Source organism: Syngnathus floridae, chromosome 15, assembly GCF_059516105.1.
Source record: "Syngnathus floridae isolate MCC-2025c chromosome 15, RoL_Sflo_1.0, whole genome shotgun sequence".
Classification (NCBI taxonomy): Eukaryota; Metazoa; Chordata; class Actinopteri; order Syngnathiformes; family Syngnathidae; genus Syngnathus; species Syngnathus floridae.
Genome location: NC_142427.1, coordinates 1,449,077 through 1,519,322, shown reverse-complemented (window position 1 = coordinate 1,519,322; position 70,246 = coordinate 1,449,077). Strand labels below are relative to the sequence as shown.

General features: G+C 45.6%; 2 protein-coding genes and 4 long non-coding RNA genes across 8 annotated transcripts; all 6 read right to left on the bottom strand.

Annotated features, from left to right (window-relative positions):
• Positions 1–20,053: 20,053 nt before the first annotated feature.
• Positions 20,054–22,504, bottom strand: LOC148385862 (janus kinase and microtubule-interacting protein 3-like). 2 transcript variants are annotated; one of them, XM_088399108.1, is made up of 6 exons: positions 22,190–22,504; positions 22,005–22,103; positions 21,688–21,927; positions 21,378–21,573; positions 20,934–21,301; positions 20,054–20,854 (listed from the first exon to the last, which is right to left on the bottom strand). In XM_088399108.1, exons 2-4 carry the CDS (start codon positions 22,092–22,094, stop codon positions 21,388–21,390), a joined length of 516 nt encoding a protein of 171 aa, XP_088255234.1. In that variant the 5' UTR covers positions 22,095–22,103; positions 22,190–22,504; the 3' UTR covers positions 20,054–20,854; positions 20,934–21,301; positions 21,378–21,387. The 2 variants fall into 2 exon arrangements, with proteins under 2 accessions (XP_088255234.1, XP_088255235.1); XM_088399109.1 differs by having other exon boundaries at positions 21,694–21,927.
• Positions 22,505–22,622: 118 nt separating this feature from the next.
• Positions 22,623–24,405, bottom strand: LOC148385861 (uncharacterized). Its single transcript, XR_015863164.1, has 3 exons — positions 23,159–24,405; positions 22,918–23,022; positions 22,623–22,773 (listed from the first exon to the last, which is right to left on the bottom strand). It is a non-coding gene; the product is annotated as an uncharacterized LOC148385861 (long non-coding RNA).
• A 1,808-nt stretch (positions 24,406–26,213) lies between these two features.
• On the bottom strand, positions 26,214–27,870 carry LOC148385860 (uncharacterized). The gene is made up of 2 exons (XR_015863169.1): positions 27,801–27,870; positions 26,214–27,333 (listed from the first exon to the last, which is right to left on the bottom strand). It is a non-coding gene; the product is annotated as an uncharacterized LOC148385860 (long non-coding RNA).
• Positions 27,871–42,004: 14,134 nt separating this feature from the next.
• On the bottom strand, positions 42,005–45,016 carry LOC148385859 (uncharacterized). Its single transcript, XR_015863121.1, has 4 exons — positions 44,996–45,016; positions 42,803–42,881; positions 42,540–42,728; positions 42,005–42,470 (listed from the first exon to the last, which is right to left on the bottom strand). It is a non-coding gene; the product is annotated as an uncharacterized LOC148385859 (long non-coding RNA).
• A 9,778-nt stretch (positions 45,017–54,794) lies between these two features.
• LOC148385858 (uncharacterized) lies at positions 54,795–55,946 on the bottom strand. The gene is made up of 4 exons (XR_015863188.1): positions 55,526–55,946; positions 55,328–55,405; positions 55,000–55,251; positions 54,795–54,923 (listed from the first exon to the last, which is right to left on the bottom strand). It is a non-coding gene; the product is annotated as an uncharacterized LOC148385858 (long non-coding RNA).
• Positions 55,947–57,117: 1,171 nt separating this feature from the next.
• Positions 57,118–58,682, bottom strand: LOC148385857 (janus kinase and microtubule-interacting protein 3-like). Of its 2 annotated transcripts, none has more exons than XM_088399424.1 (5): positions 58,368–58,682; positions 58,183–58,281; positions 57,866–58,105; positions 57,556–57,751; positions 57,118–57,479 (listed from the first exon to the last, which is right to left on the bottom strand). In XM_088399424.1, exons 2-4 carry the CDS (start codon positions 58,270–58,272, stop codon positions 57,566–57,568), a joined length of 516 nt encoding a protein of 171 aa, XP_088255550.1. In that variant the 5' UTR covers positions 58,273–58,281; positions 58,368–58,682; the 3' UTR covers positions 57,118–57,479; positions 57,556–57,565. The 2 variants fall into 2 exon arrangements, with proteins under 2 accessions (XP_088255550.1, XP_088255551.1); XM_088399425.1 differs by having other exon boundaries at positions 57,872–58,105.
• Positions 58,683–70,246: the final 11,564 nt, after the last annotated feature.

The window sequence follows — 70,246 nt, the reverse complement described above, 5'->3', positions numbered from 1 at the left end:
ATGTTGTGTCATTTTCATCCACAAATTCTTTGGTTGACTGGAAAATGACATTTGCTTTTCTCCGCATTTTCCCAGCCACGTTCGGGGGGGGGGTTGGTCCAGTAATGCCAGACGGATGAGTGACTGAAGAATGTAGCTATTTTGTCTGAGAAAAAGGTGTGCTCATTGATGAGCTTACCTGTCCTTGTTGCTTCAGCGCTGACTCCAGATCTGCTACTCTGCTTTGATAGTGACCCATTTCTACCATCAGCTTTTCTCTGGTCTGAAAGGAGGAGGAGGGAGGCTCCTCCTCCTCCTTTCAGACCAGAGAACACCCGAGGCTGGGTGAGAACGGGGAGGCTGCGACCCGGCCGGGGGTTGCGGGAAGGGGCGCCACCTTGATCTCCTTCTCGGCGTCGTAGTCCCCTTCGCTGGTCTGGGCTAGCAGAGCGTAGGCTCGTTGCAGCGCTTGATATTCTTGCGTCAGCTGGCGGTAGCGAAGCTCCGCCTCTTCATGCACACACCAATGCAACACAGCACTAGTACCAGAATCAGTCAGACCGGCGACAAAGCACCTGCGACGCAAAGACGAGTCCGATTCCAGGCTGAAGAGGAATGTTTGGTGCCAATACGCTGGCAGAAATGGCGGGCTACCTCTTCGGGTTCCGTGTCGGGGGTTCTGTCGGTGTGAAAAGACAAGGACGATCCGTCCGAGTCCACCAACACGTCTTCGTCGTAGCCGTAAAATGTTTCGATGACCTGCGGGCGCGGAAGCAAACATCTCTCTGAACAAACTGAAGCGACACCTCACGATGAATCGACGAGAGGAACGATAGCGAGAAAAAGGCCATTTCATCTTGCGCAACACCAAGCAGCCGCAAACAAACAGACTCACCTTGCAGGACCTCACGCTTTGTTCCTCCTCAGAGATTCTCGACGTCGGTATCGTAGCAGCAAATCTCTCTCCTGTCGACACAAATAATCCGCCTTTGAGATTCTTTGGATGCAAAGGGAACGAACGGCTCCGGCGCAGAAGGAAACGCGACTCACAATGACATTTCTGACATGAGCTCCTGTCTCCAGAGCCTGAAAAACACGTCACCGGCGATGATTGGAGGGACGCTCGTCTTTTCCAAAAGTGACAACTACAGGGTGTGTCAGGGTTTTCCAGATTATCTTTATCGTATCATTGTGTTGCTTTGACTTTGACTGCGACCTGTAATAAATAATATTATTTATCCCTTATTTATCCCTATCGCTTATCCCTTCCTACACAAAGTCGTAAAACACCCCTTGCTATGTTTTGACTAGAGGTCAAGGGCTTCCTCTATTCAATCCACTCTTACACCCACCCTGTTTCTCTTAATTAAAATGCTCGTGCGGGAGCCGAGAGTCAGACTTCATTCGTACAACGGATGGACTCTCCACCTGCAGGTGTCCAAAAGAACTTACTTGTCTTCCGTGTGGTTCTTGCAAAATAAGTTGGAGCGAGCGCAACTCTAACAGGGTGCATTTTGCCACTAGCTGCCTACGGACAATGACGTCGCGCTCGCGGCTCATGGTTGACGGGCTGAGCAGCCGGGCAAGTCCGTCGTTTTCAGCGCACAGCGAGTGGCAAAGGCGCTGACAAAACGGGAGCTTTGAGCTGCTGAAAACGGCAAAACAAGTCTAAAGCGTGTTCAAACGCGTGCGCACAACGCTCCTGCTTGAAAGGTCGGAATTTAAGGGGCCAATTTTTTGGATGGCGGCCGCCGGCCAAGCTTTGGACGGAAAAGGTTTCCTGGCGACAGCGAGCGAGCGCGGCGCTGCCGTACGTGCACCGAGTCGCCTGCCTGAAGACCTTGGACAAGTCGTCGATGATGTGCCGCTGCTCCACAACTTGAAGGAACTCCATTTCACCGTCCTGCTGGCCGCAACCGCGGTCCAGGTCATTGAGCGAACTAGGCCTTCTCTGTGGAACACAAATGCAGTGGACTCTGTTGGCACGCCGCCGTTGTCCGCGTCGACTTACCAAGCTTGCCATCTCCTCGTTCTCCTGGGTGACAAAGCGCACTTTGTTTTCAAGGCGACACAGCACCAGCGAGAGTTCTTCATTCTTCCTGCTCAGGCGTTTGTTTTTGTACAGGAGTGGCAGAAACTGGCTTTCTGTTTCTCTCAGTCGCTTTAGCTGCAAGCATGAAGTGCGGGATGTGAAAGACGCACAACACGCGGGCCAGAACGTATCCATTCCTTTTGCATCGGTTTGAACGGAATCGTGGCTTTGGCTCCCAATAAAAGACATCTACCAGGCAACCGACTCGCCGCGCCGCTCAACTAATAAGCAAGCGCAATGGGTGCCTCGCTGGATGGCGCGCATCAAACGTAGCGCAAACCTTCAAGCGTGCCGTCAATAAATTACCAGTTCATTGCGCTCTTCAGAAAGCAGGGCGTTTCGATCCTCCAGTTTCCTGATGACTGCGCTGAGCTCAGCGATTTTCAGATGAAACCGTCGCGTGTCCCGATCCTCCTGAGACTGAAAACGCCCCGCAACACACACACACAAGCACTCGTTCAAAGTTCAAAACTGTTTTTGTGCTACCTTCCTCCAGCAACGAACTAAGTCATGCGTACTGCAAGTGTGTGATGAGGTGGCTTACGCAATGAAGAGGATTGCTAGTAGCGGCGTTGACCCCACTTCCAGGGTAGTTTAGGCCCGCCCTTTGGGAATCCCTCAGGGCAGCGATCTGCTGCTCGGCAGCCTGAGTCTGCAGCTGAAGGCGGTGGACGTGGCCGGCCCCAGGGCTTCATCCAAAACACTAACCGCTCTGTCTTTCAGCTTGATCTCATCCGTCTGGATGTACAAACGGGGAGCGCTCAGGCAGGCGGGCAAACTCATTTGCCAGAATTGTGACAAAAACAAAGAGAGCAACCGGCCAATTTTTTTCTTGAATCGACTAGAACACCTTTGCTGTGACAAAAGCGAAGCGAGCAACCGGACATTTTCTTCTTGTGAAATAGAATAGAATAGAATGCCTTAGGTGTCATTGCACTGCAGGTATACAACGAAATTGGGAACATAGCCACGCACCGCGCATCTGATCAGTCCTACCAGTCGGCGGATCTCCCTCTCGCAGTCTCTCTTGGTTCGGCTCAGCTCCTCCCGATGCTGGTGATGAGCCGATCGGAGCTCGGCCGCTCGGGACTGCCAGGCCTGCTGGGCCGCTGCCAGGGCTTCTTCCGCGCTCCTGGTGGAGGCGACACCGCTCGGTCTCCCGACACCGCCGCGTCTCCTCCACCTCCGCCAGCAAAGCGCCCCCCCTCCTCACCTGAGCAGACATTGCGCCACACCGGGCCGTTGAGACCGCAACGGAGCGCCGCGACGCTTACTGGGGACAAGCTACACAATACGGTAGCGGCCGCATCGAAGCCCGACGTGGCGTGCGGATAGTCAGACACGGATAGAGCGGATCACCTTGTCCATGGAGCCGTCCCTCAGGCTGAGGACCAAGGCATTCAGTCGCTGGATCTCTCCATCTTTGATTTTGATCACTCTCATCAGCTCCATTTCATGCTGCCGCAGTAATGTCTCCCTGGTAATGGCTAACTCTTTCTGCTTCTCCTCATGGAGTTTGCTTTTGAGTTCCGTCATGGCGGCGGTGGCACGGTGGTGCTCCGCCCGCAGGTCCTGACTTCTCTCTCTCTCCAGACAGCTGACCTGACATGACTTAGACTTAGACTTAGACAAACTTTATTGTCATCTTGTCTGCACATGGTGCATACAAAACGAAATTCCGTTGCATACGTCTTACAACAAAGTAGTGATATTGCAGTTGAATAGAAGTAACATATCCTATGAAAATATATATATATACATATACTATATATATATATATATATATATATTAAAAATAAGTATAAAGTGCAGCAGTGATAATTATGCAATAGTGCAAGTAGGCAAAACAGTATTCAAGAGTGTGCAGAGGAATGCTAAACCATGTATTAAACTTCTATTTAAAGGGTTTATACAAGTTCAGTAAAGTTGGTAGTGCGAGATAGTGCAAGATAGAGGTCCGTAGTGTCATAAAGTACAGTTCTGTGAATGTGTGATGCAGAGTTCAGTTTAGAGCTCAACAGTTCTAGTGTTCAACAGTCTGATGACAGCAGGGAAAAAGCTGTTGCAGAACCTGGTGGACCTGCAGCGGATGCTGCAAACCTCTTCCCAGAGGGCAGCAGGGAGAACAGTCCATGGTGGGGGTGTGATGGGTCATTGATGATGTTACGGGCACGGGACATGCAGCGCTGAGATGAAATGTCCTGAATGGAGGGAAGAGGAGCCCCTATGATCCTCTCTGCTGTCCTCACCACTCTCCTCACGTTCTTCCAATCGGAGGCGGTGCAGCCTCCACACCACACAGAGAGACAGCTTGTCAGAATGCTCTCTATGGTGCTCCTGTAGAACGTCCTCATGATGGGTGGGGGCAGGTGGGCTCTCCTCATCCTCCGCAGGAAGTACAAGCGCTTCTGTGCCCTCTTGACCAGTGCCGTAGTGTTCATAGTCCAGGTGAGGTCTTCTGTGATGTGGACCCCCAGGAATTTGGTGGTGCTGACCACCTCCACAGCTGAGCTGTTGATGATCAGTGGAGCGTGGTGAGGCTGTTTTTTCCTGAAGTCGACGATGATCTCCTTCATCTTCTCCTCATTCAGGATCAGGCTGTTTTCTCTGCACCAGCCCACCAGCTGCTCCACCTCCTCTCTGTAGTCCAGGTCGTTGTTGTCTCTGATGAGCCCCACCACCGTTGTGTCGTCTGCTGACTTCACGATGTGATTGGTGGTGAACCTGAGGACGCAGTCGTGTGTCATCAGGGTGCACAGCAGGGGGCTCAGGACGCAGCCCTGAAGGGAGCCTGTGCTGAGGGTGATGACATCAGAGGTGTTCTGTCCGACCCGGACTGACTGAGGTCTGTTGGTGAGGAAGTCTAGCAGCCAGTTGCGAAGGGGGGTGTTGAAGCCCAGGTGTTCCAATTTTCCTACCAGATGCTGTGGGATGATGGTGTTAAACGCTGAGCTGAAGTCCAGGAACAGCCTCCGCACATGGGTGTTCTTCTCCTCCAGGTGAGCCAGGCTCAGGTGAAGAACGGAGGAGATGGCGTCCTGAGTGGAGCGGTTTTGCCGGTCGGCAAACTGGAACGGGTCAAATAATAGGGGGAGTCTGGAAACGATGTGACCTTTAAGCAGCCTTTCGAAGCACTTCATCATAACCGGAGTCAGTGCAACAGGCCGGTAATCATTAAATGAGGTGATTTGAGGTTTCTTCGGCACCGGAATGATGGAGGCAGTCTTAAAGCACGCCGGCACTGTGGCTTGGCCCAGCGAGGTGTTAAAAATGTCTGTGATGACCCCAGCCAGATGACTTGCACATTCCCTGAACACACGCCCAGGAATGTTGTCGGGGCCAGGGGCCTTACAGGGGTTGACTCTCCTCAGGGTCTTCAACACATCGGCGGAGTCAAGGCAGAGTACCTCCTCTTCCTGATGGGGGACAGTTTTAACTGCTGGAGTGCCGTTTAATGCCTCGAACCTCCCAAAGAAGTTATTTAGACCATTTAGAAAGTCAGCATCAACTACACCCACCGGGGGGGGGGGGAGGGTGAGTTGTAGTCTGTAATCGCCCGTATGCCTTGCCACATACTCCTGATGTTTTTGACGTCGTGGAAACGATCCTGAAATTTTCGACTGCGGTCTCGCTTCGCTATCCTGATGGCACGGTTCAAGTTGGCTCTCGCTGTCCTCAGTGTCTCCTTGTCGCCAGACTTGAAGGCAGAGTTCCGCGCTCGTAGCGTTTGACGTACCTCCTCAGTCATCCAGGGTCGTTGGTTGCCCCGGGTGATGATATTCTTAGTGGTGCTGACGTCCTCGGTGCATTTGTTGATGTAGGCTGACACAGTCATGGCACACGCATGTCTAATCTACATCGGGAAAACTGGGAGGGAGGGAGGCAGGCAGGGAGGCAGGCAGGGAGGCAGGCAGGGAGGCAGGCAGTGTCTGTCTGTTGAGGTTTTCACCTTGTTCTTCTCCTGCTGAAGTTCTAACTGGACGTCCATCAGTTTGGTTCTCAGCTCGTCATTGGCGGCCTGAAGGGCGTCCGTTCGCTCCGCCTTGGCCCGCCCTGCCGGAGCTCGTTTGGACATCTCTTACTCGAGTCTCGCCCGGTCGTCAGTCAGAGATCACAACATTTGTACCTGGAGAGCACAAACGCAGCGCTGTTTTCCACTGGCTTCGAACTCAACTTCAATCGGTACCGTAACTTACAACATCATAAACATAGAACTAGCTTGACTTATTCATTGAATAAATGCATTTGGTTCTTCAAAACTGCATCACGCAACATAGCGTGACCGAGACGGCCGTTATCCACCTGCGTGAAGTTATTTGGTGAAATGAATGAGATGTTTAAGACACCATCGTTCTGTCTCTATGTAGATGAAGGGAAATAATCGATTGCTGAAGGTCCAAAGGTGTTGTGATAAACAAATAAACATATTAGTGATTAGTGACATATTTGTGATAAACATATTAGGCAGGATAATCACATATGTTAACGTGACTGCCCACACTGTATTTATTTATGGTTATTTTTTAAATCGAGTACTGTTAGACATGAAATAGGAAGTGTTTAACATAAATGGAAGACGAAAGGGGTACTCACCATTGTAGCTCCTGCTGGTCAATGATACGAGCCTCTTCTTGCAGTGGAAAACATACAGCCAACAAACACCGTGGAACCTAAAGGAATGAAATTAAACATTAACATTTAGCCTCAACCAACATTCACAGATACAACGCAACGCAAACTACACAAACGCAAATCTTTTTAAACACAATGAGTTGTACTTACCGTGTACGCTCTAGACGGTCCACTTGCAAGCAGAAAATAAAGATATTTCTGTTGATAATCGTCGTGTTTGTATCCGGTGTCTCGCTCAAGGCCATTGCGCCCACAGATTTGAATTTTGGCGAGAGTTCAGCCTATTGACGTCATTTCCGCGGTGTAATACCCGCATATCTGAAACGGCAAAGTTAAGAGTAGAGTTAAATAAAGTTTTTAGTCAACGCAATAATTTACAACCGTTGACCAGTCGAAATAATCGTCGAAATTTGGCGTCTGTGGCTGGAAGCAGACGCCGAGTTCGACATTCCTCCCAAACGCCACACTCCCTCGCTTTTCAGGGCTAAAAAAAAACAGTTGTAATTACCTTGTACGCTCTAGACGGTCAAGTTGCAAGCTGAAAACAAAAACATTTGCCTTGTTAGTCATCGTGTTACTAACCGCTGTGTCTTGTTTGCCAGAACTGCCGCTTTCCTACTTCCTGTTGCAAGCCACGCCCACGGATTATAATTTTGCCGTGAGTTCCGCCTATTGACGTCATGTCCGCGTCACATGACTGCGACGTAATTTTATCTAAAACGGTTTGTGCGGTATTGTGTTGTTCTGTGCGGTATTGTGTTATTCTGTGCGGCGTCGTGTTGTTCTGTGCGGCGTCGTGTTGTTCAGTGCGACGTCGTGTTGTTCAGTGCGGCATGGTGTTGTTCAGTGCGGCATGGTGTTGTTCAGTGCGGCATAATGTTGTTCAGTGCGGCATAATGTTGTTCAGTGCGGCATGGTGTTGTTCAGTGCGGCATGGTGTTGTTCAGTGCGGCATGGTGTTGTTCAATGCGGGATCGTGTTGTTCAGTGCGGGGTGGTGTTGTTCAGTGCGGGATCGTGTTGTTCAGTGCGGCATAATGTTGTTCAGTGCAGCATGGTGTTGTTCAGTGCGGCATGGTGTTGTTCAGTGCGACATAATGTTGTTTAGTGCGGCATAATGTTGTTCAGTGCGGCATAATGTTGTTCAGTGCGGCATGGTGTTGTTCAGTGCGGCATGGTGTTGTTCAGTGCGGCATGGTGTTGTTCAGTGCAGGATGGTGTTGTTCAGTGCGGCATGGTGTTGTTTAATGCGGCATGGTGTTGTTCAGTGCGGGATGGTGTTGTTCAGTGCAGGATGGTGTTGTTCAGTGCGGCATGGTGTTGTTCAGTGCGGAATGGTGTTGTTCAGTGCGGCATGGTGTTGTTCAGTGCGGCATGGTGTTGTTCAGTGCAGGATGGTGTTGTTCAATGCGGGATCGTGTTGTTCAGTGCGGCATGGTGTTGTTCAGTGCGGCATGGTGTTGTTCAGTGCGGCATGGTGTTGTTCAGTGCGGGATGGTGTTGTTCAGTGCGGCATGGTGTTGTTCAGTGCGGCATGGTGTTGTTCAGTGCGGCATGGTGTTGTTCAGTGCGGCATAATGTTGTCCAGTGCGCCATGGTGTTGTTCAGTGCGGCATGGTGTTGTTCAGTGCGGGATGGTGTTGTTCAGTGCAGGATGGTGTTGTTCAGTGCGGCATGGTGTTGTTCAATGCGGGATCGTGTTGTTCAGTGCGGCATGGTGTTGTTCGGTGCGGCATGGTGTTGTTCAGTGCGGCATGGTGTTGTTCAGTGCGGCATGGTGTTGTTCAGTGCGGCATAATGTTGTTCAGTGCGGCATAATGTTGTTCAGTGCGGCATAATGTTGTTCAGTGCGGCATAATGTTGTTCAGTGCGGCATAATGTTGTTCAGTGCGGGATGGTGTTGTTCATTGCGGCATGGTGTTGTTCAGTGCGGCATGGTGTTGTTCAGTGCGGCATGGTGTTGTTCAGTGCGGGATGGTGTTGTTCAGTGCAGGATGGTGTTGTTCAGTGCGGCATGGTGTTGTTCAGTGCGGCATGGTGTTGTTCATTTCGGCATAATGTTGTTCAGTGCGGCATAATGTTGTTTAGTGCGGCATGGTGTTGTTCAGTGCGGGATGGTGTTGTTCAGTGCGTTATAATGTTCAGTGCGGCATGGTGTTGTTCAGTGCGGCATGGTGTTGTTCAGTGCGGCATGGTGTTGTTCAGTGCGGCATAATGTTGTTCAGTGCGGCATAATGTTGTTCAGTGCGGCATGGTGTTGTTCAGTGCGGGATGGTGTTGTTCAGTGCGGGATGGTGTTGTTCAGTGCGGCATGGTGTTCAATGCGGAATGGTGTTGTTCAGTGCAGGATGGTGTTGTTCAGTGCGGCATGGTGTTGTTCAGTGCGGCATAATGTTGTTTAGTGCGGCATGGTGTTGTTCAGTGCGGGATGGTGTTGTTCAGTGCGTTATAATGTTGTTCAGTGCGGCATGGTGTTGTTCAGTGCAGCGTAATGTTGTTCAGTGCGGCATGGTGTTGTTCAGTGCGGAATGGTGTTGTTCAGTGCGGCATGGTGTTGTTCAGTGCGGGATGGTGGTGTTCAGTGCGGCATGGTGTTGCTCAGTGCGGCATGGTGTTGTTCAGTGCGGGATGGTGTTGTTCATTGCGGCATGGTGTTGTTCAGTGCGGCATGGTGTTGTTCAGTGCGGCATGGTGTTGTTCAGTGCGGCATAATGTTGTTCAGTGCGCCATAATGTTGTTCAGTGCGGCATGGTGTTGTTCAGTGCGGGATGGTGTTGTTCAGTGCAGGATGGTGTTGTTCAGTGCGGCATGGTGTTGTTCAATGCGGGATCGTGTTGTTCAGTGCGGCATGGTGTTGTTCAGTGCGGCATGGTGTTGTTCAGTGCGGCATGGTGTTGTTCAGTGCGGCATGGTGTTGTTCAGTGCGGCATAATGTTGTTCAGTGCGGCATAATGTTGTTCAGTGTGGCATAATGTTGTTCAGTGCGGCATAATGTTGTTCAGTGCGGCATAATGTTGTTCAGTGCGGGATGGTGTTGTTCATTGCGGCATGGTGTTGTTCAGTGCGGCATGGTGTTGTTCAGTGCGGCATGGTGTTGTTCAGTGCGGGATGGTGTTGTTCAGTGCAGGATGGTGTTGTTCAGTGCGGCATGGTGTTGTTCAGTGCGGCATGGTGTTGTTCATTTCGGCATAATGTTGTTCAGTGCGGCATAATGTTGTTTAGTGCGGCATGGTGTTGTTCAGTGCGGGATGGTGTTGTTCAGTGCGGGATGGTGTTGTTCAGTGCGGCATGGTGTTCAATGCGGAATGGTGTTGTTCAGTGCAGGATGGTGTTGTTCAGTGCGGCATGGTGTTGTTCAGTGCGGCATAATGTTGTTCAGTGCGGCATGGTGTTGTTCAGTGCGGCATGGTGTTGTTCAGTGCGGCATGGTGTTGTTCAGTGCGGCATAATGTTGTTCAGTGCGGCATGGTGTTGTTCAGTGCGGCATGGTGTTGTTCAGTGCGGCATAATGTTCAGTGCGGCATAATGTTGTTCAGTGCGGCATGGTGTTGTTCAGTGCGGGATGGTGTTGTTCAGTTCAGGATGGTGTTGTTCAGTGCGGCATGGTGTTCAGTGCGGGATGGTGTCTTTCAGTGCGGCATGGTGTCGTTCAGTGCGGCATGGTGTCTTTCAGTGCGGCATGGTGTCGTTCAGTGAGGCATGGTGTTGTTCAGTGCGGCATGGTGTTGTTTAGTGCGGCATGGTGTTGTTCAGTGTGGGATGGTGTTGTTCAGTGTGGCATGGTGTTCAGTGCGGCATGGTGTTGTTCAGTGCGGTATCGTGTTGTTCAGTGCGGTATCGTGTTTCTCAGTGCGGTATCGTGTTGTTCAGTGCAGTATCGTTGTGTTGTTCGTATTGTGTTTAACACTTAGCCTCTAACACTTAGCCTCTAACACTTAGCCTCTAGCATCTAGAAGGTAAATAAATAGGAAGGAAGGACTCACCGGTGACGTCTTCGCCCACGTCCAAGCGTTGTACTTTGTATTTTCATCCTTCTGACAGTGGAAAACATAGCCAACAAACACCGTGGAACCTAAACGAATGAAAGAAAACTATCATTTGGCCACAACCAACATTCACAGATACAACACAATGTGACGTGCGGGGTTGAGGTTAAAGGTTGAGTGAAGGGCCCTCGTTTTAAACTACTTTTTTGAAAAGGATTGGGAACAAGTAAGACGTATTTAATTTATTTAATGGGAAGTAGTAAGACCTATTGAATTTAATCTATGTATTATATTCTATTGTATTGTATTCTGTTGTATTCTTTTGGATTGTATTCACACTAACCCCACTAAAACTTCAGCCCACAAAAACTCGCCTCTGGCGCCTAGCCTCTGGCACTTAGCCTCTAACACTTAGCCTTTAACACTTAGCCTTTAACACTTAGCCTAGAAGGTGAATAAATAGGGTTAAAGGTTGAGTGAAGGGACCTCGTTTTAAACTACTTTTTTGAAAAGGAGTGGGAACAAGTAAGACGTATTTAATTTATTTAATGGGAAGTAGTAAGACTTATTAAATTTATTTAATCTACTTTTCTTCCCAGGCAAAATTTGATGTGCTGCAATTCCAAATTTCCAAAGTGAATGAAGGAATGAAGTCCTTTAAATTATGATTTTGTATAAATACTAGGCATTAACACAAAATCGACGGCACAAAATGGGCAGACTTTACTTGTTTGAAAAGGACTGGTTACAAGACAGACTTTTTTAATTTATTTAATGGGAAGAAGACTTATTTAGTTTAATTGATCTATTTTTGTTCCCTGGCAAAATTCGATTTGCTGCAATTCCAAATTTCCAAAGTGAATGAAGGAAAGAAGTCGTTTAAATTATGATTTTGTTTAAATACTAGGCATAGACACAAAATCTACGGCACAAAATGGGCAGACTTTACTTGTTTGAAGAGGACTGGTTACAAGACAGACTTTTCTGATTTATTTAATGGGAAGAGGACTTATTTAGTTTATTTAATCTATTTTTATTTCTATTTTTATTTAATCTATTTTTGTTCCCTGGCAAAATTGGATTTGCTGAAATTGTATTTTGCCAAATCTCGATTTGAGACCTGATAGCAAGTATTAAACGCTTAGTTAAATCAATACAAGTTGGTAATAAGAGCGAGTAATGTTGGTTGAACCGATGAATGAAGGTTGAAAGCAATTTAAATTATGACTTTGTATAAATACTAGATATTAACAGAACATCTACTGCGCGAAATGGGCAGAGTTTACTTGTTTGAGAAGGAGTGGCTTATTCAAAACTAAGATTTATTTAATCTGTTTGTTCCCAGGCAAAATTGGATGTGATGCAATTCCAAATTTCACCACATGATGGTGCCCAATTTTGACTTCATAGGACATATTAAACACTTAGCTTGTTATTATGTTCAAGGTAATCAGATTTGTTTATTATTCTAATGGCCTCTTCAAAACTATTCTGGATTACTACTTTGGATCTATTCTACATTACTTGGCAACAACATACTCTGTAACAGATTAGGCAGTATAATCATATCTGTTAACTTGAGAGTGCCCACACTCAATCTACTTATCGTGATGTGTTAAATCAATTACTGTTAGACATTATTTGTCTGATAATCTACCAAATCTTTGAATTGAAGAATTTGTGATTTAATTAATAGCTTGTTGTTATGTTAAGGGTAATCAGACTTGTATATAATTCTAATGGCCTTCTTTTGAAAACTATTCTGAATTACAACTTTGGATCTTATATTACTTTGCAACAATCTACTCCGTGACAGATTAGGCAGTATAATCACATATGTTAACTTCAGTGCCCACACTGTATTTATTTATGGTTATTTGTTAAATCAAGTACTGTTAGACATGAAATAGGAAGTGTTTAACATAAATGTTATGGCTACTCACCATTGTAGCTCGCTCCTGGTCAATGATACGAGCCTCTTCTTGCAGTGGAAAACTTGCAGCCAACAAACACCGTGGAACCTAAAGGAATGAAATTAAACATTAACATTTCGCCTCGACCAATTTTCACACGTACAACGCAACGCGGCTACACTTCTGCTATTACAAACGTAAATCTCCTTAAACACAATGAGTGTTACTTACCGTGTACGCTCTAGACGGTCCAGTTGCAAGCAGAAAATAAAGATATTTCTGTTGATAATCGTCGCTGCTCAGTGGCTCACGGCCATCGCGCCAACAGATTTGAATTTTGGCGGAGGTTCGGGCAATTACGTCATATCCACGGCACATGACTGCGACGTAATACCCGCTTATCTGAAACGGCAGTTAAAAGTAGAGTTACATCAAGTTTTCTTGGAACCTAAACGAATGAAAGAAAACTATCATTTGGCCACAACCAACATTCACAGATACAACACAACGTGCGGGGTTGGGGTTAAAGATTGAGTGAAGGGCCCTCGTTTTAAACTACTGTTTTGAAAAGGAGTGGGAACAAGTAAGACGTATTTAATTTATTTAATGGGAAGTAGTAAGACTTATTAAATTTATTTAATCTACTTTTCTTCCCAGGCAAAATTTGATGTGCTGCAATTCCAAATTTCCAAAGTGAATGAAGGAATGAAGTCCTTTAAATTATGATTTTGTATAAATACTAGGCATTAACACAAAATCGACGGCACAAAATGGGCAGACTTTACTTGTTTGAAAAGGACTGGTTACAAGACAGACTTTTTTAATTTATTTAATGGGAAGAAGACTTATTTAGTTTAATTGATCTATTTTTGTTCCCTGCCAAAATTCGATTTGCTGCAATTCCAAATTTCCAAAGTGAATGAAGGAAAGAAGTCGTTTAAATTATGATTTTGTTTAAATACTAGGCATAGACACAAAATCTACGGCACAAAATGGGCAGACTTTACTTGTTTGAAGAGGACTGGTTACAAGACAGACTTTTCTGATTTATTTAATGGGAAGAGGACTTATTTAGTTTATTTAATCTATTTTTGTTCCCTGGCAAAATTGGATTTGCTGAAATTGTATTTTGCCAAATCTCGATTTGAGACCTGATAGGAAGTATTAAACGCTTAGTTAAATCAATACAAGTTGGTAATAAGAGCGAGTAATGTTGGTTGAACCGATGAATGAAGGTTGAAAGCAATTTAAATTATGACTTTGTATAAATACTAGATATTAACAGAACATCTACTGCGCAAAATGGGCAGAGTTTACTTGTTTGAGAAGGAGTGGCTTATTCAAAACTAAGATTTATGTAATCTGTTTGTTCCCAGGCAAAATTGGATGTGATGCAATTCCAAATTTCACCACATGATGGTGCCCAATTTTGACTTCATAGGACATATTAAACACTTAGCTTGTTATTATGTTCAAGGTAATCAGATTTGTTTATCATTCTAATGGCCTCTTCAAAACTATTCTGGATTACTACTTTGGATCTATTCTACATTACTTGGCAACAACATACTCTGTAACAGATTAGGCAGTATAATCACATATGTTAACTTGAGAGTGCCCACACTCAATCTACTTATCGTGATGTGTTAAATCAATTACTGTTAGACATTATTTGTCTGATAATCTACCAAATCTTTGAATTGAAGAATTTGTGATTTAATTAATAGCTTGTTCAGGGTAATCAGACTTGTATATAATTCTAATGGCCTTCTTTTGAAAACTATTCTGAATTACAACTTTGGATCTTATATTACTTTGCAACAATCTACTCCGTGACAGATTAGGCAGTATAATCACATATGTTAACTTCAGTGCCCACACTGTATTTATTTATGGTTATTTGTTAAATCAAGTACTGTTAGACATGAAATAGGAAGTGTTTAACATAAATGTTATGGCTACTCACCATTGTAGCTCGCTCCTGGTCAATGATACGAGCCTCTTCTTGCAGTGGAAAACTTGCAGCCAACAAACACCGTGGAACCTAAAGGAATGAAATTAAACATTAACATTTCGCCTCGACCAATTTTCACACGTACAACGCAACGCGGCTACACTTCTGCTATTACAAACGTAAATCTCCTTAAACACAATGAGTGTTACTTACCGTGTACGCTCTAGACGGTCCAGTTGCAAGCAGAAAATAAAGATATTTCTGTTGATAATCGTCGCTGCTCAGTGGCTCACGGCCATCGCGCCAACAGATTTGAATTTTGGCGGAGGTTCGGGCAATTACGTAATATCCGCGGCATTTGACTGCGACGTAATACCCGCTTATCTGAAACGGCAGTTAAAAGTAGAGTTACATCAAGTTTTCTTGGAACCTAAACGAATGAAAGAAAACTATCATTTGGCCACAACCAACATTCACAGATACAACACAACGTGCGGGGTTGAGGTTAAAGATTGAGTGAAGGGCCCTCGTTTTAAACTACTGTTTTGAAAAGGAGTGGGAACAAGTAAGACGTATTTAATTTATTTAATGGGAAGTAGTAAGACTTATTAAATTTATTTAATCTACTTTTCTTCCCAGGCAAAATTTGATGTGCTGCAATTCCAAATTTCCAAAGTGAATGAAGGAATGAAGTCCTTTAAATTATGATTTTGTATAAATACTAGGCATTAACACAAAATCGACGGCACAAAATGGGCAGACTTTACTTGTTTGAAAAGGACTGGTTACAAGACAGACTTTTTTAATTTATTTAATGGGAAGAAGACTTATTTAGTTTAATTGATCTATTTTTGTTCCCTGCCAAAATTCGATTTGCTGCAATTCCAAATTTCCAAAGTGAATGAAGGAAAGAAGTCGTTTAAATTATGATTTTGTTTAAATACTAGGCATAGACACAAAATCTACGGCACAAAATGGGCAGACTTTACTTGTTTGAAGAGGACTGGTTACAAGACAGACTTTTCTGATTTATTTAATGGGAAGAGGACTTATTTAGTTTATTTAATCTATTTTTGTTCCCTGGCAAAATTGGATTTGCTGAAATTGTATTTTGCCAAATCTCGATTTGAGACCTGATAGGAAGTATTAAACGCTTAGTTAAATCAATACAAGTTGGTAATAAGAGCGAGTAATGTTGGTTGAACCGATGAATGAAGGTTGAAAGCAATTTAAATTATGACTTTGTATAAATACTAGATATTAACAGAACATCTACTGCGCAAAATGGGCAGAGTTTACTTGTTTGAGAAGGAGTGGCTTATTCAAAACTAAGATTTATGTAATCTGTTTGTTCCCAGGCAAAATTGGATGTGATGCAATTCCAAATTTCACCACATGATGGTGCCCAATTTTGACTTCATAGGACATATTAAACACTTAGCTTGTTATTATGTTCAAGGTAATCAGATTTGTTTATCATTCTAATGGCCTCTTCAAAACTATTCTGGATTACTACTTTGGATCTATTCTACATTACTTGGCAACAACATACTCTGTAACAGATTAGGCAGTATAATCACATATGTTAACTTGAGAGTGCCCACACTCAATCTACTTATCGTGATGTGTTAAATCAATTACTGTTAGACATTATTTGTCTGATAATCTACCAAATCTTTGAATTGAAGAATTTGTGATTTAATTAATAGCTTGTTCAGGGTAATCAGACTTGTATATAATTCTAATGGCCTTCTTTTGAAAACTATTCTGAATTACAACTTTGGATCTTATATTACTTTGCAACAATCTACTCCGTGACAGATTAGGCAGTATAATCACATATGTTAACTTCAGTGCCCACACTGTATTTATTTATGGTTATTTGTTAAATCAAGTACTGTTAGACATGAAATAGGAAGTGTTTAACATAAATGTTATGGCTACTCACCATTGTAGCTCGCTCCTGGTCAATGATACGAGCCTCTTCTTGCAGTGGAAAACTTGCAGCCAACAAACACCGTGGAACCTAAAGGAATGAAATTAAACATTAACATTTCGCCTCGACCAATTTTCACACGTACAACGCAACGCGGCTACACTTCTGCTATTACAAACGTAAATCTCCTTAAACACAATGAGTGTTACTTACCGTGTACGCTCTAGACGGTCCAGTTGCAAGCAGAAAATAAAGATATTTCTGTTGATAATCGTCGCTGCTCAGTGGCTCACGGCCATCGCGCCAACAGATTTGAATTTTGGCGGAGGTTCGGGCAATTACGTAATATCCGCGGCATTTGACTGCGACGTAATACCCGCTTATCTGAAACGGCAGTTAAAAGTAGAGTTACATCAAGTTTTCTTGGAACCTAAACGAATGAAAGAAAACTATCATTTGGCCACAACCAACATTCACAGATACAACACAACGTGCGGGGTTGAGGTTAAAGATTGAGTGAAGGGCCCTCGTTTTAAACTACTGTTTTGAAAAGGAGTGGGAACAAGTAAGACGTATTTAATTTATTTAATGGGAAGTAGTAAGACTTATTAAATTTATTTAATCTACTTTTCTTCCCAGGCAAAATTTGATGTGCTGCAATTCCAAATTTCCAAAGTGAATGAAGGAATGAAGTCCTTTAAATTATGATTTTGTATAAATACTAGGCATTAACACAAAATCGACGGCACAAAATGGGCAGACTTTACTTGTTTGAAAAGGACTGGTTACAAGACAGACTTTTTTAATTTATTTAATGGGAAGAAGACTTATTTAGTTTAATTGATCTATTTTTGTTCCCTGCCAAAATTCGATTTGCTGCAATTCCAAATTTCCAAAGTGAATGAAGGAAAGAAGTCGTTTAAATTATGATTTTGTTTAAATACTAGGCATAGACACAAAATCTACGGCACAAAATGGGCAGACTTTACTTGTTTGAAGAGGACTGGTTACAAGACAGACTTTTCTGATTTATTTAATGGGAAGAGGACTTATTTAGTTTATTTAATCTATTTTTGTTCCCTGGCAAAATTGGATTTGCTGAAATTGTATTTTGCCAAATCTCGATTTGAGACCTGATAGGAAGTATTAAACGCTTAGTTAAATCAATACAAGTTGGTAATAAGAGCGAGTAATGTTGGTTGAACCGATGAATGAAGGTTGAAAGCAATTTAAATTATGACTTTGTATAAATACTAGATATTAACAGAACATCTACTGCGCAAAATGGGCAGAGTTTACTTGTTTGAGAAGGAGTGGCTTATTCAAAACTAAGATTTATGTAATCTGTTTGTTCCCAGGCAAAATTGGATGTGATGCAATTCCAAATTTCACCACATGATGGTGCCCAATTTTGACTTCATAGGACATATTAAACACTTAGCTTGTTATTATGTTCAAGGTAATCAGATTTGTTTATCATTCTAATGGCCTCTTCAAAACTATTCTGGATTACTACTTTGGATCTATTCTACATTACTTGGCAACAACATACTCTGTAACAGATTAGGCAGTATAATCACATATGTTAACTTGAGAGTGCCCACACTCAATCTACTTATCGTGATGTGTTAAATCAATTACTGTTAGACATTATTTGTCTGATAATCTACCAAATCTTTGAATTGAAGAATTTGTGATTTAATTAATAGCTTGTTCAGGGTAATCAGACTTGTATATAATTCTAATGGCCTTCTTTTGAAAACTATTCTGAATTACAACTTTGGATCTTATATTACTTTGCAACAATCTACTCGGTGACAGATTAGGCAGTATAATCACATATGTTAACTTCAGTGCCCACACTGTATTTATTTATGGTTATTTGTTAAATCAAGTACTGTTAGACATGAAATAGGAAGTGTTTAACATAAATGTTATGGCTACTCACCATTGTAGCTCGCTCCTGGTCAATGATATGAGCCTCTTCTTGCAGTGGAAAACTTGCAGCCAACAAACACCGTGGAACCTAAAGGAATGAAATTAAACATTAACATTTCGCCCGGACCAACATTCACACGTACAACGCAACGCGGCTACACTTCTGCTATTACAAACGTAAATCTCCTTAAACACAACGAGTGTTACTTACCGTGTACGCTCTAGGCAAAATTGGATGTGATGCAATTCCAAATCTATCTGAAACGGCAGTTAAAAGTAGAGTTACATCAAGTTTTCTTTTTTAATCAACACAATCATTTACAACCGTTGACCAGAAAGAATCGTCGAAATTCGACGTCCCCCACAAACGCCACGCTCACTCGCTTTTCAGGGCAACAAAAGTACTTCTTTTTAAAAACGATGAGTTGTACTTACCGTGTACGCTCTGGACGGTCCAGTTGCAAGCAGAAAATAAAAATATTTCTCTTGTTAGTCGTATGTTACCATCCGCTGTGTCTTTGTCAACATCGCCGCCATTTTCCTACTTCCTGCTGCGAGCCACGCCCACGGATTTAAATTTGGGCGGAAGCTCTTTCCATTGGCGTCGTTTTCGCGTATAGCAAATCCGATTGGTTGGGAAGGGGGCACGGTTATGCAGCCGAGGGGTCCTGTGATCGGTGGGATGTAAAGTAGGCGTCGACGTCACGTCCGCGTCACGTGACCACGACGTGGCAGACGTCATATAGCAACCGCTGTTTTGTTTAGTAGACTTACAGTTGTTATGCATTGACATAATGGCGCACACACCAAATAGATTTAAATAAATTAAATAATTCTTCTGCCCACTCTCTTTTAAACAAGTTAACTCTCCCCGCGGATTTGAATTCCGGCGAAAGTTACGCCCATCGACGTCACGTATGTCACGTGACCACGACGTGGCAGATGTCATATAGCAACCGCTGTTTTGTTTAGTAGATTTACAGTTGTTATGCATTGGCATAATGGTGTGCACTCAAAATAGATTTAAATAAATTAAATATTTCTTCTGCCTACTCCCTTTTAAACAAGTTAACTCTGCCCACGTCCATTGACGTCTTGTCTGCGTCACGTGACCACGACGTAGCGACGTCATATAGTAACCGCTGTTTTGACCAGTAGACTTAGTTATTATGCGTTGACATAATGGCGCACTGGTTAGCATGGCCACCTCTTAAGCATGATGATGCGGGTTCGACGCCTGATCAATGTTAGCATGGAGTGAGCTGAAGTGCATGGCGCTGAAGATTTGAATCTTTGAAATGCGCTGAGGTCTGACATATCAGGCAGAATGGTTTGCCATCACGTTCAACAAAAAATAGAAACTTTCCCACTCTGATTAAAACGTCCTGTGTTCATCTACGTATTTTCGTTTTGCTGTGCATCTTTTCCCTGCCATTTCGAGAGCCCAATTGACACTCATAGTTTAAAGAAATGTGTTTGCCCATCCTACTTTGTGGAATTTCACCACATGCGCTTTTGACCAAAATACCAAATTGAACTCAAGTGAAGCCAACACGCACCCCCCCCCCCCCCACACACACACACACACACACAAATGTTGATATGAACATAAAAGAGCCGCATGCGGTTCGGGAGTTGCGGCTTGGCCAAACCTGTACTATACAACTTTATTTGTATAAAATTTTCACAACAGCTGTCACACAAACAAAGCGGGAAAAACCGAAGACGTGCGTGTTCCGCCCACGCTGGATTTATTTGCACCTTTGAAAAGACACCGTATTGCCGCAGATGTGGCAAAGAGTACTTTTGGGCATCTGAGACGGAAGGATGTCCAAAGCATCACGTCACCTGCTCTGGTAGGCATGGTGGTGGGACGTTGAGGTCAACCGCTTTGGGGTTGGCTGAATCTTTGATCGCAGGATGCCACACACTTGAAGACAGAAGCAGAAAAGCAGAGCTAAATGCAAAATGTACTCACCGGTGACTCCAATTTTTTTCCCCCCTGAAGAAACAGCTGGACGGGTGGCCCCGGCTGGCCAGTGGGACTCTTGTTATTCTGACCCTTTTTAGTGCGCGTTTGGGGCAACAACCGTTTTTTGTGGCGCTCTCTTCTGGTTCAAAAGTGCCCTGCATGTGAATTTGCTTTTCCTGCCTTCTGATTGGATGAGCGCCGGTGTGACGCGGTGCCTCTGTCACCGTGGCGGGGGGTATACGTTGGCATCGGAGCGTCTGCCAACGTCTGAGACCGGCTGGCAGTGTATCGGAGGTGTCGAGTGCGGTGCCGCTGGAGCTCACTCACCAGCTGGTGTTAGGGCCACAGAATGAAGGCCAAGGAGAAGAATAGAAAGAGAAACAGAAACTTCTCCTCCAATTGTTTGATTTGTCTCTTCTGAGCTTCGATGAATTCTTTCAGCTCTTTGTTCCTCTAGGACGGACAAATGGAAAGTGGCATTCAAAAGCCAGTAAGCGTGCAAGTAAGTGCCGGGCTGGCTTTGGGCCCTTACCTGTTGCGCGCTGTGCAACAGATCCATTCTCTCTTGGAGGATGCAAGCGTCGCGCTCCCTCAACTCGCACATCAGGGCTCGCTTCCATTGGTCCACGGCGCTCCTAAGCTCTTCTCTCTGATCCGCCGTCAGCACGTCATTCACGCCAGCGTGGCTGGCTTTTTCGCCGTCCGTGGCGGGGCAGTCCCGCTGCGGTAGCGCCTCGTACAACATGGCCTCCAGCTCCAGGATCCTCTGGGCCGCAATCCTCGTCCATCAGTGGTCCGGCGGGAGATTTGAGGGCGGCTTACCTTATGAGCCTGGTCCATGGAACACTTCCTGAAGTCCAACTCTTCATCCAGGTAGCCCTTCTGCTTGCAGAACATATCCTAGCACAGCTCAAGGTCAGAATTGTTGGGGCACATTGCCGGAGTTCCCCTTGGCTGATGTCGCGTGTCTGTCTACCTTCTCACTTTCAATGTCCAACATCTTCTGTTGAAGTGCTGACTTGGTCACTTTGATGTATTCTAACCACTGAGGAAAGGCTGCTGTCACATAAGCAGAATGCGAGAGCGTGCGTGGACGTGCGCGTTACCTTCTCGGCTAGGGTGAGAAGGGTCCTGGCGTGAATCACGACCACCTGCTCCTCGTTGGTGAGATTCTGCAAGAGCCCAAAGGCACAGCGTCAACAAGCTTCTTTCAGCGCAAAGCCTTCCAAAAGTCACATTTGAGCCGCCGAGTCTCGTGGAGTGCGAACATAAGGAGTTCGACATACACTTACGGCGTTATAGCCCAGGATGTCCAGCTTCTTCATCAGATCACTGATGACGATGTCCGGGGGAAAGGCGCAAGGAGCAATGTAAGGTGTTCTGGGACCTCGGGTTAAGGTTAGGGTTGCGAGGGACGCCTTACGTACGCTCACGCCCTCGGCCTCGCAGTAGATCTGCAAAGGGCTGAGGCCGTCTGGGAAACGGACTTGCAGAAACTTCAAGACGGGGGAGCGCCACTCCCTCTCCTGAAAGGCAGAGGCATGCATCCGTCCGTCCGTCCGTCACATCTCTGGCCTCAACACGCTTGTGCGAGTCTTCCCACCTCCAGCTCCAGGATGCGGAACTCAAGCAGTTCGTTTTGGTCTCGGATATCCTGGATGTGCTCTTTCAGACGCGCTTCTTCCGCCTCCATCCGCCTGACCTGAAAAGACAGTCAGACCTCATCTGCGGGGCTTCCCGACAGGTGTGATGCCAAGCGACTCCGCCCAGCGCCTTTCTTTCCGTCACCTTTTCGGCCAACTGCTGATTGCTCTGACGCAGCAGCTGCTTCTCCTCCACCCACTTGACATTCTAGAAGAGACAAACGCGTGGACAGCTTTGGAATGTTGTGTCATTTTCATCCACAAATTCTTTGGTTGACTGGAAAATGACATTTGCTTTTCTCCGCATTTTCCCAGCCACGTTCGGGGGGGGGGTTGGTCCAGTAATGCCAGACGGATGAGTGACTGAAGAATGTAGCTATTTTGTCTGAGAAAAAGGTGTGCTCATTGATGAGCTTACCTGTCCTTGTTGCTTCAGCGCTGACTCCAGATCTGCTACTCTGCTTTGATAGTGACCCATTTCTACCATCAGCTTTTCTCTGGTCTGAAAGGAGGAGGAGGGAGGCTCCTCCTCCTCCTTTCAGACCAGAGAACACCCGAGGCTGGGTGAGAACGGGGAGGCTGCGACCCGGCCGGGGGTTGCGGGAAGGGGCGCCACCTTGATCTCCTTCTCGGCGTCGTAGTCCCCTTCGCTGGTCTGGGCTAGCAGAGCGTAGGCTCGTTGCAGCGCTTGATATTCTTGCGTCAGCTGGCGGTAGCGAAGCTCCGCCTCTTCATGCACACACCAATGCAACACAGCACTAGTACCAGAATCAGTCAGACCGGCGACAAAGCACCTGCGACGCAAAGACGAGTCCGATTCCAGGCTGAAGAGGAATGTTTGGTGCCAATACGCTGGCAGAAATGGCGGGCTACCTCTTCGGGTTCCGTGTCGGGGGTTCTGTCGGTGTGAAAAGACAAGGACGATCCGTCCGAGTCCACCAACACGTCTTCGTCGTAGCCGTAAAATGTTTCGATGACCTGCGGGCGCGGAAGCAAACATCTCTCTGAACAAACTGAAGCGACACCTCACGATGAATCGACGAGAGGAACGATAGCGAGAAAAAGGCCATTTCATCTTGCGCAACACCAAGCAGCCGCAAACAAACAGACTCACCTTGCAGGACCTCACGCTTTGTTCCTCCTCAGAGATTCTCGACGTCGGTATCGTAGCAGCAAATCTCTCTCCTGTCGACACAAATAATCCGCCTTTGAGATTCTTTGGATGCAAAGGGAACGAACGGCTCCGGCGCAGAAACAAACGCGACTCACAATGACATTTCTGACATGAGCTCCTGTCTCCAGAGCCTGAAAAACACGTCACCGGCGATGATTGGAGGGACGCTCGTCTTTTCCAAAAGTGACAACTACAGGGTGTGTCAGGGTTTTCCAGATTATCTTTATCGTATCATTGTGTTGCTTTGACTTTGACTGCGACCTGTAATAAATAATATTATTTATCCCTTATTTATCCCTATCGCTTATCCCTTCCTACACAAAGTCGTAAAACACCCCTTGCTATGTTTTGACTAGAGGTCAAGGGCTTCCTCTATTCAATCCACTCTTACACCCACCCTGTTTCTCTTAATTAAAATGCTCGTGCGGGAGCCGAGAGTCAGACTTCATTCGTACAACGGATGGACTCTCCACCTGCAGGTGTCCAAAAGAACTTACTTGTCTTCCGTGTGGTTCTTGCAAAATAAGTTGGAGCGAGCGCAACTCTAACAGGGTGCATTTTGCCACTAGCTGCCTACGGACAATGACGTCGCGCTCGCGGCTCATGGTTGACGGGCTGAGCAGCCGGGCAAGTCCGTCGTTTTCAGCGCACAGCGAGTGGCAAAGGCGCTGACAAAACGGGAGCTTTGAGCTGCTGAAAACGGCAAAACAAGTCTAAAGCGTGTTCAAACGCGTGCGCACAATGCTCCTGCTTGAAAGGTCGGAATTTAAGGGGCCAATTTTTTGGATGGCGGCCGCCGGCCAAGCTTTGGACGGAAAAGGTTTCCTGGCGACAGCGAGCGAGCGCGGCGCTGCCGTACGTGCACCGAGTCGCCTGCCTGAAGACCTTGGACAAGTCGTCGATGATGTGCCGCTGCTCCACAACTTGAAGGAACTCCATTTCACCGTCCTGCTGGCCGCAACCGCGGTCCAGGTCATTGAGCGAACTAGGCCTTCTCTGTGGAACACAAATGCAGTGGACTCTGTTGGCACGCCGCCGTTGTCCGCGTCGACTTACCAAGCTTGCCATCTCCTCGTTCTCCTGGGTGACAAAGCGCACTTTGTTTTCAAGGCGACACAGCACCAGCGAGAGTTCTTCATTCTTCCTGCTCAGGCGTTTGTTTTTGTACAGGAGTGGCAGAAACTGGCTTTCTGTTTCTCTCAGTCGCTTTAGCTGCAAGCATGAAGTGCGGGATGTGAAAGACGCACAACACGCGGGCCAGAACGTATCCATTCCTTTTGCATCGGTTTGAACGGAATCGTGGCTTTGGCTCCCAATAAAAGACATCTACCAGGCAACCGACTCGCCGCGCCGCTCAACTAATAAGCAAGCGCAATGGGTGCCTCGCTGGATGGCGCGCATCAAACGTAGCGCAAACCTTCAAGCGTGCCGTCAATAAATTACCAGTTCATTGCGCTCTTCAGAAAGCAGGGCGTTTCGATCCTCCAGTTTCCTGATGACTGCGCTGAGCTCAGCGATTTTCAGATGAAACCGTCGCGTGTCCCGATCCTCCTGAGACTGAAAACGCCCCGCAACACACACACACAAGCACTCGTTCAAAGTTCAAAACTGTTTTTGTGCTACCTTCCTCCAGCAACGAACTAAGTCATGCGTACTGCAAGTGTGTGATGAGGTGGCTTACGCAATGAAGAGGATTGCTAGTAGCGGCGTTGACCCCACTTCCAGGGTAGTTTAGGCCCGCCCTTTGGGAATCCCTCAGGGCAGCGATCTGCTGCTCGGCAGCCTGAGTCTGCAGCTGAAGGCGGTGGACGTGGCCGGCCCCAGGGCTTCATCCAAAACACTAACCGCTCTGTCTTTCAGCTTGATCTCATCCGTCTGGATGTACAAACGGGGAGCGCTCAGGCAGGCGGGCAAACTCATTTGCCAGAATTGTGACAAAAACAAAGAGAGCAACCGGCCAATTTTTTTCTTGAATCGACTAGAACACCTTTGCTGTGACAAAAGCGAAGCGAGCAACCGGACATTTTCTTCTTGTGAAATAGAATAGAATAGAATGCCTTAGGTGTCATTGCACTGCAGGTATACAACGAAATTGGGAACATAGCCACGCACCGCGCATCTGATCAGTCCTACCAGTCGGCGGATCTCCCTCTCGCAGTCTCTCTTGGTTCGGCTCAGCTCCTCCCGATGCTGGTGATGAGCCGATCGGAGCTCGGCCGCTCGGGACTGCCAGGCCTGCTGGGCCGCTGCCAGGGCTTCTTCCGCGCTCCTGGTGGAGGCGACACCGCTCGGTCTCCCGACACCGCCGCGTCTCCTCCACCTCCGCCAGCAAAGCGCCCCCCCTCCTCACCTGAGCAGACATTGCGCCACACCGGGCCGTTGAGACCGCAACGGAGCGCCGCGACGCTTACTGGGGACAAGCTACACAATACGGTAGCGGCCGCATCGAAGCCCGACGTGGCGTGCGGATAGTCAGACACGGATAGAGCGGATCACCTTGTCCATGGAGCCGTCCCTCAGGCTGAGGACCAAGGCATTCAGTCGCTGGATCTCTCCATCTTTGATTTTGATCACTCTCATCAGCTCCATTTCATGCTGCCGCAGTAATGTCTCCCTGGTAATGGCTAACTCTTTCTGCTTCTCCTCATGGAGTTTGCTTTTGAGTTCCGTCATGGCGGCGGTGGCACGGTGGTGCTCCGCCCGCAGGTCCTGACTTCTCTCTCTCTCCAGACAGCTGACCTGACATGACTTAGACTTAGACTTAGACAAACTTTATTGTCATCTTGTCTGCACATGGTGCATACAAAACGAAATTCCGTTGCATACGTCTTACAACAAAGTAGTGATATTGCAGTTGAATAGAAGTAACATATCCTATGAAAATATATATATATACATATACTATATATATATATATATATATTAAAAATAAGTATAAAGTGCAGCAGTGATAATTATGCAATAGTGCAAGTAGGCAAAACAGTATTCAAGAGTGTGCAGAGGAATGCTAAACCATGTATTAAACTTCTATTTAAAGGGTTTATACAAGTTCAGTAAAGTTGGTAGTGCGAGATAGTGCAAGATAGAGGTCCGTAGTGTCATAAAGTACAGTTCTGTGAATGTGTGATGCAGAGTTCAGTTTAGAGCTCAACAGTTCTAGTGTTCAACAGTCTGATGACAGCAGGGAAAAAGCTGTTGCAGAACCTGGTGGACCTGCAGCGGATGCTGCAAACCTCTTCCCAGAGGGCAGCAGGGAGAACAGTCCATGGTGGGGGTGTGATGGGTCATTGATGATGTTACGGGCACGGGACATGCAGTGCTGAGATGAAATGTCCTGAATGGAGGGAAGAGGAGCCCCTATGATCCTCTCTGCTGTCCTCACCACTCTCCTCACGTTCTTCCAATCGGAGGCGGTGCAGCCTCCACACCACACAGAGAGACAGCTTGTCAGAATGCTCTATATGGTGCTCCTGTAGAACGTCCTCATGATGGGTGGGGGCAGGTGGGCTCTCCTCATCCTCCGCAGGAAGTACAAGCGCTTCTGTGCCCTCTTGACCAGTGCCGTAGTGTTCATAGTTGACGTCGTGGAAACGATCCTGAAATTTTCGACTGCGGTCTCGCTTCGCTATCCTGATGGCACGGTTCAAGTTGGCTCTCGCTGTCCTCAGTGTCTCCTTGTCGCCAGACTTGAAGGCAGAGTTCCGCGCTCGTAGCGTTTGACGTACCTCCTCAGTCATCCAGGGTCGTTGGTTGCCCCGGGTGATGATATTCTTAGTGGTGCTGACGTCCTCGGTGCATTTGTTGATGTAGGCTGACACAGTCATGGCACACGCATGTCTAATCTACATCGGGAAAACTGGGAGGGAGGGAGGCAGGCAGGGAGGCAGGCAGGGAGGCAGGCAGGGAGGCAGGCAGTGTCTGTCTGTTGAGGTTTTCACCTTGTTCTTCTCCTGCTGAAGTTCTAACTGGACGTCCATCAGTTTGGTTCTCAGCTCGTCATTGGCGGCCTGAAGGGCGTCCGTTCGCTCCGCCTTGGCCCGCCCTGCCGGAGCTCGTTTGGACATCTCTTACTCGAGTCTCGCCCGGTCGTCAGTCAGAGATCACAACATTTGTACCTGGAGAGCACAAACGCAGCGCTGTTTTCCACTGGCTTCGAACTCAACTTCAATCGGTACCGTAACTTACAACATCATAAACATAGAACTAGCTTGACTTATTCATTGAATAAATGCATTTGGTTCTTCAAAACTGCATCACGCAACATAGCGTGACCGAGACGGCCGTTATCCACCTGCGTGAAGTTATTTGGTGAAATGAATGAGATGTTTAAGACACCATCGTTCTGTCTCTATGTAGATGAAGGGAAATAATCGATTGCTGAAGGTCCAAAGGTGTTGTGATAAACAAATAAACATATTAGTGATTAGTGACATATTTGTGATAAACATATTAGGCAGGATAATCACATATGTTAACGTGACTGCCCACACTGTATTTATTTATGGTTATTTTTTAAATCGAGTACTGTTAGACATGAAATAGGAAGTGTTTAACATAAATGGAAGACGAAAGGGGTACTCACCATTGTAGCTCCTGCTGGTCAATGATACGAGCCTCTTCTTGCAGTGGAAAACATACAGCCAACAAACACCGTGGAACCTAAAGGAATGAAATTAAACATTAACATTTAGCCTCAACCAACATTCACAGATACAACGCAACGCAAACTACACAAACGTAAATCTTTTTAAACACAATGAGTTGTACTTACCGTGTACGCTCTAGACGGTCCACTTGCAAGCAGAAAATAAAGATATTTCTGTTGATAATCGTCGTGTTTGTATCCGGTGTCTCGCTCAAGGCCATTGCGCCCACAGATTTGAATTTTGGCGAGAGTTCAGCCTATTGACGTCATTTCCGCGGTGTAATACCCGCATATCTGAAACGGCAAAGTTAAGAGTAGAGTTAAATAAAGTTTTTAGTCAACGCAATAATTTACAACCGTTGACCAGTCGAAATAATCGTCGAAATTTGGCGTCTGTGGCTGGAAGCAGACGCCGAGTTCGACATTCCTCCCAAACGCCACACTCCCTCGCTTTTCAGGGCTAAAAAAAAACAGTTGTAATTACCTTGTACGCTCTAGACGGTCAAGTTGCAAGCTGAAAACAAAAACATTTGCCTTGTTAGTCATCGTGTTACTAACCGCTGTGTCTTGTTTGCCAGAATTGCCGCTTTCCTACTTCCTGTTGCAAGCCACGCCCACGGATTATAATTTTGCCGTGAGTTCCGCCTATTGACGTCATGTCCGCGTCACATGACTGCGACGTAATTTTATCTAAAACGGTTTGTGCGGTATTGTGTTGTTCTGTGCGGTATTGTGTTATTCTGTGCGGCGTCGTGTTGTTCTGTGCGGCGTCGTGTTGTTCAGTGCGACGTCGTGTTGTTCAGTGCGGCATGGTGTTGTTCAGTGCGGCATGGTGTTGTTCAGTGCGGCATAATGTTGTTCAGTGCGGCATAATGTTGTTCAGTGCGGCATGGTGTTGTTCAGTGCGGCATGGTGTTGTTCAGTGCGGCATGGTGTTGTTCAATGCGGGATCGTGTTGTTCAGTGTGGGGTGGTGTTGTTCAGTGCGGGATCGTGTTGTTCAGTGCGGCATAATGTTGTTCAGTGCAGCATGGTGTTGTTCAGTGCGGCATGGTGTTGTTCAGTGCGACATAATGTTGTTTAGTGCGGCATAATGTTGTTCAGTGCGGCATAATGTTGTTCAGTGCGGCATGGTGTTGTTCAGTGCGGCATGGTGTTGTTCAGTGCGGCATGGTGTTGTTCAGTGCAGGATGGTGTTGTTCAGTGCGGCATGGTGTTGTTTAATGCGGCATGGTGTTGTTCAGTGCGGGATGGTGTTGTTCAGTGCAGGATGGTGTTGTTCAGTGCGGCATGGTGTTGTTCAGTGCAGAATGGTGTTGTTCAGTGCGGCATGGTGTTGTTCAGTGCGGCATGGTGTTGTTCAGTGCAGGATGGTGTTGTTCAATGCGGGATCGTGTTGTTCAGTGCGGCATGGTGTTGTTCAGTGCGGCATGGTGTTGTTCAGTGCGGCATGGTGTTGTTCAGTGCGGCATGGTGTTGTTCAGTGCGGCATGGTGTTGTTCAGTGCGGCATGGTGTTGTTCAGTGCGGCATGGTGTTGTTCAGTGCGGCATAATGTTGTCCAGTGCGCCATAATGTTGTTCAGTGCGGCATGGTGTTGTTAAGTGCGGGATGGTGTTGTTCAGTGCAGGATGGTGTTGTTCAGTGCGGCATGGTGTTGTTCAATGCGGCATGGTGTTGTTCAGTGCGGGATGGTGTTGTTCAGTGCGGCATGGTGTTGTTCAGTGCGGCATAATGTTGTTCAGTGCGGCATGGTGTTGTTCAGTGCGGCATGGTGTTGTTCAGTGCGGCATGGTGTTGTTCAGTGCGGCATGGTGTTGTTCAGTGCGGAATGGTGTTGTTCAGTGCGGCATGGTGTTGTTCAGTGCGGGATGGTGTTGTTCAATGCGGGATCGTGTTGTTCAGTGCGGGGTGGTGTTGTTCAGTGCAGGATGGTGTTGTTCAGTGCAGGATGGTGTTGTTCAGTGCGGCATGGTGTTGTTCAATGCAGGATCGTGTTGTTCAGTGCAGCATAATGTTGTTCAGTGCAGCATGGTGTTGTTCAGTGCGGCATGGTGTTGTTCAATGCGGCATGGTGTTGTTCAGTGCGGGATGGTGTTGTTCAGTGCGGCATGGTGTTTTTCAGTGCGGCATAATGTTGTTCAGTGCGGCATGGTGTTGTTCAGTGCGGCATGGTGTTGTTCAGTGCGACATAATGTTGTTCAGTGCGGCATAGTGTTGTTCAGTGCAGGATGGTGTTGTTCAATGCGGGATGGTGTTGTTCAGTGCGGGATGGTGTTGTTCAGTGCAGGATGGTGTTGTTCAGTGCGGCATGGTGTTGTTCAATGCGGCATGGTGTTGTTCAGTGCAGGATGGTGTTGTTCAGTGCGGCATGGTGTTGTTCAATGCGGCATGGTGTTGTTCAATGCGGCATGGTGTTGTTCAGTGCGGCATGGTGTTGTTCAGTGCGGCATGGTGTTGTTCAGTGCAGCGTAATGTTGTTCAGTGCGGCATGGTGTTGTTCAGTGCGGAATGGTGTTGTTCAGTGCGGCATGGTGTTGTTCAGTGCGGGATGGTGTTGTTCAGTGCGGCATGGTGTTGCTCAGTGCGGCATGGTGTTGTTCAGTGCGGGATGGTGTTGTTCATTGCGGCATGGTGTTGTTCAGTGCGGCATGGTGTTGTTCAGTGCGGCATGGTGTTGTTCAGTGCGGCATAATGTTGTTCAGTGCGCCATAATGTTGTTCAGTGCGGCATGGTGTTGTTCAGTGCGGGATGGTGTTGTTCAGTGCAGGATGGTGTTGTTCAGTGCGGCATGGTGTTGTTCAATGCGGGATCGTGTTGTTCAGTGCGGCATGGTGTTGTTCGGTGCGGCATGGTGTTGTTCAGTGCGGCATGGTGTTGTTCAGTGCGGCATGGTGTTGTTCAGTGCGGCATAATGTTGTTCAGTGCGGCATAATGTTGTTCAGTGCGGCATAATGTTGTTCAGTGCGGCATAATGTTGTTCAGTGCGGCATAATGTTGTTCAGTGCGGGATGGTGTTGTTCATTGCGGCATGGTGTTGTTCAGTGCGGCATGGTGTTGTTCAGTGCGGCATGGTGTTGTTCAGTGCGGGATGGTGTTGTTCAGTGCAGGATGGTGTTGTTCAGTGCGGCATGGTGTTGTTCAGTGCGGCATGGTGTTGTTCATTTCGGCATAATGTTGTTCAGTGCGGCATAATGTTGTTTAGTGCGGCATGGTGTTGTTCAGTGCGGGATGGTGTTGTTCAGTGCGTTATAATGTTGTTCAGTGCGGCATGGTGTTGTTCAGTGCGGCATGGTGTTGTTCAGTGCGGCATGGTGTTGTTCAGTGCGGCATAATGTTGTTCAGTGCGGCATAATGTTGTTCAGTGCGGCATGGTGTTGTTCAGTGCAGGATGGTGTTGTTCAGTGCGGGATGGTGTTGTTCAGTGCGGCATGGTGTTCAATGCGGAATGGTGTTGTTCAGTGCAGGATGGTGTTGTTCAGTGCGGCATGGTGTTGTTCAGTGCGGCATAATGTTGTTTAGTGCGGCATGGTGTTGTTCAGTGCGGAATGGTGTTGTTCAGTGCGGCATGGTGTTGTTCAGTGCGGGATGGTGTTGTTCAGTGCGTTATAATGTTGTTCAGTGCGGCATGGTGTTGTTCAGTGCAGCGTAATGTTGTTCAGTGCGGCATGGTGTTGTTCAGTGCGGAATGGTGTTGTTCAGTGCGGGATCGTGTTGTTCAGTGCGGGATGGTGTTGTTCAGTGCGGCATGGTGTTGCTCAGTGCGGCATGGTGTTGTTCAGTGCGGGATGGTGTTGCTCATTGCGGCATGGTGTTGTTCAGTGCGGCATGGTGTTGTTCAGTGCGGCATGGTGTTGTTCAGTGCGGCATAATGTTGTTCAGTGCGCCATAATGTTGTTCAGTGCGGCATGGTGTTGTTCAGTGCGGGATGGTGTTGTTCAGTGCAGGATGGTGTTGTTCAGTGCGGCATGGTGTTGTTCAATGCGGGATCGTGTTGTTCAGTGCGGCATGGTGTTGTTCGGTGCGGCATGGTGTTGTTCAGTGCGGCATGGTGTTGTTCAGTGCGGCATGGTGTTGTTCAGTGCGGCATGGTGTTGTTCAGTGCGGCATGGTGTTGTTCAGTGCGGGATGGTGTTGTTCAGTGCAGGATGGTGTTGTTCAGTGCGGCATGGTGTTGTTCAGTGCGGCATGGTGTTGTTCATTTCGGCATAATGTTGTTCAGTGCGGCATAATGCTGTTTAGTGCGGCATGGTGTTGTTCAGTGCGGGATGGTGTTGTTCAGTGCGTTATAATGTTGTTCAGTGCGGCATGGTGTTGTTCAGTGCGGCATGGTGTTGTTCAGTGCGGCATGGTGTTGTTCAGTGCGGCATAATGTTGTTCAGTGCGGCATAATGTTGTTCAGTGCGGCATGGTGTTGTTCAGTGCGGGATGGTGTTGTTCAGTGCGGGATGGTGTTGTTCAGTGCGGCATGGTGTTCAATGCGGAATGGTGTTGTTCAGTGCAGGATGGTGTTGTTCAGTGCGGCATGGTGTTGTTCAGTGCGGCATAATGTTGTTCAGTGCGGCATGGTGTTGTTCAGTGCGGCATGGTGTTGTTCAGTGCGGCATGGTGTTGTTCAGTGCGGCATAATGTTGTTCAGTGCGGCATGGTGTTGTTCAGTGCGGCATGGTGTTGTTCAGTGCGGCATAATGTTCAGTGCGGCATAATGTTGTTCAGTGCGGCATGGTGTTGTTCAGTGCGGGATGGTGTTGTTCAGTGCAGGATGGTGTTGTTCAGTGCGGCATGGTGTTCAGTGCGGGATGGTGTCTTTCAGTGCGGCATGGTGTCGTTCAGTGCGGCATGGTGTCTTTCAGTGCGGCATGGTGTCGTTCAGTGAGGCATGGTGTTGTTCAGTGCGGCATGGTGTTGTTTAGTGCGGCATGGTGTTGTTCAGTGTGGGATGGTGTTGTTCAGTGTGGCATGGTGTTCAGTGCGGCATGGTGTTGTTCAGTGCGGTATCGTGTTGTTCAGTGCGGTATCGTGTTTCTCAGTGCGGTATCGTGTTGTTCAGTGCAGTATCGTTGTGTTGTTCGTATTGTGTTTAACACTTAGCCTCTAACACTTAGCCTCTAGCATCTAGAAGGTAAATAAATAGGAAGGAAGGACTCACCGGTGACGTCTTCGCCCACGTCCAAGCGTTGTACTTTGTATTTTCATCCTTCTGACAGTGGAAAACATAGCCAACAAACACCGTGGAACCTAAACGAATGAAAGAAAACTATCATTTGGCCACAACCAACATTCACAGATACAACACAATGTGACGTGCGGGGTTGAGGTTAAAGGTTGAGTGAAGGGCCCTCGTTTTAAACTACTTTTTTGAAAAGGATTGGGAACAAGTAAGACGTATTTAATTTATTTAATGGGAAGTAGTAAGACCTATTGAATTTAATCTATGTATTATATTCTATTGTATTGTATTCTGTTGTATTCTTTTGGATTGTATTCACACTAACCCCACTAAAACTTCAGCCCACAAAAACTCGCCTCTGGCGCCTAGCCTCTGGCACTTAGCCTCTAACACTTAGCCTTTAACACTTAGCCTTTAACACTTAGCCTAGAAGGTGAATAAATAGGGTTAAAGGTTGAGTGAAGGGACCTCGTTTTAAACTACTTTTTTGAAAAGGAGTGGGAACAAGTAAGACGTATTTAATTTATTTAATGGGAAGTAGTAAGACTTATTAAATTTATTTAATCTACTTTTCTTCCCAGGCAAAATTTGATGTGCTGCAATTCCAAATTTCCAAAGTGAATGAAGGAATGAAGTCCTTTAAATTATGATTTTGTATAAATACTAGGCATTAACACAAAATCGACAGCACAAAATGGGCAGACTTTACTTGTTTGAAAAGGACTGGTTACAAGACAGACTTTTTTAATTTATTTAATGGGAAGAAGACTTATTTAGTTTAATTGATCTATTTTTGTTCCCTGGCAAAATTCGATTTGCTGCAATTCCAAATTTCCAAAGTGAATGAAGGAAAGAAGTCGTTTAAATTATGATTTTGTTTAAATACTAGGCATAGACACAAAATCTACGGCACAAAATGGGCAGACTTTACTTGTTTGAAGAGGACTGGTTACAAGACAGACTTTTCTGATTTATTTAATGTGAAGAAGACTTATTTAGTTTATTTAATCTATTTTTGTTACCTGGCAAAATTGGATTTGCTGAAATTGTATTTTGCCAAATCTTGCCTTGAGACCTGATAGGAAGTATTAAACGCTTAGTTAAATCAATACAAGTTGGTAATAAGAGCGAGTAATGTTGGTTGAACCGATGAATGAAGGTTGAAAGCAATTTAAATTATGACTTTGTATAAATACTAGATATTAACAGAACATCTACTGCGCGAAATGGGCAGAGTTTACTTGTTTGAGAAGGAGTGGCTTATTCAAAACTAAGATTTATTTAATCTGTTTGTTCCCAGGCAAAATTGGATGTGATGCAATTCCAAATTTCACCACATGATGGTGCCCAATTTTGACTTCATAGGACATATTAAACACTTAGCCTTTTATTATGTTCAAGGTAATCAGATTCGTTTATTATTCTAATGGCCTCTTCAAAACTATTCTGGATTACTACTTTGGATCTATTCTACATTACTTGGCAACAACATACTCTGTAACAGATTAGGCAGTATAATCATATCTGTTAATTTGAGAGTGCCCACACTCAATCTACTTATCGTGATGTGTTAAATCAATTACTGTTAGACATTATTTGTCTGATAATCTACCAAATCTTTGAATTGAAGAATTTGTGATTTAATTAATAGCTTGTTGTTATGTTAAGGGTAATCAGACTTGTATATAATTCTAATGGCCTTCTTTTGAAAACTATTCTGAATTACAACTTTGGATCTTATATTACTTTGCAACAATCTACTCCGTGACAGATTAGGCAGTATAATCACATATGTTAACTTCAGTGCCCACACTGTATTTATTTATGGTTATTTGTTAAATCAAGTACTGTTAGACATGAAATAGGAAGTGTTTAACATAAATGTTATGGCTACTCACCATTGTAGCTCGCTCCTGGTCAATGATACGAGCCTCTTCTTGCAGTGGAAAACTTGCAGCCAACAAACACCGTGGAACCTAAAGGAATGAAATTAAACATTAACATTTCGCCTCGACCAATTTTCACACGTACAACGCAACGCGGCTACACTTCTGCTATTACAAACGTAAATCTCCTTAAACACAATGAGTGTTACTTACCGTGTACGCTCTAGACGGTCCAGTTGCAAGCAGAAAATAAAGATATTTCTGTTGATAATCGTCGCTGCTCAGTGGCTCACGGCCATCGCGCCAACAGATTTGAATTTTGGCGGAGGTTCGGGCAATTACGTCATATCCACGGCACATGACTGCGACGTAATACCCGCTTATCTGAAACGGCAGTTAAAAGTAGAGTTACATCAAGTTTTCTTGGAACCTAAACGAATGAAAGAAAACTATCATTTGGCCACAACCAACATTCACAGATACAACACAACGTGCGGGGTTGGGGTTAAAGATTGAGTGAAGGGCCCTCGTTTTAAACTACTGTTTTGAAAAGGAGTGGGAACAAGTAAGACGTATTTAATTTATTTAATGGGAAGTAGTAAGACTTATTAAATTTATTTAATCTACTTTTCTTCCCAGGCAAAATTTGATGTGCTGCAATTCCAAATTTCCAAAGTGAATGAAGGAATGAAGTCCTTTAAATTATGATTTTGTATAAATACTAGGCATTAACACAAAATCGACGGCACAAAATGGGCAGACTTTACTTGTTTGAAAAGGACTGGTTACAAGACAGACTTTTTTAATTTATTTAATGGGAAGAAGACTTATTTAGTTTAATTGATCTATTTTTGTTCCCTGCCAAAATTCGATTTGCTGCAATTCCAAATTTCCAAAGTGAATGAAGGAAAGAAGTCGTTTAAATTATGATTTTGTTTAAATACTAGGCATAGACACAAAATCTACGGCACAAAATGGGCAGACTTTACTTGTTTGAAGAGGACTGGTTACAAGACAGACTTTTCTGATTTATTTAATGGGAAGAGGACTTATTTAGTTTATTTAATCTATTTTTGTTCCCTGGCAAAATTGGATTTGCTGAAATTGTATTTTGCCAAATCTCGATTTGAGACCTGATAGGAAGTATTAAACGCTTAGTTAAATCAATACAAGTTGGTAATAAGAGCGAGTAATGTTGGTTGAACCGATGAATGAAGGTTGAAAGCAATTTAAATTATGACTTTGTATAAATACTAGATATTAACAGAACATCTACTGCGCAAAATGGGCAGAGTTTACTTGTTTGAGAAGGAGTGGCTTATTCAAAACTAAGATTTATGTAATCTGTTTGTTCCCAGGCAAAATTGGATGTGATGCAATTCCAAATTTCACCACATGATGGTGCCCAATTTTGACTTCATAGGACATATTAAACACTTAGCTTGTTATTATGTTCAAGGTAATCAGATTTGTTTATCATTCTAATGGCCTCTTCAAAACTATTCTGGATTACTACTTTGGATCTATTCTACATTACTTGGCAACAACATACTCTGTAACAGATTAGGCAGTATAATCACATATGTTAACTTGAGAGTGCCCACACTCAATCTACTTATCGTGATGTGTTAAATCAATTACTGTTAGACATTATTTGTCTGATAATCTACCAAATCTTTGAATTGAAGAATTTGTGATTTAATTAATAGCTTGTTCAGGGTAATCAGACTTGTATATAATTCTAATGGCCTTCTTTTGAAAACTATTCTGAATTACAACTTTGGATCTTATATTACTTTGCAACAATCTACTCCGTGACAGATTAGGCAGTATAATCACATATGTTAACTTCAGTGCCCACACTGTATTTATTTATGGTTATTTGTTAAATCAAGTACTGTTAGACATGAAATAGGAAGTGTTTAACATAAATGTTATGGCTACTCACCATTGTAGCTCGCTCCTGGTCAATGATACGAGCCTCTTCTTGCAGTGGAAAACTTGCAGCCAACAAACACCGTGGAACCTAAAGGAATGAAATTAAACATTAACATTTCGCCTCGACCAATTTTCACACGTACAACGCAACGCGGCTACACTTCTGCTATTACAAACGTAAATCTCCTTAAACACAATGAGTGTTACTTACCGTGTACGCTCTAGACGGTCCAGTTGCAAGCAGAAAATAAAGATATTTCTGTTGATAATCGTCGCTGCTCAGTGGCTCACGGCCATCGCGCCAACAGATTTGAATTTTGGCGGAGGTTCGGGCAATTACGTCATATCCGCGGCATTTGACTGCGACGTAATACCCGCTTATCTGAAACGGCAGTTAAAAGTAGAGTTACATCAAGTTTTCTTGGAACCTAAACGAATGAAAGAAAACTATCATTTGGCCACAACCAACATTCACAGATACAACACAACGTGCGGGGTTGAGGTTAAAGATTGAGTGAAGGGCCCTCGTTTTAAACTACTGTTTTGAAAAGGAGTGGGAACAAGTAAGACGTATTTAATTTATTTAATGGGAAGTAGTAAGACTTATTAAATTTATTTAATCTACTTTTCTTCCCAGGCAAAATTTGATGTGCTGCAATTCCAAATTTCCAAAGTGAATGAAGGAATGAAGTCCTTTAAATTATGATTTTGTATAAATACTAGGCATTAACACAAAATCGACGGCACAAAATGGGCAGACTTTACTTGTTTGAAAAGGACTGGTTACAAGACAGACTTTTTTAATTTATTTAATGGGAAGAAGACTTATTTAGTTTAATTGATCTATTTTTGTTCCCTGCCAAAATTCGATTTGCTGCAATTCCAAATTTCCAAAGTGAATGAAGGAAAGAAGTCGTTTAAATTATGATTTTGTTTAAATACTAGGCATAGACACAAAATCTACAGCACAAAATGGGCAGACTTTACTTGTTTGAAGAGGACTGGTTACAAGACAGACTTTTCTGATTTATTTAATGGGAAGAGGACTTATTTAGTTTATTTAATCTATTTTTGTTCCCTGGCAAAATTGGATTTGCTGAAATTGTATTTTGCCAAATCTCGATTTGAGACCTGATAGGAAGTATTAAACGCTTAGTTAAATCAATACAAGTTGGTAATAAGAGCGAGTAATGTTGGTTGAACCGATGAATGAAGGTTGAAAGCAATTTAAATTATGACTTTGTATAAATACTAGATATTAACAGAACATCTACTGCGCAAAATGGGCAGAGTTTACTTGTTTGAGAAGGAGTGGCTTATTCAAAACTAAGATTTATGTAATCTGTTTGTTCCCAGGCAAAATTGGATGTGATGCAATTCCAAATTTCACCACATGATGGTGCCCAATTTTGACTTCATAGGACATATTAAACACTTAGCTTGTTATTATGTTCAAGGTAATCAGATTTGTTTATCATTCTAATGGCCTCTTCAAAACTATTCTGGATTACTACTTTGGATCTATTCTACATTACTTGGCAACAACATACTCTGTAACAGATTAGGCAGTATAATCACATATGTTAACTTGAGAGTGCCCACACTCAATCTACTTATCGTGATGTGTTAAATCAATTACTGTTAGACATTATTTGTCTGATAATCTACCAAATCTTTGAATTGAAGAATTTGTGATTTAATTAATAGCTTGTTCAGGGTAATCAGACTTGTATATAATTCTAATGGCCTTCTTTTGAAAACTATTCTGAATTACAACTTTGGATCTTATATTACTTTGCAACAATCTACTCGGTGACAGATTAGGCAGTATAATCACATATGTTAACTTCAGTGCCCACACTGTATTTATTTATGGTTATTTGTTAAATCAAGTACTGTTAGACATGAAATAGGAAGTGTTTAACATAAATGTTATGGCTACTCACCATTGTAGCTCGCTCCTGGTCAATGATATGAGCCTCTTCTTGCAGTGGAAAACTTGCAGCCAACAAACACCGTGGAACCTAAAGGAATGAAATTAAACATTAACATTTCGCCTGGACCAACATTCACACGTACAACGCAACGCGGCTACACTTCTGCTATTACAAACGTAAATCTCCTTAAACACAACGAGTGTTACTTACCGTGTACGCTCTAGGCAAAATTGGATGTGATGCAATTCCAAATCTATCTGAAACGGCAGTTAAAAGTAGAGTTACATCAAGTTTTCTTTTTTAATCAACACAATCATTTACAACCGTTGACCAGAAAGAATCGTCGAAATTCGACGTCCCCCACAAACGCCACGCTCACTCGCTTTTCAGGGCAACAAAAGTACTTCTTTTTAAAAACGATGAGTTGTACTTACCGTGTACGCTCTGGACGGTCCAGTTGCAAGCAGAAAATAAAAATATTTCTCTTGTTAGTCGTATGTTACCATCCGCTGTGTCTTTGTCAACATCGCCGCCATTTTCCTACTTCCTGCTGCGAGCCACGCCCACGGATTTAAATTTGGGCGGAAGCTCTTTCCATTGGCGTCGTTTTCGCGTATAGCAAATCCGATTGGTTGGGAAGGGGGCACGGTTATGCAGCCGAGGGGTCCTGTGATCGGTGGGATGTAAAGTAGGCGTCGACGTCACGTCCGCGTCACGTGACCACGACGTGGCAGACGTCATATAGCAATCGCTGTTTTGTTTAGTAGACTTACAGTTGTTATGCATTGACATAATGGCGCACACACCAAATAGATTTAAATAAATTAAATAATTCTTCTGCCCACTCTCTTTTAAACAAGTTAACTCTCCCCGCGGATTTGAATTCCGGCGAAAGTTACGCCCATCGACGTCACGTATGTCACGTGACCACGACGTGGCAGATGTCATATAGCAACCGCTGTTTTGTTTAGTAGATTTACAGTTGTTATGCATTGGCATAATGGTGTGCACTCAAAATAGATTTAAATAAATTAAATATTTCTTCTGCCCACTCCCTTTTAAACAAGTTAACTCTGCCCACGTCCATTGACGTCTTGTCTGCGTCACGTGACCACGACGTAGCGACGTCATATAGTAACCGCTGTTTTGATTAGTAGACTTACAGTTATTATGCGTTGACATAATGGCGCACTGGTTAGCATGGCCACCTCTTAAGCATGATGTTGCGGGTTCGACGCCTGATCAATGTTAGCATGGAGTGACCTGAAGTGCATGGCGCTGAAGATTTGAATCTTTGAAATGCGCTGAGGTCTGACATATCAGGCAGAATGGTTTGCCATCACGTTCAACAAAAAATAGAAACTTTCCCACTCTGATTAAAACGTCCTGTGTTCATCTACGTATTTTCGTTTTGCTGTGCATCTTTTCCCTGCCATTTCGAGAGCCCAATTGACACTCATAGTTTAAAGAAATGTGTTTGCCCATCCTACTTTGTGGAATTTCACCACATGCGCTTTTGACCAAAATACCAAATTGAACTCAAGTGAAGCCAACACGCACAACCCCCCCCCCCCCCCCCCCACACACACACACACACACACACAAATGTTGATATGAACATAAAAGAGCCGCATGCGGTTCGGGAGTTGCGGCTTGGCCAAACCTGTACTATACAACTTTATTTGTATAAAATTTTCACAACAGCTGTCACACAAACAAAGCGGGAAAAACCGAAGACGTGCGTGTTCCGCCCACGCTGGATTTATTTGCACCTTTGAAGAGAGAGTAATAGAAGGCAGCAGGCTTTGATGTCTATTCATATGCAAATGAGTTAGGGAGTCATAAAATTTTATGATCTATTGATGTTGATTTATGACGTATTTTATTGGGGGTCATAAATTCTTTAGCGGGTTGGTGGCATCAAGATGGCGCCAGTCGTGACGGCGCCATCTTTGACTGTCGCCATTTTGGTTTGCTGGCGCCATTTTTAAGATGTGGATATGTATGGGCATGTATTTTTATGAATCAAGACAGGTGGAGCACCTGTGCTAGCTTTGCTAACAGCCCTCTGAGCTACCTTTGCATCCGGCCCGTACGTGTGAGACTGAAGGGGAGCCTTTTTGTTGAGAAGGCGAAGGGGAGGGGGGTGTTTGTGATAGGGTGGGGGGTTTGTGACAGGAGGCAACATTATAGGTGTCAAAGTTGGCTGGAAGAGAGTCGCATATAATTTGAGAATCAATAGCTCAGCCAAAGTTATCTGAAAAGCGAGAGACGCATGTAATTTGGTAAACATTGGTTTAGAGGATCAAAGGGCTTTTGTTGAGAAAATCACACTGTTACAAGTCACAAGTTATCTCTAATGTAATTTGACAAACAATAGCGGAGTCGGTATTACTGGGGCCAAGGATATGCTGTAGAGACTGTTTGAACCGTTTAATTTTGGAGGGAGACAGACGAAGGCCTCTGTTTTTTATGAAGGCTGTCTAAGTTTAAAACATATCCTGATTTTTTAAAAAAAAAACACGTGATACACAGAGGTGTGGTTTGAGAGAGGGGCAGGACCTGTTGTTCGTATATTTACGCGAGAGTATCGTGCTGATAGTTCATAGAAAAAAGAGCTAAAGCTGTGGTGTTAAACTGCAAACCTGAAGCTCGAATCATGATAGCAGAAACGCCGGTCAGTATCCATCTTTGCCGCAGAGGCCCCGATGGCCTGCTAGATGCCCCTAGAAAGAAGCAAATGTATCTCAGGCGCATGCAACAAAGGCCTACAGAAAAACTTGAACGGAGCTGGCAGCTAACACCAGAGACTCTATGGGGATTTAGTTTTTTTTACGAGACTGGTGAGTTGTCTTTCTTCATGAGAAACCAAGAGAGCTCCGGTTCAAACATCAACAACAACAACAACACTTGTGAGCAGACAGGTGCGTTTGGCTCGTTGAACTCGAATGACTGGGCTGTCTTAAATCAACTCTTGCCAGAGGTTTTGACTGAATTTCTCAAGGAATACGGGTTAGAAGGTGAGCTGAATGCAACTTGGATTTCAAAAATCACAGCCAGCGGGAGATGTTTTTTCCGGCTGAAAGTTTCTCCTCAAACTGTTGATGGGGTAGAAGACGGAGAGCTAATCGATTTAATGTTTCTAAAACTTGAAGTGTTCAACAGCGAATGCGGTGTTTTCCAGACAATTTTGAATATACCGTTATCCGAATGGGATCAGAAGATGCAAGCTTATGGTGAGAGTATTACAGGGCTTTTTCTATCAAGCCGTGTCTGGACAAATGTCGTCGGAGTGAAACGTAAACTGGCTTTAGATTAACCCTTACTAAAAAATTAAGTTTAAACCCCAGGCCCTCTTCAACACACAAGACTCTGTTCCTCCTCCTAACCCCTCCTAGTCTCCATCTTTTTCTCACCTGCAGTCAATGAAAGTTGAGGGGGTGATAGTCATTAGCATAACTCTATAAAGCCAGGTCCCCAGACTTCTCTTTCACACACGCAGAGACGGTGGAAAGACAATGGCCCAAAAAATGCTTGCCAGAAGACTTTTACCACGTTTTATACCTATGGAGCATGGGCCTGACATCACATTCTGGTCCACCCCTGAAAACTCTGAGGCCGAAGCCGACGATGCTGACACAACTTTCATCGCATCGCCGGAACCAACACCAGCGCTGCCTGAGACATGGGCGGAAAGGTTTGAGATTCTTCCACTACCTACACCCGACCCGAGCGAATGCCTCTCACCCATATGCCTCGACGATCTGCAACCCGATTCTCTCTATGGAGCCTTGTCATCAACTTTTGACGTGTTTGAAACCCCTGAAACCTCGGGGGAGCAACAGCAGGAGGAGGAGCAGCAGAGACCGCAACAGCATGAACCGTGGTCCTCGTCACGAGCCATCGAATTGTTTGATGACGCCTGCGCACGCTATCCTGAAAACGGGATGGATTTGCCCAACTTGACTGCTGCTGACATTAGAGTCTTACTCGAAGAGGCAGAATCGCACCTGCCCGCTGATTTTGAGGAGGGTGATGACCCTCAGCAGGCCCTTGAGTTTGGGGTCGTTCCTTCGATGAGCTCGACGCCTGGGAAAATCAACACACAGCAAGGCTCAGAGTATAATATGTGTGTCGAACCACTTAATTGGTTGGTTATTGAAGATTACACACGTCTAAAACTGATGGTTGTTCATCTTTTGTATGATGCATTGATTAAGCATGCTAAATCTAACTGTGACGGATGTGCTCTTGATGATCTCAGCCAAATGGCGCACACGTGCTTGTATGTTGAGGATCGAGACTTTTATTTCTACGCGAATTATGAAACAGTGATGGCTGAGTTGTGTAATGCTGACTTCCTCCACACGTTGTCGACAATGTTTTTCTATTTTAAAACCTCTGCACCCCTTATAAACATTCGCAATTCTGTTTCTGCCATTCTACATGACCTAGCTCACGAGTGCAAGATCTTTACACGGCTCCGTGCGATAAAACAAGAAGCGCGTGACACTGTGTTGAGCAGCAGCGAAGTCGCTCTATTATTCAGAACGTTTGGAAAAACAGAATGGGAGGTATTGTGAAAAAAATGTGGAGCCGGTTGAAGGCTTTCCTAACAGTACTTTTAGATGTAACAGGGGGCCAGCTAAAAAAGTTTAAAGTAACACCAACTATGCTATCTTCATTCCTGCGTTATGTTAAACCTTAGGATTTATAGAAAGATGTTTTTACCATGTTTTACACGTGTTTCCGTTTACTAGTAATGTTTTTTTAAGAACTAGTTTGATTTTTTTTATGTAATAAACTATTGTGACCGGAAAAGTGACTGTCTCTCTGTGTTTATTCAATGGCATGAGTTGTCTTCAGAGACTTTATAATTGTTGCTAAGAATCCTGTTAGTTTTAGGGCGAGAGACACGCCTACACAGGGGAAAAAAAAAAAAAAAAAAAAAAAAAAACCAAATCGAAAGCGAGAGACCGCTCAAAGCAGCAGCAGTGCATTCGGACCTCTCATCTCGCACGTTTACTAACTTCTCGACTTAACTCCCCGCTAAAATTTGAAATAATGCCCACTAAAAAGGGGCTCGTGTTGGACGCGCTGGAAAACCTATCCAACGAGAACTTCAAAAGGTTTGTTAAGGCGCTGGTGAACCGTCGCGGTAACATAAAGGTGGCGAAAAACAAGGTGCAAGATAAGGACTTTGTGGACGTAACCGAGGTGCTGGTGTCCACTTTCACCGAGGACAACGCTCCAGCCGTGGTCTCCGAATTGCTCATCTCCATTAACTGCGCCGACGAGGCCTAAAAGCTCAGTGTGTGTGTGTGTGTGAGGCCAGAGGGGGGCAGCTAATTTTTAAGAACTAGTTTGATTTTTCTGTAATAAACTATTGTGACCGGAAAAGTGACCGTTTCTCTGTGTTTATTCAATTCGAAATCGTAAGATATCATACCTGTTTGTTTTATTAACAGCGTCACAATCTGTTATCCGCCAGAACTGATCTAACAATGGGTGGCGACAGGTGTCTTCACAAACTCTATTTTTCTGCTGAGAATCCAGCTAGTTTTGGGGGAGAGAGACGCCTGCATAGAGGGGCGGTGGATAGCTGTAAAAACACCAACATTAAAAAAGTAAAAGCTTTTTTATCCGATCAGGACGCATACACTTTACACAGACCAGCCAGAATAACTTTTCCTAGAAATAAAGTTTTTGTTCGAGGGCCTATGAGACAGTTCCAGGCAGATTTATGCGATTTGCAATCACTTGCGCGTTACAACGATGGTTATAAATATTTACTAACCGTAATCGATATATTTTCGAAACGCGCGTATGTACGCGTTTTGAAAGCAAAAACAGGTACCCACGTTAGCGAAGCATTTGAAGATATCCTAGCAGTTAGCGGTTCACCATTACGCCTTCAAACAGATAAAGGGACGGAGTTTTTTAACAAACATTTCCAGAAATTAATGAGAAAGCACAATATTACACATTTTTCCACCGTCTCAGACACTAAAGCCCAGACGGTCGAGAGATTCAACAAAACATTAAAATCCCGCATGTGGAGGTATTTCACAGCTAAGAACACACACAGATACGTGGATGTGATTCAGGATTTTATTGTCAGTTATAACGACAGTTTTCACAGCAGTATAAAAATGGCACCTAACGCTGTAAACGAGGAGAATAAGAATGTCGTTTTCACTAACCTCTACGCACGAAATCCTTTCCGACGGGAGAACAAGTTCCGGTTCGCACCGGGCGACACTGTGCGAATTTCCAAAATAAAAGGGATTTTTGAAAAAGGTTATTTACAAACTTACACGGATGAAATTTTCACAATAAGACAGCGTCTCCACCGCGTTCCTCCCGTCTATAAAATATCAGATTTGGATGGTATGCCTGTAGAAGGGAGTTTCTACGAGGCGGAATTACAAAAAGTGCAAATAAAAAAAAATAAAATTTTTCGCATACAGAAAATTCTTAAATCACGCACCGTGTCAGGTAAACGCGAGTCCCTCGTCCACTGGGTGGGCTGGCCATCCAAATTCGACAGTTGGGTACCCACAAAGAGTATTAAAAACATCTGACGATCTCTAAAACGGCCATTCTGTGGAAATTACAAGATGGGTGACCACCAGAGAGAATTCTACGTCACATTAGCGTCAAACGCAAGTGTACATCTTTTTAGTGCAAACACGCTCACAGAATTTAAAACGGAGCTGGCTCAACATATTGATTTAAAAGGCTCGTGGGAGGTTGGTCTGTGCGAAATATCGTACGTCAACACAATCGCAACCGTCCCTGAGAAAAAACGGAACTTTTATCTAAAACAACCTAAAAATCCGCTCCCTAGAGGTGATACATTCCAAGACGACTCAGAAACTCGACATATGCTCAAAACAAGGGGAGGTGTTTATCAAAATTATGACTCGTTAGCTTTGGACATTCAAACTCTATTAACTAAAGCGAGTTGCAAAAAGATTGACGTCCGATTTGATCTGCATAAACAGAGATTCATGTTTTCGGGCGAAGAAGGATTGAGAATTATGTTCAAGAGCCCCCTGGCGTATATTGTCGGGATAAATCCCGAGAATTGGCTGTCACTTAAACCGGAAGGCGTCAACGCACAACATCCTGCCGATATAAGAGCCGGATCATATTTTATGTTCATCTACACAGACATCATCCACCATCAGACAGTTGGCGACGCGTACGCCCCCATGCTTCGAACTCTACCGATAGAAGGGAATTACGGAGAAGTTGTGAACAGGACTTTTAATCCGGTTTACTATTTAGATGTGTGCAGGAGCCATATTGAAACCATTTCGGTTTACCTGCGATCAGACCAGAACAACCCGTTAGATTTCGAATACGGGAAGGTTATTCTCACTCTACATTTTAGATCGAAATAAAAAAAAAAATTAACAGAACAACCCGTTAGATTTCGAATACGGGAAGGTTATTCTCACTCTGCATTTTAGATCGAAATAAAAAAAAAAAATGACGTCATCGTCAATGCACCCTGATTTGTACCGTTTTGTCGATTATTACGAAACACAAGTGGGGGGCTCTTTTCAAGGTTACGCGGGCGCACCGGTTCAGTACGGACGTGGAATTGGATCTATTTTTGCAAAATTATTTCGTTTCGTGATGCCTTTGTTCAAAAACGGGTTTAACTTGGCGAAGCCACATCTCCAAGCCGCCGCTAAAAACATAGCAACGGATGTAGCGGGGCGTGTCATTCAAAGAATCCACCAGAAACAAGGCCCCGAGCAAGAAGGTTCCGGGCTTGCTGTATTGTCACGTGGGACGATCCACCCTGGGGGGCGGAGAAAGAGGACCGTTAAAAGGAAAAGACGCTCCACCGGTCTCAGACCAGTTGTCAGGAAAAAGCGGAGAAGACGCAAGACAGATATTTTCTCTTAAAAAATGGCCCTTCTACATTTCAAGAGCCACGAGGCGACTTTATCAAGTCTGGACCTTTTTAGCGCTCCCTTGACCCAATTCTCCATAGAAGATAGCTCATATGTCGAATTCCAGCCATTGTCAGCAATTGTGGATCAGGGGCCTATAGAGTTCTTTATCCCCGGGGACGGCTCAAAATATTTAGATTTATCTGACACTTTACTACATCTCCGTGCAAAGGTGACGCGTAGGGATGGGACAAATATTCCACCGCAGGAGCAAGTCGGCATCGTGAATTTCCCTATAAACACAATTTTTAGTCAATTAGATATTTCGTTGGGTGGGCGGTTAATCTCACAATCTAGTGCTACACACGCATACAGATCCATCATCGAGCTGCTGTTAAATTTTTCAAAAGATTCTTTGGAGTCACAATTCACAGCAGGAATGTTCGCTATGGACACTAGGGGGCGTATGGACGCGATTTCGGTCGAAGAGGGCGTGGCTAACGCTGGTTTTGTGCGGCGCGCACAGCAGATTGCCGGCTCACGTGAATTCCATCTCACGGGGTCGCTTCATGGAGATATTTTCTTTTCCGAACGCCATCTATTGAATAATGTGGATCTACGTCTAAAGTTAACTAGAGCTTCTGATGATTTCTGTCTCATGAGCGCTCCAGACAGTGATTCGTGTCTCAAAATACTAGGAGCATCGTTATTTGTGAAAAAAGTATCAATTTCACCGGCTGTGGCGATAGGTCACGCCGCCGCTTTACAGAAAGGTAACGCCCTTTATCCGTTGACCAGAATCAATATGAAGACCTTCAGTATACCACAAAACTCACGAATTTGTCATCAGGATAATCTATTCCTCGGCCACATCCCCAAGCAAATTGTAATAGCTCTCGTAAACCACAACAGTTTCATGGGTCGGAGAGATTTAAACCCGTTTAATTTTTTGCATTATAACATAGAGTATTTAGCTCTCAGCCACGAAGGTCGACAAATACCTGCCAAAGCTTTTCAGCCCAATTTCGAAGCTGGGATATGTACACGTGAATTTCATAATTTATACACAGCAACAGGACGTTTTCTGAAAGACCTACCTCTTTGTATCGATCAACAGGATTTTAGTCAAGGCTACTCACTTTTTGTTTTCAATTTAAGTCAGGTAGATGATTCCGGGGCTTTGTCACCTGTGAATAACGGGGTCCTGAGACTCGATTTGCGCTTCAGAACCCCATTACCACATACCGCGACCCTTGTCGTATATGCTGCATACGATTCGCTTATCGAAATTAATGCTAAGAGGGAAGTATTGATGGACTATTATTAACACTATGAACGGTCGTGAACTGGACATGATTATGACCCGGATGCAGAGAGCATTATTCGGGGGTGTTTTCGCATCGGATGAGTTAGCTGACGTCAGAGACCCGCCTCCAAAATATTACATCGTCAACACGCATCCAAGACATTTACCCGGTGAGCACTGGCTCGCTTTGACTTTAGAATCGGACGGTTCGGCCACATTCTTTGATCCTTTTGGTCTGCCACCGGACAGCCCGTACTACCCGTCGAGTATATACAGATTTCTGAAGAAGCATTCTAAACGGGTCGACTATCAGAACGGGCAGTTGCAACACGAGCTCACAGACACCTGCGGTCAACATTGCGTGTATTATCTAAGTCAACGTGGGCGGGGCCTCACCTATCGCGAAGTGTTGACTCATTACAATTCGGATCCTCTCCATAACGACGCCATGGTTAGTGAGTTTGTCAAAAAATGTCGAAGGCCAGACCGGATGTGCGGCGGGCAAACATCATGTTCATTGCATAAATTTAAAAAATGTCATTGTCTGAAACCGTGTTAATGTTTTATAAAAATCTCTTTTATTCAATAAACATTGTTAAAGAGAGTTACAGAGTCATGTGTTTTTTTTTTCCCTAACAACAATAGAGTATCATCTAATAACTAACCCATTTTACTATCGGCGACGTTCTTTTTCTTTTTCTCTTACTCATCACGTTTACATCTTCTGCATAAGAAACATCCGCATCTTCACCTGTAGCGTATTTCAAACGTTTAAAATCTGCGCGAGCCAAGGGGTTGGAGATACTTGTTTCCGGCAGGTTTAATCGGGCTAGCGTCCGGAGAAATTCACTCCATCCTATCGGTTTCTCGTTGATTTTTTTCCCACTCGCACACAAATGTCTCAACAGATCGCTCATATGGGAGCCTTTGATAGTTTTCCCTCTAAAAATAAATTCACTTAACGGTGTCCAGCTTACATCTTCTGCCGACAGTCTTTTCAGCACATAGTTGGCGTTACGCCGAAAACGTGGACCTATGGCGTCCAAGATATCCTCATAGCGTCTACCTGTCACCTCGATCGTGGTCTCATCTCCGGTCTTTCTTTCTCCCTCCTCATTGGCTTCTTTGCGAATTGTAATAGGAATTTGCTCGGAGTCTTTTTGTTTGACCAGCCCCATGTAACGCTGCATTAAGGTCTGATAAATTTTGATCTTTTCATATTGATTTAAATTTTTATTATCCAAAACCTGTTTCATCTCTTCATCCAAAGAATGCTCTGCTGTATCACGGATGGTCGGAGCGGGTCGATTCAGCCTCTCGAACTGATAAGGTGAAATCAGGAACATTTTCTGAGCCGTTTTCAAACTCATTTTTTATGATTTGCTCATAAAGCCGCTAATGACACTCCCGAGAACAGGTGCGAAAGCGGCCAGCAACGGTAATATAAAACCACCTTTCTGAACTAACACAGCTCTTTTCTTCTTCAAAGTATTTTTCTTATCAGCCAAAAAGCGGATATTTTTCTTTTGCTTTTTAAGTCTCTTGTAAAGTTTTGATTTTAAGGGTACATGTCCTTTAAGAAGATTTAGAGCAATCTCACATAACGCTTTCACCAGACTACTAGGGCCTCTGAGTAGCAAATGCTTACGTTTGGCCGGTTTGGATGTAAACAGAGATTTGAGTAACGGTGCGTTTGTTTTTAAAAGCCTCGTCATCGTTTTATTGTTTGGGTATATAAACGACAGGCCACTGGTTATGTAGTACACCTGTACGTAGTCTATATTGTTCTGGGCATGAAGGTGTCAAATCTACCAGTAAATACCCATGCGGCTCTCTTGTAGCATCTTCAAAGCATTCCAGGAAAAACTTCCGGTTGCCGGGAGAAATTTGATTCGCCAGGACACTCACCTGCTGTTTATCACGGGGGTTTTTGAACAAAATCAAATAATTACTGTTTAAACTAATAGTACGGCTAAATTTGCCCTGATGGAATACATTCTGCGTTAGCATTATAACGCTTAAATTTTTATGATGTCTATATTGGGTGAATATTCGGACCACTTCGGGGTTATCCGAAGCTTGGAAGATGATGTCATCCAGAATCAGTAGATGGTGCTGGTGTGGCGGGAACAGCTTCTCGTCATCAAAAGATTCAGGCAGCCCCTTGATAAAAACAATGTCTTTATTCAGGTTTTTGAGTTCATCGTACATTGGTTGATCTGCTGTATAAACCCAGACAATATTATCAGGTTTTTTTCTTAGAACATGTTCAGGATTTTGCAATACATTTTTTACAAAGAAAGTCTTCCCACACCCTGAAGGCCCTGCGACTAAAGATGAGAAAGGAAGTTCTAATCTGGGGTCGAATTCAATCTGATTAAAAGCCATTTCCACACACGTAGACACACGTATGGATAGATAGAAATATCAGTAGCCAAACGGTTCAGTGGTGCCTCGCTCTAGCAGCCTTCTTTTATCGTACACCACACGAAGCCGCTTGGAAAATGACATGTTTCTGAGATGAAACCCTCTCTTATCGCGAACGATGTTATGTTGGGGGGCGTATAGCACATCTGAGTTTGTACATGCTGTATCTATGTACCCTTGAACCAAATTGAGCATGCTATCGAGATTGATGCTGCGAGCGCTTTCGTGACTTTGTGTGATACCCTTCACCTTCATGACCGTCTGAGATGATCCTCGTGTTTTGTAAGCGTATGTTTTGGGACCGGCTGAGACGAATTCTAAAATGCTGTCGTTCGAAAGCTCATCTGTCAAATCACCCAGATAATCACCTAGAGGGAGAACACTTTCACCTGGCTTCACAGTGTACACAAGGCTGTCTGTATCGGTGTAAAGGACACGCCTCTGTAAAATTTCTAAATAGCTGTACATTTTTAAGCGTGCATAGGCTGTTGTGAAACACGCTGCAGCCACGTTTGATGTTTTTGAGGCGGGGATCTCATTGTTTGTGTTGATACAATACTGCACAATTGAGAGCTTCTCATTGATAAAATGGAAGAATTTCACATTGTACAGACCTGAAAACAGAAGCTCAAAAAAATCCTCTGATTTTGTCACAATTTTTGTGTTTACCATGTTGTCACGTTGCGCTAGTTTTCCCCACAGATTGTTAAGACAGAGTTTTGACACTTGTCTTTTGCCAGGGTTTACAGCAATTTTGGAAGGATCGAGTTGGATACCTTGATGAACGGCATACTCTTCTATGTATCTTTCTCTATCAGCCTGGTTGACCACGTGAGCTGGATAACCTGAAGATTCTTGTTTACCTTTTAGAAATGTTCGCATGTAATCACGGAAAATTGTGTCGCTCGTTCTTGTGTAATGCCACACTTCTGTAATTTCCGTAACCGTGTACCCGAGATCTAGTGCCTTAACAAATTCAGGGGTTGTCCAAACACCTGTCAACGATCTTTGCTCATCACTATGTGTACACGCCGTCTGCTGGTTGTTACACTCGGCGCATGTACGACACAGTGTGAAGACGAGTTTACCTTTAGCTGTTTTGAACGGTAGGACGGGAAAATATAAACCACGGGGTGGGTTGACTGTGGCGCTGATGAAACCAAAATACGACCTAGGGTCTTTAAAATCACCGTGGATAATCGTTGGATGATCGATTGGGTAGGTGGCTGTACTGTTGATGAAAGGATACAATGATGTCACATCAACATACAACACACGCTCGTCTGGCTCTGCCGTGTATTTTAAAACGAATGCGTTTGTTCGGCCCCCAAAAAGAGCCTGCCTCGGTTTGAGCGGTGTAGGAAATTTGGATTTTTTAAGGAATTCCTTCACCTCTATGTCCATCTTTTTCATTTGCAACCATTCATGCTCCCACATAATTACAAGGTACACATCCTGTCTAAGCTGTAGATCCTGAATTTTCTTTTGTGTTTTATCAAACCTCTCCTGAAAAGGGCGTTTGGTTGTCGGGCATATTTTAGAGAGGTCGAAGCATTCTGCGCAGCCGTGGTGATAACAACCGAAATACTCAAACACTATTTTTACGCCCCCGATTTCACAATAACCATCTACAAAGTAGTTGTCTATCCTAACTTCACCACCGTTCAATGCGTGTCTAATTTGGATATTTTGACTGTGCATGATCCATTGCATGTACTGAATAGAATCGTGTGAGAAAGCTTTGTACTGACGCATATAGTTGTCTGATGGTGTAATGGCTAGTGTTTGAGGGGTCAGAAAATTAGCTCTGAAAACATTCATGCACGCCGACGCAATTGTTACTGCATTGAATGGATCTGTTCCGGTGGCCTCAAAAAACTCACTCCTGAATTTTTCACACCCTTGCATTAACAGATCAACATCATTCTCGCAGTAGGCTATTGCCTGTTTAGCAAAATCAAACACATTGCTAGCTTCTTTGGCATACCACTCGTCAAACTTTGATCGTTGGGAGGGTGACATTCGCTCGGTGCCGTAGTACATGGGGTCAGGGTGACACCCGACGTAGTTTAGATGCTCTAAAGAGCTGAATTTGTGTGGGAAGTACCCCTTTGATTTGTCTTCAAACCCCAGGGCCTTAGGCATTGCGCTTAGAGGCATCGTCAAGAATGAGAGAGAGTCTATGAATCGTGATTTTGTGTCTAAATCGACAAATGATAGAACTTTACTCCCTTGCATCAGAATGTCGAGTTTGAGACCTAATTCGAGCATTCTCCTTATCAGTATGTATGAATCAAAACCTCTCGCATTATGTGCAACAAACGTAGTTTGTTTAAACCGTGGCATTCGGAAAAATCTGAGAAATTCATCAACACAATCTGTGCCATACCAATGCTTCGTCAGTCTATTCGATCTGCAGCAGATGAGAAAAGGTTTGTGTAAACCGTTTGTGTCTACATAAGTTTCGAAATCGTAGTAGACTACATTTTTGCACGGTGGTTGAGGTTTGATGGGCTGAATGTAGCACATGTGGGGGTTCAATAAGGCGTCATCTTGATTTATGATCCCATCACACACTGCGCATTTTTTAACGGGGCAGCGATGTTTAGCACCGGTACCATCAGCTTTCACATAATACCGGAGACCACATTCCAAGCATTTTTTGTATGAAGCGCAGTTGCTCGCACGATTCATTGATCGGGACTCTTTATGTTTGATAAGGCATTCCTCATTACGACAAGATTTGTTACAGTCGGGGCAGATGATAGGTTTAAACCGTCGCTGTTTACAGCATGGATCAAGACAAACGCCACAGTGTCCTGCACAATGGTGCTGTTCCCAATTGGCATGCCCTTTGTAACAATACCTGCAGAAGAATGCGTGGCCCACAAAGGCCTCAATAGCTTTCACGCCGTAATAGTGGCCCTCGAGGTTTAAGACAAATAGAGTGTCGTTATCTGTTTTGGGGTAACGCGTGTCGAAAAAGGTCATGGGGCGGCAGTCCTCTTTTCGATACATTACAGTTATTTTCCGTTTGAGGACTTTCTCAAATTTATGGACATCGCCCAGACTCACAGGTGTTTGACAATCCAATCCTACGCTCTCCTGTAAGAGCCGTGCGTGTCTCGTGGCTTGTTTTGTTGTCAGTGTGTCATTTAGCAGATAGGTTAGCGAGAGAGCGAAACACAAATTATTGTCTTTATTACGAGGTATGTGTAGGTGTCGTTTTTTCAACCTCAAAATCTCTCTGTTGGTAGTGTTCAGCAGCCTTCGGCGCATTCCACCACCACCACGCAATGGAGTGACTATTTGTACAATGAGCTCTAAGCTCTCATCAGCCAGAAGCTCTGTATTTGATTGGGCTAAACGTTCAAGCAGGTTTGATACATTATCTCTGATAGAGTTTATATCAGTAGTTTGCGGGCAGATGTGAGCTCTATCGTTACCAGCCGCGAGCTCTATCTGAATTACATCACCTGTTTGCGCCCTGCTAGCTACCTCTTGCAAGACATCATCTATTCTGTCTTCAATCTGGAGGTAGAAGGTTGCAAAATCATTAATGTTCTGTTGCGATGGTATATTTAGCCGTCGTCTCACCTCTACATTGTTGAAATGCGGCCTGTTGATTACAACCGAACCGCCGCGTTGGTCAGCTAATACAGAACCGTTGTTAGATTGTTGGGGCGTGTGTTGAAACGGTGATGTGTTGTCATCAATAACGTCTATTTCATGATCAGTTATAACAGCACAGTTGTTAGGCTGAAATATCGGCCGAACGGCGTCAATAGCAGCCGGTGGTGATGAATCGCGAGAGTTAGTGGTCAACGGGTCAACCAGAGGCTGTGTATTTAAATTTTGGATGATGTTTAGCAACTGGATAGGAATGTCAGGACTGATACGCCCGTCGCTGTCATTAGCATGGTTGTTTAATTCTGCTATCATGTTTAGCAATTGTGACGGGATTTGTGTAGGACTCTGTCCACCTTCATTCGGGCTTCGGTTGTTCAATTCATCTATGACAGTCTGTAAATGAGTGAGAATAACAGGACTGTCTGGTCTCTCCCCCTCTGACAAAGCAACGGTCACATTGTTGAGCAAATCTGTTATTTGACTCGTACACACATTGTTAACGTTTGATAAATCTAGCTGTGGTGTGTCACTTCTTTGGCTTCCCCCGTTAAATGATGACAAATCTATTTCAGAAATGTTTGCTAAGAAATCCGACTCCGTCGACGTAAGGTTTGAATGATCCATTATATTTTCTTTTACAAAACACAGCAGAAACAACACAAACCTATTTTGATTCAGCTAAATCTGTAAGAGCACGTATAATCTTAAAGCACTCTTGTAACCGTCTTTTGTAGATACAGTTACCCCGACACCTTGGAGGCCCCCTGCTGTTTGAGTGGTGGGTGTTGTAGAAGGGGTGCCCCCTCCTCTTCCTCCTCCTCTTCCTCTCTCTCTGTGGCTCGGTGTCACGATGTTCACCTGTAAGTTAATCCTTTATAATACCGAAAATAGCAAGTATGATAGCACATAAAGAGAGAAAAAATATAAGGAATACCTCCAACTTTGTTTGTCGACTCTTGATGATGATGGTTTAAAGCTTCGTAAGTAGATAGAGCCTCAAGTAGTTCAGAATCCGTCGCTGCCTCCTGTCGGTTGGTGTGGGGTGCAGTCGGATTGGTTTCAACAGTAACACGTGACTCCGATACAGCTGGTCGCTCTGACTCTGTCGTTTCCACTGCTCCAATATGGCGGTCGAAAGCAGCTTGTGTCGGCCGAACGCTTTTTCTAGTGGCCGCGGCCACGAGATCTGATACAGACATAAAAAATAAAATCAGTAACTAATACCCTCTATAAGAACTATCTTAGATGCGCTATTGACTCACCGTAGTCTGATTGTGTTAGGTAAACGTCGCTAAAATCGTCGTCAAAAGATGCGTGGACATCGGCAAAAACGATGTTGTCTGCAAATATTATATAAACAATACATCTTGTTTTATAAAAATAACTTATTATTATTATTTATTATTATTATTTGTTATTATTATTGTCATTATTGTGAGAAATGTAGTAAAATGACTTACCTTTAACCATTCTCGAAAACAACTTTTTGACACGCTTCGATTCTGTTCGTCAGAGTGATGGCTTGCCTTGTCTTGTCTTCTCCAAAATGATGCTCGTCCGCACCAAACTTTTAAATCCGGCGGGGATAAGACCACGCCTATGAGCTCACGTGTCGCGGTAAATCGGATAACTTTGGTCGTATGTTGATGACGCATCAAAGAGGTCTTTCTCATATCCTTGGCCCCAGTAATACCGACTCCGCTATTGTTTGTCAAATTACATTAGAGATAACTTGTGACTTGTAACAGTGTGATTTTCTCAACAAAAGCCCTTTGATCCTCTAAACCAATGTTTACCAAATTACATGCGTCTCTCGCTTTTCAGATAACTTTGGCTGAGCTATTGATTCTCAAATTATATGCGACTCTCTTCCAGCCAACTTTGACACCTATAATGTTGCCTCCTGTCACAAACCCCCCACCCTATCACAAACACCCCCCTCCCCTTCGCCTTCTCAACAAAAAGGCTCCCCTTCAGTCTCACACGTACGGGCCGGATGCAAAGGTAGCTCAGAGGGCTGTTAGCAAAGCTAGCACAGGTGCTCCACCTGTCTTGATTCATAAAAATACATGCCCATACATATCCACATCTTAAAAATGGCGCCAGCAAACCAAAATGGCGACAGTCAAAGATGGCGCCGTCACGACTGGCGCCATCTTGATGCCACCAACCCGCTAAAGAATTTATGACCCCCAATAAAACACGTCATAAATCAACATCAATAGATCATAAAATTTTATGACTTCCTAACTCATTTGCATATGAATAGACATCAAAGCCTGCTGCCTTCTATTACTCTCTCTCTTTGAAAAGACACCGTATTGCCGCAGATGTGGCAAAGAGTACTTTTGGGCATCTGAGACGGAAGGATGTCCAAAGCATCACGTCACCTGCTCTGGTAGGCATGGTGGTGGGACGTTGAGGTCAACCGCTTTGGGGTTGGCTGAATCTTTGATCGCAGGATGCCACACACTTGAAGACAGAAGCAGAAAAGCAGAGCTAAATGCAAAATGTACTCACCGGTGACTCCAATTTTTTTCCCCCCTGAAGAAACAGCTGGACGGGTGGCCCCGGCTGGCCAGTGGGACTCTTGTTATTCTGACCCTTTTTAGTGCGCGTTTGGGGCAACAACCGTTTTTTGTGGCACTCTCTTCTGGTTCAAAAGTGCCCTGCATGTGAATTTGCTTTTCCTGCCTTCTGATTGGATGAGCGCCGGTGTGACGCGGTGCCTCTGTCACCGTGGCGGGGGGTATACGTTGGCATCGGAGCGTCTGCCAACGTCTGAGACCGGCTGGCAGTGTATCGGAGGTGTCGAGTGCGGTGCCGCTGGAGCTCACTCACCAGCTGGTGTTAGGGCCACAGAATGAAGGCTAAGGAGAAGAATAGAAAGAGAAACAGAAACTTCTCCTCCAATTGTTTGATTTGTCTCTTCTGAGCTTCGATGAATTCTTTCAGCTCTTTGTTCCTCTAGGACGGACAAATGGAAAGTGGCATTCAAAAGCCAGTAAGCGTGCAAGTAAGTGCCGGGCTGGCTTTGGGCCCTTACCTGTTGCGCGCTGTGCAGCAGATCCATTCTCTCTTGGAGGATGCAAGCGTCGCGCTCCCTCAACTCGCACATCAGGGCTCGCTTCCATTGGTCCACGGCGCTCCTAAGCTCTTCTCTCTGATCCGCCGTCAGCACGTCATTCACGCCAGCGTGGCTGGCTTTTTCGCCGTCCGTGGCGGGGCAGTCCCGCTGCGGTAGCGCCTCGTACAACATGGCCTCCAGCTCCAGGATCCTCTGGGCCGCAATCCTCGTCCATCAGTGGTCCGGCGGGAGATTTGAGGGCGGCTTACCTTATGAGCCTGGTCCATGGAACACTTCCTGAAGTCCAACTCTTCATCCAGGTAGCCCTTCTGCTTGCAGAACATATCCTAGCACAGCTCAAGGTCAGAATTGTTGGGGCACATTGCCGGAGTTCCCCTTGGCTGATGTCGCGTGTCTGTCTACCTTCTCACTTTCAATGTCTAACATCTTCTGTTGAAGTGCTGACTTGGTCACTTTGATGTATTCTAACCACTGAGGAAAGGCTGCTGTCACATAAGCAGAATGCGAGAGCGTGCGTGGACGTGCGCGTTACCTTCTCGGCTAGGGTGAGAAGGGTCCTGGCGTGAATCACGACCACCTGCTCCTCGTTGGTGAGATTCTGCAAGAGCCCAAAGGCACAGCGTCAACAAGCTTCTTTCAGCGCAAAGCCTTCCAAAAGTCACATTTGAGCCGCCGAGTCTCGTGGAGTGCGAACATAAGGAGTTCGACATACACTTACGGCGTTATAGCCCAGGATGTCCAGCTTCTTCATCAGATCACTGATGACGATGTCCGGGGGAAAGGCGCAAGGAGCAATGTAAGGTGTTCTGGGACCTCGGGTTAAGGTTAGGGTTGCGAGGGACGCCTTACGTACGCTCACGCCCTCGGCCTCGCAGTAGATCTGCAAAGGGCTGAGGCCGTCTGGGAAACGGACTTGCAGAAACTTCAAGACGGGGGAGCGCCACTCCCTCTCCTGAAAGGCAGAGGCATGCATCCGTCCGTCCGTCCGTCACATCTCTGGCCTCAACACGCTTGTGCGAGTCTTCCCACCTCCAGCTCCAGGATGCGGAACTCAAGCAGTTCGTTTTGGTCTCGGATATCCTGGATGTGCTCTTTCAGACGCGCTTCTTCCGCCTCCATCCGCCTGACCTGAAAAGACAGTCAGACCTCATCTGCGGGGCTTCCCGACAGGTGTGATGCCAAGCGACTCCGCCCAGCGCCTTTCTTTCCGTCACCTTTTCGGCCAACTGCTGATTGCTCTGACGCAGCAGCTGCTTCTCCTCCACCCACTTGACATTCTAGAAGAGACAAACGCGTGGACAGCTTTGGAATGTTGTGTCATTTTCATCCACAAATTCTTTGGTTGACTGGAAAATGACATTTGCTTTTCTCCGCATTTTCCCAGCCACGTTCGGGGGGGGGGTTGGTCCAGTAATGCCAGACGGATGAGTGACTGAAGAATGTAGCTATTTTGTCTGAGAAAAAGGTGTGCTCATTGATGAGCTTACCTGTCCTTGTTGCTTCAGCGCTGACTCCAGATCTGCTACTCTGCTTTGATAGTGACCCATTTCTACCATCAGCTTTTCTCTGGTCTGAAAGGAGGAGGAGGGAGGCTCCTCCTCCTCCTTTCAGACCAGAGAACACCCGAGGCTGGGTGAGAACGGGGAGGCTGCGACCCGGCCGGGGGTTGCGGGAAGGGGCGCCACCTTGATCTCCTTCTCGGCGTCGTAGTCCCCTTCGCTGGTCTGGGCTAGCAGAGCGTAGGCTCGTTGCAGCGCTTGATATTCTTGCGTCAGCTGGCGGTAGCGAAGCTCCGCCTCTTCATGCACACACCAATGCAACACAGCACTAGTACCAGAATCAGTCAGACCGGCGACAAAGCACCTGCGACGCAAAGACGAGTCCGATTCCAGGCTGAAGAGGAATGTTTGGTGCCAATACGCTGGCAGAAATGGCGGGCTACCTCTTCGGGTTCCGTGTCGGGGGTTCTGTCGGTGTGAAAAGACAAGGACGATCCGTCCGAGTCCACCAACACGTCTTCGTCGTAGCCGTAAAATGTTTCGATGACCTGCGGGCGCGGAAGCAAACATCTCTCTGAACAAACTGAAGCGACACCTCACGATGAATCGACGAGAGGAACGATAGCGAGAAAAAGGCCATTTCATCTTGCGCAACACCAAGCAGCCGCAAACAAACAGACTCACCTTGCAGGACCTCACGCTTTGTTCCTCCTCAGAGATTCTCGACGTCGGTATCGTAGCAGCAAATCTCTCTCCTGTCGACACAAATAATCCGCCTTTGAGATTCTTTGGATGCAAAGGGAACGAACGGCTCCGGCGCAGAAGGAAACGCGACTCACAATGACATTTCTGACATGAGCTCCTGTCTCCAGAGCCTGAAAAACACGTCACCGGCGATGATTGGAGGGACGCTCGTCTTTTCCAAAAGTGACAACTACAGGGTGTGTCAGGGTTTTCCAGATTATCTTTATCGTATCATTGTGTTGCTTTGACTTTGACTGCGACCTGTAATAAATAATATTATTTATCCCTTATTTATCCCTATCGCTTATCCCTTCCTACACAAAGTCGTAAAACACCCCTTGCTATGTTTTGACTAGAGGTCAAGGGCTTCCTCTATTCAATCCACTCTTACACCCACCCTGTTTCTCTTAATTAAAATGCTCGTGCGGGAGCCGAGAGTCAGACTTCATTCGTACAACGGATGGACTCTCCACCTGCAGGTGTCCAAAAGAACTTACTTGTCTTCCGTGTGGTTCTTGCAAAATAAGTTGGAGCGAGCGCAACTCTAACAGGGTGCATTTTGCCACTAGCTGCCTACGGACAATGACGTCGCGCTCGCGGCTCATGGTTGACGGGCTGAGCAGCCGGGCAAGTCCGTCGTTTTCAGCGCACAGCGAGTGGCAAAGGCGCTGACAAAACGGGAGCTTTGAGCTGCTGAAAACGGCAAAACAAGTCTAAAGCGTGTTCAAACGCGTGCGCACAACGCTCCTGCTTGAAAGGTCGGAATTTAAGGGGCCAATTTTTTGGATGGCGGCCGCCGGCCAAGCTTTGGACGGAAAAGGTTTCCTGGCGACAGCGAGCGAGCGCGGCGCTGCCGTACGTGCACCGAGTCGCCTGCCTGAAGACCTTGGACAAGTCGTCGATGATGTGCCGCTGCTCCACAACTTGAAGGAACTCCATTTCACCGTCCTGCTGGCCGCAACCGCGGTCCAGGTCATTGAGCGAACTAGGCCTTCTCTGTGGAACACAAATGCAGTGGACTCTGTTGGCACGCCGCCGTTGTCCGCGTCGACTTACCAAGCTTGCCATCTCCTCGTTCTCCTGGGTGACAAAGCGCACTTTGTTTTCAAGGCGACACAGCACCAGCGAGAGTTCTTCATTCTTCCTGCTCAGGCGTTTGTTTTTGTACAGGAGTGGCAGAAACTGGCTTTCTGTTTCTCTCAGTCGCTTTAGCTGCAAGCATGAAGTGCGGGATGTGAAAGACGCACAACACGCGGGCCAGAACGTATCCATTCCTTTTGCATCGGTTTGAACGGAATCGTGGCTTTGGCTCCCAATAAAAGACATCTACCAGGCAACCGACTCGCCGCGCCGCTCAACTAATAAGCAAGCGCAATGGGTGCCTCGCTGGATGGCGCGCATCAAACGTAGCGCAAACCTTCAAGCGTGCCGTCAATAAATTACCAGTTCATTGCGCTCTTCAGAAAGCAGGGCGTTTCGATCCTCCAGTTTCCTGATGACTGCGCTGAGCTCAGCGATTTTCAGATGAAACCGTCGCGTGTCCCGATCCTCCTGAGACTGAAAACGCCCCGCAACACACACACACAAGCACTCGTTCAAAGTTCAAAACTGTTTTTGTGCTACCTTCCTCCAGCAACGAACTAAGTCATGCGTACTGCAAGTGTGTGATGAGGTGGCTTACGCAATGAAGAGGATTGCTAGTAGCGGCGTTGACCCCACTTCCAGGGTAGTTTAGGCCCGCCCTTTGGGAATCCCTCAGGGCAGCGATCTGCTGCTCGGCAGCCTGAGTCTGCAGCTGAAGGCGGTGGACGTGGCCGGCCCCAGGGCTTCATCCAAAACACTAACCGCTCTGTCTTTCAGCTTGATCTCATCCGTCTGGATGTACAAACGGGGAGCGCTCAGGCAGGCGGGCAAACTCATTTGCCAGAATTGTGACAAAAACAAAGAGAGCAACCGGCCAATTTTTTTCTTGAATCGACTAGAACACCTTTGCTGTGACAAAAGCGAAGCGAGCAACCGGACATTTTCTTCTTGTGAAATAGAATAGAATAGAATGCCTTAGGTGTCATTGCACTGCAGGTATACAACGAAATTGGGAACATAGCCACGCACCGCGCATCTGATCAGTCCTACCAGTCGGCGGATCTCCCTCTCGCAGTCTCTCTTGGTTCGGCTCAGCTCCTCCCGATGCTGGTGATGAGCCGATCGGAGCTCGGCCGCTCGGGACTGCCAGGCCTGCTGGGCCGCTGCCAGGGCTTCTTCCGCGCTCCTGGTGGAGGCGACACCGCTCGGTCTCCCGACACCGCCGCGTCTCCTCCACCTCCGCCAGCAAAGCGCCCCCCCTCCTCACCTGAGCAGACATTGCGCCACACCGGGCCGTTGAGACCGCAACGGAGCGCCGCGACGCTTACTGGGGACAAGCTACACAATACGGTAGCGGCCGCATCGAAGCCCGACGTGGCGTGCGGATAGTCAGACACGGATAGAGCGGATCACCTTGTCCATGGAGCCGTCCCTCAGGCTGAGGACCAAGGCATTCAGTCGCTGGATCTCTCCATCTTTGATTTTGATCACTCTCATCAGCTCCATTTCATGCTGCCGCAGTAATGTCTCCCTGGTAATGGCTAACTCTTTCTGCTTCTCCTCATGGAGTTTGCTTTTGAGTTCCGTCATGGCGGCGGTGGCACGGTGGTGCTCCGCCCGCAGGTCCTGACTTCTCTCTCTCTCCAGACAGCTGACCTGACATGACTTAGACTTAGACTTAGACAAACTTTATTGTCATCTTGTCTGCACATGGTGCATACAAAACGAAATTCCGTTGCATACGTCTTACAACAAAGTAGTGATATTGCAGTTGAATAGAAGTAACATATCCTATGAAAATATATATATATACATATACTATATATATATATATATATATATTAAAAATAAGTATAAAGTGCAGCAGTGATAATTATGCAATAGTGCAAGTAGGCAAAACAGTATTCAAGAGTGTGCAGAGGAATGCTAAACCATGTATTAAACTTCTATTTAAAGGGTTTATACAAGTTCAGTAAAGTTGGTAGTGCGAGATAGTGCAAGATAGAGGTCCGTAGTGTCATAAAGTACAGTTCTGTGAATGTGTGATGCAGAGTTCAGTTTAGAGCTCAACAGTTCTAGTGTTCAACAGTCTGATGACAGCAGGGAAAAAGCTGTTGCAGAACCTGGTGGACCTGCAGCGGATGCTGCAAACCTCTTCCCAGAGGGCAGCAGGGAGAACAGTCCATGGTGGGGGTGTGATGGGTCATTGATGATGTTACGGGCACGGGACATGCAGCGCTGAGATGAAATGTCCTGAATGGAGGGAAGAGGAGCCCCTATGATCCTCTCTGCTGTCCTCACCACTCTCCTCACGTTCTTCCAATCGGAGGCGGTGCAGCCTCCACACCACACAGAGAGACAGCTTGTCAGAATGCTCTCTATGGTGCTCCTGTAGAACGTCCTCATGATGGGTGGGGGCAGGTGGGCTCTCCTCATCCTCCGCAGGAAGTACAAGCGCTTCTGTGCCCTCTTGACCAGTGCCGTAGTGTTCATAGTCCAGGTGAGGTCTTCTGTGATGTGGACCCCCAGGAATTTGGTGGTGCTGACCACCTCCACAGCTGAGCTGTTGATGATCAGTGGAGCGTGGTGAGGCTGTTTTTTCCTGAAGTCGACGATGATCTCCTTCATCTTCTCCTCATTCAGGATCAGGCTGTTTTCTCTGCACCAGCCCACCAGCTGCTCCACCTCCTCTCTGTAGTCCAGGTCGTTGTTGTCTCTGATGAGCCCCACCACCGTTGTGTCGTCTGCTGACTTCACGATGTGATTGGTGGTGAACCTGAGGACGCAGTCGTGTGTCATCAGGGTGCACAGCAGGGGGCTCAGGACGCAGCCCTGAAGGGAGCCTGTGCTGAGGGTGATGACATCAGAGGTGTTCTGTCCGACCCGGACTGACTGAGGTCTGTTGGTGAGGAAGTCTAGCAGCCAGTTGCGAAGGGGGGTGTTGAAGCCCAGGTGTTCCAATTTTCCTACCAGATGCTGTGGGATGATGGTGTTAAACGCTGAGCTGAAGTCCAGGAACAGCCTCCGCACATGGGTGTTCTTCTCCTCCAGGTGAGCCAGGCTCAGGTGAAGAACGGAGGAGATGGCGTCCTGAGTGGAGCGGTTTTGCCGGTCGGCAAACTGGAACGGGTCAAATAATAGGGGGAGTCTGGAAACGATGTGACCTTTAAGCAGCCTTTCGAAGCACTTCATCATAACCGGAGTCAGTGCAACAGGCCGGTAATCATTAAATGAGGTGATTTGAGGTTTCTTCGGCACCGGAATGATGGAGGCAGTCTTAAAGCACGCCGGCACTGTGGCTTGGCCCAGCGAGGTGTTAAAAATGTCTGTGATGACCCCAGCCAGATGACTTGCACATTCCCTGAACACACGCCCAGGAATGTTGTCGGGGCCAGGGGCCTTACAGGGGTTGACTCTCCTCAGGGTCTTCAACACATCGGCGGAGTCAAGGCAGAGTACCTCCTCTTCCTGATGGGGGACAGTTTTAACTGCTGGAGTGCCGTTTAATGCCTCGAACCTCCCAAAGAAGTTATTTAGACCATTTAGAAAGTCAGCATCAACTACACCCACCGGGGGGGGGGGGAGGGTGAGTTGTAGTCTGTAATCGCCCGTATGCCTTGCCACATACTCCTGATGTTTTTGACGTCGTGGAAACGATCCTGAAATTTTCGACTGCGGTCTCGCTTCGCTATCCTGATGGCACGGTTCAAGTTGGCTCTCGCTGTCCTCAGTGTCTCCTTGTCGCCAGACTTGAAGGCAGAGTTCCGCGCTCGTAGCGTTTGACGTACCTCCTCAGTCATCCAGGGTCGTTGGTTGCCCCGGGTGATGATATTCTTAGTGGTGCTGACGTCCTCGGTGCATTTGTTGATGTAGGCTGACACAGTCATGGCACACGCATGTCTAATCTACATCGGGAAAACTGGGAGGGAGGGAGGCAGGCAGGGAGGCAGGCAGGGAGGCAGGCAGGGAGGCAGGCAGTGTCTGTCTGTTGAGGTTTTCACCTTGTTCTTCTCCTGCTGAAGTTCTAACTGGACGTCCATCAGTTTGGTTCTCAGCTCGTCATTGGCGGCCTGAAGGGCGTCCGTTCGCTCCGCCTTGGCCCGCCCTGCCGGAGCTCGTTTGGACATCTCTTACTCGAGTCTCGCCCGGTCGTCAGTCAGAGATCACAACATTTGTACCTGGAGAGCACAAACGCAGCGCTGTTTTCCACTGGCTTCGAACTCAACTTCAATCGGTACCGTAACTTACAACATCATAAACATAGAACTAGCTTGACTTATTCATTGAATAAATGCATTTGGTTCTTCAAAACTGCATCACGCAACATAGCGTGACCGAGACGGCCGTTATCCACCTGCGTGAAGTTATTTGGTGAAATGAATGAGATGTTTAAGACACCATCGTTCTGTCTCTATGTAGATGAAGGGAAATAATCGATTGCTGAAGGTCCAAAGGTGTTGTGATAAACAAATAAACATATTAGTGATTAGTGACATATTTGTGATAAACATATTAGGCAGGATAATCACATATGTTAACGTGACTGCCCACACTGTATTTATTTATGGTTATTTTTTAAATCGAGTACTGTTAGACATGAAATAGGAAGTGTTTAACATAAATGGAAGACGAAAGGGGTACTCACCATTGTAGCTCCTGCTGGTCAATGATACGAGCCTCTTCTTGCAGTGGAAAACATACAGCCAACAAACACCGTGGAACCTAAAGGAATGAAATTAAACATTAACATTTAGCCTCAACCAACATTCACAGATACAACGCAACGCAAACTACACAAACGCAAATCTTTTTAAACACAATGAGTTGTACTTACCGTGTACGCTCTAGACGGTCCACTTGCAAGCAGAAAATAAAGATATTTCTGTTGATAATCGTCGTGTTTGTATCCGGTGTCTCGCTCAAGGCCATTGCGCCCACAGATTTGAATTTTGGCGAGAGTTCAGCCTATTGACGTCATTTCCGCGGTGTAATACCCGCATATCTGAAACGGCAAAGTTAAGAGTAGAGTTAAATAAAGTTTTTAGTCAACGCAATAATTTACAACCGTTGACCAGTCGAAATAATCGTCGAAATTTGGCGTCTGTGGCTGGAAGCAGACGCCGAGTTCGACATTCCTCCCAAACGCCACACTCCCTCGCTTTTCAGGGCTAAAAAAAAACAGTTGTAATTACCTTGTACGCTCTAGACGGTCAAGTTGCAAGCTGAAAACAAAAACATTTGCCTTGTTAGTCATCGTGTTACTAACCGCTGTGTCTTGTTTGCCAGAACTGCCGCTTTCCTACTTCCTGTTGCAAGCCACGCCCACGGATTATAATTTTGCCGTGAGTTCCGCCTATTGACGTCATGTCCGCGTCACATGACTGCGACGTAATTTTATCTAAAACGGTTTGTGCGGTATTGTGTTGTTCTGTGCGGTATTGTGTTATTCTGTGCGGCGTCGTGTTGTTCTGTGCGGCGTCGTGTTGTTCAGTGCGACGTCGTGTTGTTCAGTGCGGCATGGTGTTGTTCAGTGCGGCATGGTGTTGTTCAGTGCGGCATAATGTTGTTCAGTGCGGCATAATGTTGTTCAGTGCGGCATGGTGTTGTTCAGTGCGGCATGGTGTTGTTCAGTGCGGCATGGTGTTGTTCAATGCGGGATCGTGTTGTTCAGTGCGGGGTGGTGTTGTTCAGTGCGGGATCGTGTTGTTCAGTGCGGCATAATGTTGTTCAGTGCAGCATGGTGTTGTTCAGTGCGGCATGGTGTTGTTCAGTGCGACATAATGTTGTTTAGTGCGGCATAATGTTGTTCAGTGCGGCATAATGTTGTTCAGTGCGGCATGGTGTTGTTCAGTGCGGCATGGTGTTGTTCAGTGCGGCATGGTGTTGTTCAGTGCAGGATGGTGTTGTTCAGTGCGGCATGGTGTTGTTTAATGCGGCATGGTGTTGTTCAGTGCGGGATGGTGTTGTTCAGTGCAGGATGGTGTTGTTCAGTGCGGCATGGTGTTGTTCAGTGCGGAATGGTGTTGTTCAGTGCGGCATGGTGTTGTTCAGTGCGGCATGGTGTTGTTCAGTGCAGGATGGTGTTGTTCAATGCGGGATCGTGTTGTTCAGTGCGGCATGGTGTTGTTCAGTGCGGCATGGTGTTGTTCAGTGCGGCATGGTGTTGTTCAGTGCGGGATGGTGTTGTTCAGTGCGGCATGGTGTTGTTCAGTGCGGCATGGTGTTGTTCAGTGCGGCATGGTGTTGTTCAGTGCGGCATAATGTTGTCCAGTGCGCCATGGTGTTGTTCAGTGCGGCATGGTGTTGTTCAGTGCGGGATGGTGTTGTTCAGTGCAGGATGGTGTTGTTCAGTGCGGCATGGTGTTGTTCAATGCGGGATCGTGTTGTTCAGTGCGGCATGGTGTTGTTCGGTGCGGCATGGTGTTGTTCAGTGCGGCATGGTGTTGTTCAGTGCGGCATGGTGTTGTTCAGTGCGGCATAATGTTGTTCAGTGCGGCATAATGTTGTTCAGTGCGGCATAATGTTGTTCAGTGCGGCATAATGTTGTTCAGTGCGGCATAATGTTGTTCAGTGCGGGATGGTGTTGTTCATTGCGGCATGGTGTTGTTCAGTGCGGCATGGTGTTGTTCAGTGCGGCATGGTGTTGTTCAGTGCGGGATGGTGTTGTTCAGTGCAGGATGGTGTTGTTCAGTGCGGCATGGTGTTGTTCAGTGCGGCATGGTGTTGTTCATTTCGGCATAATGTTGTTCAGTGCGGCATAATGTTGTTTAGTGCGGCATGGTGTTGTTCAGTGCGGGATGGTGTTGTTCAGTGCGTTATAATGTTCAGTGCGGCATGGTGTTGTTCAGTGCGGCATGGTGTTGTTCAGTGCGGCATGGTGTTGTTCAGTGCGGCATAATGTTGTTCAGTGCGGCATAATGTTGTTCAGTGCGGCATGGTGTTGTTCAGTGCGGGATGGTGTTGTTCAGTGCGGGATGGTGTTGTTCAGTGCGGCATGGTGTTCAATGCGGAATGGTGTTGTTCAGTGCAGGATGGTGTTGTTCAGTGCGGCATGGTGTTGTTCAGTGCGGCATAATGTTGTTTAGTGCGGCATGGTGTTGTTCAGTGCGGGATGGTGTTGTTCAGTGCGTTATAATGTTGTTCAGTGCGGCATGGTGTTGTTCAGTGCAGCGTAATGTTGTTCAGTGCGGCATGGTGTTGTTCAGTGCGGAATGGTGTTGTTCAGTGCGGCATGGTGTTGTTCAGTGCGGGATGGTGTTGTTCAGTGCGGCATGGTGTTGCTCAGTGCGGCATGGTGTTGTTCAGTGCGGGATGGTGTTGTTCATTGCGGCATGGTGTTGTTCAGTGCGGCATGGTGTTGTTCAGTGCGGCATGGTGTTGTTCAGTGCGGCATAATGTTGTTCAGTGCGCCATAATGTTGTTCAGTGCGGCATGGTGTTGTTCAGTGCGGGATGGTGTTGTTCAGTGCAGGATGGTGTTGTTCAGTGCGGCATGGTGTTGTTCAATGCGGGATCGTGTTGTTCAGTGCGGCATGGTGTTGTTCAGTGCGGCATGGTGTTGTTCAGTGCGGCATGGTGTTGTTCAGTGCGGCATGGTGTTGTTCAGTGCGGCATAATGTTGTTCAGTGCGGCATAATGTTGTTCAGTGTGGCATAATGTTGTTCAGTGCGGCATAATGTTGTTCAGTGCGGCATAATGTTGTTCAGTGCGGGATGGTGTTGTTCATTGCGGCATGGTGTTGTTCAGTGCGGCATGGTGTTGTTCAGTGCGGCATGGTGTTGTTCAGTGCGGGATGGTGTTGTTCAGTGCAGGATGGTGTTGTTCAGTGCGGCATGGTGTTGTTCAGTGCGGCATGGTGTTGTTCATTTCGGCATAATGTTGTTCAGTGCGGCATAATGTTGTTTAGTGCGGCATGGTGTTGTTCAGTGCGGGATGGTGTTGTTCAGTGCGGGATGGTGTTGTTCAGTGCGGCATGGTGTTCAATGCGGAATGGTGTTGTTCAGTGCAGGATGGTGTTGTTCAGTGCGGCATGGTGTTGTTCAGTGCGGCATAATGTTGTTCAGTGCGGCATGGTGTTGTTCAGTGCGGCATGGTGTTGTTCAGTGCGGCATGGTGTTGTTCAGTGCGGCATAATGTTGTTCAGTGCGGCATGGTGTTGTTCAGTGCGGCATGGTGTTGTTCAGTGCGGCATAATGTTCAGTGCGGCATAATGTTGTTCAGTGCGGCATGGTGTTGTTCAGTGCGGGATGGTGTTGTTCAGTTCAGGATGGTGTTGTTCAGTGCGGCATGGTGTTCAGTGCGGGATGGTGTCTTTCAGTGCGGCATGGTGTCGTTCAGTGCGGCATGGTGTCTTTCAGTGCGGCATGGTGTCGTTCAGTGAGGCATGGTGTTGTTCAGTGCGGCATGGTGTTGTTTAGTGCGGCATGGTGTTGTTCAGTGTGGGATGGTGTTGTTCAGTGTGGCATGGTGTTCAGTGCGGCATGGTGTTGTTCAGTGCGGTATCGTGTTGTTCAGTGCGGTATCGTGTTTCTCAGTGCGGTATCGTGTTGTTCAGTGCAGTATCGTTGTGTTGTTCGTATTGTGTTTAACACTTAGCCTCTAACACTTAGCCTCTAACACTTAGCCTCTAGCATCTAGAAGGTAAATAAATAGGAAGGAAGGACTCACCGGTGACGTCTTCGCCCACGTCCAAGCGTTGTACTTTGTATTTTCATCCTTCTGACAGTGGAAAACATAGCCAACAAACACCGTGGAACCTAAACGAATGAAAGAAAACTATCATTTGGCCACAACCAACATTCACAGATACAACACAATGTGACGTGCGGGGTTGAGGTTAAAGGTTGAGTGAAGGGCCCTCGTTTTAAACTACTTTTTTGAAAAGGATTGGGAACAAGTAAGACGTATTTAATTTATTTAATGGGAAGTAGTAAGACCTATTGAATTTAATCTATGTATTATATTCTATTGTATTGTATTCTGTTGTATTCTTTTGGATTGTATTCACACTAACCCCACTAAAACTTCAGCCCACAAAAACTCGCCTCTGGCGCCTAGCCTCTGGCACTTAGCCTCTAACACTTAGCCTTTAACACTTAGCCTTTAACACTTAGCCTAGAAGGTGAATAAATAGGGTTAAAGGTTGAGTGAAGGGACCTCGTTTTAAACTACTTTTTTGAAAAGGAGTGGGAACAAGTAAGACGTATTTAATTTATTTAATGGGAAGTAGTAAGACTTATTAAATTTATTTAATCTACTTTTCTTCCCAGGCAAAATTTGATGTGCTGCAATTCCAAATTTCCAAAGTGAATGAAGGAATGAAGTCCTTTAAATTATGATTTTGTATAAATACTAGGCATTAACACAAAATCGACGGCACAAAATGGGCAGACTTTACTTGTTTGAAAAGGACTGGTTACAAGACAGACTTTTTTAATTTATTTAATGGGAAGAAGACTTATTTAGTTTAATTGATCTATTTTTGTTCCCTGGCAAAATTCGATTTGCTGCAATTCCAAATTTCCAAAGTGAATGAAGGAAAGAAGTCGTTTAAATTATGATTTTGTTTAAATACTAGGCATAGACACAAAATCTACGGCACAAAATGGGCAGACTTTACTTGTTTGAAGAGGACTGGTTACAAGACAGACTTTTCTGATTTATTTAATGGGAAGAGGACTTATTTAGTTTATTTAATCTATTTTTATTTCTATTTTTATTTAATCTATTTTTGTTCCCTGGCAAAATTGGATTTGCTGAAATTGTATT

What these genes read in the sequence shown, in the direction of transcription:
- LOC148385857 (XM_088399424.1), bottom strand. Translation starts at nt 58,272, where the DNA reads ATGGAGGCGGAAGAAGCGCGTCTGAAAGAGCACATCCAGGATATCCGA. An exon ending in TCCGCATCCTGGAGCTGGAG is followed by an intron (nt 58,106 to 58,182) that starts GTGGGAAGACTC and finishes TCTGCCTTTCAG; the next exon opens with GAGAGGGAGTGGCGCTCCCC. An exon ending in TGGGCTATAACGCCGTAAGT is followed by an intron (nt 57,752 to 57,865) that starts GTATGTCGAACT and finishes GGGCTCTTGCAG; the next exon opens with AATCTCACCAACGAGGAGCA.
- LOC148385862 (XM_088399108.1), bottom strand. Translation starts at nt 22,094, where the DNA reads ATGGAGGCGGAAGAAGCGCGTCTGAAAGAGCACATCCAGGATATCCGA. An exon ending in TCCGCATCCTGGAGCTGGAG is followed by an intron (nt 21,928 to 22,004) that starts GTGGGAAGACTC and finishes TCTGCCTTTCAG; the next exon opens with GAGAGGGAGTGGCGCTCCCC. An exon ending in TGGGCTATAACGCCGTAAGT is followed by an intron (nt 21,574 to 21,687) that starts GTATGTCGAACT and finishes GGGCTCTTGCAG; the next exon opens with AATCTCACCAACGAGGAGCA.